This window comes from Leuresthes tenuis, unplaced genomic scaffold (assembly GCF_036924035.1).
Source record: "Leuresthes tenuis unplaced genomic scaffold, fLeuTen1.0.hap1 SCAF_6, whole genome shotgun sequence".
Lineage (NCBI taxonomy): Eukaryota > Metazoa > Chordata > Actinopteri > Atheriniformes > Atherinopsidae > Leuresthes > Leuresthes tenuis.
This window is the reverse complement of record NW_027325360.1, coordinates 31,613,452-31,685,540: the sequence shown is the minus strand read 5'-3', so window position 1 is coordinate 31,685,540 and position 72,089 is coordinate 31,613,452. Positions and strand designations below refer to the sequence as shown.

The 72,089-nt window shown below is 42.5% G+C and overlaps 8 non-coding genes across 8 annotated transcripts; 2 read left to right on the top strand and 6 right to left on the bottom strand.

The window, feature by feature from the left end:
- Positions 1–7,744: 7,744 nt before the first annotated feature.
- On the bottom strand, positions 7,745–7,860 carry LOC140310820 (U5 spliceosomal RNA). Its single transcript, XR_011916855.1, has one exon. It is a non-coding gene; the product is annotated as a U5 spliceosomal RNA (small nuclear RNA).
- A 36,743-nt stretch (positions 7,861–44,603) lies between these two features.
- On the top strand, positions 44,604–44,717 carry LOC140310756 (U5 spliceosomal RNA). Its single transcript, XR_011916798.1, has one exon. It is a non-coding gene; the product is annotated as a U5 spliceosomal RNA (small nuclear RNA).
- A 3,534-nt stretch (positions 44,718–48,251) lies between these two features.
- On the bottom strand, positions 48,252–48,365 carry LOC140310666 (U5 spliceosomal RNA). Its single transcript, XR_011916715.1, has one exon. It is a non-coding gene; the product is annotated as a U5 spliceosomal RNA (small nuclear RNA).
- A 7,503-nt stretch (positions 48,366–55,868) lies between these two features.
- Positions 55,869–55,984, top strand: LOC140310819 (U5 spliceosomal RNA). Its single transcript, XR_011916854.1, has one exon. It is a non-coding gene; the product is annotated as a U5 spliceosomal RNA (small nuclear RNA).
- Positions 55,985–57,439: 1,455 nt separating this feature from the next.
- On the bottom strand, positions 57,440–57,623 carry LOC140310365 (U2 spliceosomal RNA). Its single transcript, XR_011916443.1, has one exon. It is a non-coding gene; the product is annotated as a U2 spliceosomal RNA (small nuclear RNA).
- Positions 57,624–57,931: 308 nt separating this feature from the next.
- LOC140310740 (U5 spliceosomal RNA) lies at positions 57,932–58,045 on the bottom strand. The gene has a single exon (XR_011916783.1). It is a non-coding gene; the product is annotated as a U5 spliceosomal RNA (small nuclear RNA).
- Positions 58,046–60,244: 2,199 nt separating this feature from the next.
- Positions 60,245–60,428, bottom strand: LOC140310364 (U2 spliceosomal RNA). Its single transcript, XR_011916442.1, has one exon. It is a non-coding gene; the product is annotated as a U2 spliceosomal RNA (small nuclear RNA).
- Positions 60,429–60,736: 308 nt separating this feature from the next.
- Positions 60,737–60,850, bottom strand: LOC140310739 (U5 spliceosomal RNA). The gene has a single exon (XR_011916782.1). It is a non-coding gene; the product is annotated as a U5 spliceosomal RNA (small nuclear RNA).
- Positions 60,851–72,089: the final 11,239 nt, after the last annotated feature.

Below are 72,089 nucleotides of genomic sequence, written 5' to 3'. Positions count from 1 at the left end.
TCCGCTCCACCTTTTAGTGTTCTATCACACCTTTTTTTCACCGCATTTTATACATTATGGTTGGAAATTTTCAACCACTCTCATCCGAAGACCTCTCCTCCCGCTTTTGTTAATATATTTGAACTTTAGTCGGACATTCAAACCTTCTTGCAGCTGAACCACCTCCGCTCCCTGTTTTGATCATATATGGTCTGGCAATACTACCTTTTCTTACCCGTTTGTGAGTAATTATGGCTGGACATTCACACCTACTTGCAGCCGAACACAACCTCTCTCGCTTTTGATGATGTATGGACCGGCATTCTTACCTTTTCTAACACATTTTTCAGCAATTATGGTCGGAGATTCACACCTACTCACAGCCGAACAACTCCGCTCCCGCATTTGATGGTGTATAGTCGGGCATTCTCACCCTTTCTCATCAGCTTTTTGCAAATTATGATCTGACATTCACACCTACTTGCAGTCGAACAGCTCTGCTCCCGCTTTTGATTATGTATGGTTGGATATTCGAACCTTTTCTTAACTGCTTTTTACAAACTTTGGTTGGACGTTCACACCTTCTTGTAGCCGAACACATGCACTCCTTCTTTTGATGATGTATGGTTGGGCATTCGCACCTTTTTTTTACCCATTTTTCAGGTATTATGGGTGGACATTCACACCTTCTTGCAGCTGAACACCTCCTCTCCCACTTATGATCATGTGTGGTTTGATTTTCGAAAATTTTCTTTCATGTTTTCTAGCAATTATTGATGGACATTTAGACCTTCTTGCAGCTGAACACCACCTCTCCCGATTTTGATGATGTATGGACCGGCATTTTTACCTTTTCTAACACATTTTTCAGCAATTATGGTTGGAGATTCACACCTACTCACAGCCGAATAACTCCGCTACCGCATTTGATGGTGTATAGTCGGGCATTCTCACCCTTTCTCATCAGCTTTTTGCAAATTATGATCTGACATTCACACCTACTTCCAGTCGAACAGCTCTGCTCCCGCTTTTGATTATGTTTGGTTAGATATTCGAACCTTTTCTTAACTGCTTTTTACAAACTTTGGTCGGACGTTCACAATATCTTGCAGCCGAACACCTCCGCTTCCGCTTTTGATGGTGTATATTCGGGCATACGAACCTTTTCTTACCCGCTTTTTACAAACCAAGGTCGGACTTTCACACCTTCTCTTAGCTGAACAACTCCGCTCCCTCTTTTGATTGTGTACAGTCGGGTAATTTAACCTTTTCTTACCCGCTTTTTACCATCTATGGTCGGACATTCACACCGTCTTACAGCGGAACACCTCCGCTCCCTCTTTTGATGATGTATGGTTAGGCATTCGCACCTTTTCTTACCCATTTTTCAGTAATTATGGGTAGACATTCACACCTTCTTGCAGCTGAACACCTCCTCTCCCGCTTATGATCATGTGCAGTTTGATATTCGAAAATTTTCTTTCATGTTTTCTAGCAATTATTGATGGACATTCAGACCGTCTTGCAGCTGAACACCTCCGCTCCCACTTTTGATGGTGTATAGTCGGGCTTTCGAGCCTTTTCTTCCCCGGTTTTTACAAATTATGGTTGGACATTCACACCCACTTGCATCCGAAGACCTCCGCCCCAAATTTTGTTGATATTTAGTCAGACATTCGCACCTTACCCTCTTTTGGCAAACTATGGCCTTCTTGCAGCCAAACACCTCTGATCTCGCTTTTGATGATGTAAGGTTGGGCATTCAGACCTTGCTTCACCTGCTTTTCACCAAATATAGTCGGACATTCACACCTTCTTGCAGCCGAACACTTCCGCTCCACCTTTTAGTGTTCTATCACACCTTTTTTTCACCGCATTTTATACATTATGGTTGGAAATTTTCAACCACTCTCATCCGAAGACCTCTCCTCCCGCTTTTGTTAATATATTTTAACTTTAGTCGGACATTCAAACATTCTTGCAGCTGAACCACCTCCGCTCCCTGTTTTGATCATATATGGTCTGGCAATACTACCTTTTCTTACCTGTTTGTGAGTAATTATGGCTGGACATTCACACCTACTTGCAGCCGAACACAACCTCTCTCGCTTTTTATGATGTTTGGACCGGCATTCTTACCTTTTCTAACACATTTTTCAGCAATTATGGTTGGAGATTCACACCTACTCACAGCCGAACAACTCCGCTCCCGCATTTGATGGTGTATAGTCGGGCATTCTCACCCTTTCTCATCAGCTTTTTGCAAATTATGATCTGACATTCACACCTACTTGCAGTCGAACAGCTCTGCTCCCGCTTTTGATTATGTATGGTTGGATATTCGAACCTTTTCTTAACTGCTTTTTACAAACTTTGGTTGGACGTTCACACCTTCTTGTAGCCGAACACATGCACTCCTTCTTTTGATGATGTATGGTTGGGCATTCGCACCTTTTTTTTACCCATTTTTCAGGTATTATGGGTGGACATTCACACCTTCTTGCAGCTGAACACCTCCTCTCCCACTTATGATCATGTGTGGTTTGATTTTCGAAAATTTTCTTTCATGTTTTCTAGCAATTATTGATGGACATTTAGACCTTCTTGCAGCTGAACACCACCTCTCCCGATTTTGATGATGTATGGACCGGCATTTTTACCTTTTCTAACACATTTTTCAGCAATTATGGTTGGAGATTCACACCTACTCACAGCCGAACAACTCCGCTACCGCATTTGATGGTGTATAGTCGGGCATTCTCACCCTTTCTCATCAGCTTTTTGCAAATTATGATCTGACATTCACACCTACTTCCAGTCGAACAGCTCTGCTCCCGCTTTTGATTATGTTTGGTTAGATATTCGAACCTTTTCTTAACTGCTTTTTACAAACTTTGGTCGGACGTTCACAATATCTTGCAGCCGAACACCTCCGCTTCCGCTTTTGATGGTGTATATTCGGGCATACGAACCTTTTCTTACCCGCTTTTTACAAACCAAGGTCGGACATTCACACCTTCTCTTAGCTGAACAACTCCGCTCCCTCTTTTGATTGTGTACAGTCGGGTAATTTAACCTTTTCTTACCCGCTTTTTACCATCTATGGTCGGACATTCACACCGTCTTACAGCGGAACACCTCCGCTCCCTCTTTTGATGATGTATGGTTAGGCATTCGCACCTTTTCTTACCCATTTTTCAGTAATTATGGGTAGACATTCACACCTTCTTGCAGCTGAACACCTCCTCTCCCGCTTATGATCATGTGCAGTTTGATATTCGAAAATTTTCTTTCATGTTTTCTAGCAATTATTGATGGACATTCAGACCGTCTTGCAGCTGAACACCTCCGCTCCCACTTTTGATGGTGTATAGTCGGGCTTTCGAGCCTTTTCTTCCCCGGTTTTTACAAATTATGGTTGGACATTCAGACCTTCTTGCAGCCGAAAACCTCCACTCCCTCTTTTGATCATACATTGTCGGGCATTCGCACCTTTTCTTACCCGCTTTTTACAAACCATGGTCGGACTTTCACACCTTTTAGTAGCCGAACAACTCCGCTCCCGCTATTGATTGTGTACAGTCGGGTATTTTAACCTTTTCTTACCCGCTTTTTACCAACTATGGTTGGACATTCACACCTTCTTACAGCAGAACACCTCCGCTCCCTGTTTTGATTATGTATGGTTTGACATTCGCACCTTCTCTCACCCGCCTTTTACTATGGTCGGCCATTCACAGCTTCCTCTCCACCATACTTGTATGGTGGGATATTCACACCCACTTGCATCCGAAGACCTCCGCCCCCACTTTTGTTGATATTTAGTCGGTCATTCGCACCTTACCCGCTTTTGGCAAACTATGGCCTTCTTGCAGCCAAACACCTCTGATCTCGCTTTTGATGATGTAAGGTTGGGCATTCAGATCTTGCTTCACCTGCTTTTCACCAAATATAGTCGGACATTCACACCCACTTGCATCCGAAGACCTCCGCCCCAAATTTTGTTGATATTTAGTCGGACATTCGCACCTTACCCGCTTTTGGCAAACTATGGCCTTCTTGCAGCCAAACACCTCTGATCTCGCTTTTGATGATGTAAGGTTGGGCATTCAGACCTTGCTTCACCTGCTTTTCACCAAATATAGTCGGACATTCACACCTTCTTGCAGCCGAACACTTCCGCTCCACCTTTTAGTGTTCTATCACACCTTTTTTTCACCGCATTTTATACATTATGGTTGGAAATTTTCAACCACTCTCATCCGAAGACCTCTCCTCCCGCTTTTGTTAATATATTTGAACTTTAGTCGGACATTCAAACCTTCTTGCAGCTGAACCACCTCCGCTCCCTGTTTTGATCATATATGGTCTGGCAATACTACCTTTTCTTACCCGTTTGTGAGTAATTATGGCTGGACATTCACACCTACTTGCAGCCGAACACAACCTCTCTCGCATTTGATGATGTATGGACCGGCATTCTTACCTTTTCTAACACATTTTTCAGCAATTATGGTCGGAGATTCACACCTACTCACAGCCGAACAACTCCGCTCCCGCATTTGATGGTGTATAGTCGGGCATTCTCACCCTTTCTCATCAGCTTTTTGCAAATCATGATCTGACATTCACACCTACTTGCAGTCGAACAGCTCTGCTCCCGCTTTTGATTATGTATGGTTGGATATTCGAACCTTTTCTTAACTGCTTTTTACAAACTTTGGTTGGACGTTCACACCTTCTTGTAGCCGAACACATGCACTCCTTCTTTTGATGATGTATGGTTGGGCATTCGCACCTTTTTTTTACCCATTTTTCAGGTATTATGGGTGGACATTCACACCTTCTTGCAGCTGAACACCTCCTCTCCCACTTATGATCATGTGTGGTTTGATTTTCGAAAATTTTCTTTCATGTTTTCTAGCAATTATTGATGGACATTTAGACCTTCTTGCAGCTGAACACCACCTCTCCCGATTTTGATGATGTATGGACCGGCATTTTTACCTTTTCTAACACATTTTTCAGCAATTATGGTTGGAGATTCACACCTACTCACAGCCGAATAACTCCGCTACCGCATTTGATGGTGTATAGTTGGGCATTCTCACCCTTTCTCATCAGCTTTTTGCAAATTATGATCTGACATTCACACCTACTTCCAGTCGAACAGCTCTGCTCCCGCTTTTGATTATATTTGGTTAGATATTCGAACCTTTTCTTAACTGCTTTTTACAAACTTTGGTCGGACGTTCACAATATCTTGCAGCCGAACACCTCCGCTTCCGCTTTTGATGGTGTATATTCGGGCATACGAACCTTTTCTTACCCGCTTTTTACAAACCAAGGTCGGACTTTCACACCTTCTCTTAGCTGAACAACTCCGCTCCCTCTTTTGATTGTGTACAGTCGGGTAATTTAACCTTTTCTTACCCGCTTTTTACCATCTATGGTCGGACATTCACACCGTCTTACAGCGGAACACCTCCGCTCCCTCTTTTGATGATGTATGGTTAGACATTCGCACCTTTTCTTACCCATTTTTCAGTAATTATGGGTAGACATTCACACCTTCTTGCAGCTGAACACCTCCTCTCCCGCTTATGATCATGTGCAGTTTGATATTCGAAAATTTTCTTTCATGTTTTCTAGCAATTATTGATGGACATTCAGACCGTCTTGCAGCTGAACACCTCCGCTCCCACTTTTGATGGTGTATAGTCGGGCTTTCGAGCCTTTTCTTCCCCGGTTTTTACAAATTATGGTTGGACATTCAGACCTTCTTGCAGCCGAAAACCTCCACTCCCTCTTTTGATCATACATTGTCGGGCATTCGCATCTTTTCTTACCCGCTTTTTACAAACCATGGTCGGACTTTCACACCTTTTAGTAGCCGAACAACTCCGCTCCCGCTATTGATTGTGTACAGTCGGGTATTTTAACCTTTTCTTACCCGCTTTTTACCAACTATGGTTGGACATTCACACCTTCTTACAGCAGAACACCTCCGCTCCCTGTTTTGATTATGTATGGTTTGACATTCGCACCTTCTCTCACCCGCCTTTTACTATGGTCGGCCATTCACAGCTTCCTCTCCACCATACTTGTATGGTGGGATATTCACACCCACTTGCATCCGAAGACCTCCGCCCCCACTTTTGTTGATATTTAGTCGGTCATTCGCACCTTACCCGCTTTTGGCAAACTATGGCCTTCTTGCAGCCAAACACCTCTGATCTCGCTTTTGATGATGTAAGGTTGGGCATTCAGACCTTGCTTCACCTGCTTTTCACCAAATATAGTCGGACATTCACACCTTCTTGCAGCCGAACACTTCCGCTTTTAGTGTTCTATGAGGCATTCACATATTTTTTTTCACCGTATTTTATAGATTATGGTTGGAAATTCTCACCCACTCTCATCCGAAGACCTCTCCTCCCGCTTTTGTTAATATATAGTCGGGCATTCGAACCTTTTCTTATCCGCTTTTTACAAATTATGGTCGAACATTCACACCTACTTGCAGCTGAATACTTCCGCTCCACCTTTTAGGTATGTATGGTTGGCATTTGCACCTCTTTTTATACTGATTGCTGAAGATTAAGTTGTTCTTTCTCAAACTACAAATTTTTTTTAATTGTTGAAACTTGATTTGAAGTGGATAAATAAGGAGGACAAACAGTTTTAAGTCAGGCTGATAGAAGGAATTAATTTTATAGCAAAATCTGTATTTTGTCATATGTCGAGAGATGCTTATTGCTGAAGAAGTTCTTTCTCATTCTACAAAGTACAACGTTGTTTATCGTTGAAACTTGATTAGACATGAATAAATATGAAGGACAAAGCAGTCTTAACTTGGTTTGAGTTAATGAATTCGTTTTATAGGAGAATCCGAATTCGTGCATAACTCATAAAATAGAGCTTATTTTCGGATTCCTGAAGAATGAGTCTGGTTCTTTCTCATAATACAAAGTTTGTTGTTGAAACTTCATCAGAAGTGAAGAAATAAATGAATGCCTATCAACAAATGTGGGATCTAAACTCTAGTGCTTCCTCTAAAATAATTTCCTTTCTCAATTTAGAAATGTGTGTGTGTAAGTCACAACACCCGTGACACCAAAACGGCTTTCTTTTCTCTACACTCTGCACTATGAGCACACACACCAAATCAGAAAGGCTTTTTTCTCTCTTTTCTACATTATGGACTGTGGGGACACAAAACCGCTCTCTCTCTTTTTTTTTTTTTATCGTGTGCCAGGGCGTTGTCTCACGTATTAGATTATGCTTAAGATACGAATGGGTTTATCAGTCACATCAGAATCCATACATGCTGATCCTCCCGTAATAAAATGGTCGGATCTTATCAAACACACTTTGTTTCTTGTGACAATCAAGTCAGCGAAACAGCGTATACACGTCAAGACACTGAATCAAGTTTGCCACAAGAACTCATAAGTTTGGCAGTATTGCTCTGCCGTCAGCAATCATACACCCATTTTATTTTCGTGAGACATGTGCAAGCACCTGTTCATCTACTGTTCTATCACTATGAATTAGTGATCTATTATCAATAAGGATACTTCTACAACTACTATCAAAGTATGTCCGGACTTCTTATGTTGTCAGTTGCTATATATGAATAAGTGGGTAGCTACTGACAAGCATTAAGCATGTCACACAGCCCAAACAGAGAACATTTCAGGACACACCACACAGTTAACAACCACAGTGAAGCGTGTCAAAGCCCAAACATGTAACATTCAACAGGACACTTACACAACTCCCGGTAATATAATAGAAACAACTCATTAGTGCTGCTCTCCACGGAAGTCTTTAGTAAAAGGCGAAAGACTTGTATGTTATGAAGAGAAACCAGAGTACGATTATCCGTCACTGCGGGAGCAGGGCATCAGGCTAGTTGGTATAGCCACCTTCCCCATGGTGAGCTTTGCTTGGTTGAGACGCTTGCCCCCCCCCCCTTGCTCCTCGGCTGACCAAGTAGGAACAATCGGGCCCTATTCGATGGCTGCCTTGTCTTTTACTCTATGCAAAAGACAAGGCAGCAACAAAAACACCACGAGAATCCCGTATTGAGGCTTTGTTCTGACCGCTCATTCGGTGTCGCGTTTCTTTCAAGCAATTCTCCCGGTTAGCCGACACTCGGCTCGCTCCCATAGCCGTGTTAAAGTCTACTTCGCATTCACTCTCTTTTCTCTGCAGACTCTTGGGATTTTATCTATAAAATGAATTCCTTCACTCAAACTATGTTAAAACTGCTTTGTCGTTCATATTTACCATGTCTAGAAAGATTTAAACAAAAAAAACAACGTTGTACTTTGCAGTAAAAGAAAGAGCAAATCTAAAGTTTCAGGAATCCGAGAATAAGCTTACTTTCATGAGTGCTTCACGATTTCGGATTTTGCTATAAAATGAATTCCTTCACTCAAACTAAATTAAAACTGCTAAACCGCTAATCTGTTACATGTAAGGCAGATGTCAAATTCACCGAAATAGGATCTAAGGGTATTCGGCCAATCGAGCTGTAGCAGCTTCGGTAAAAGAGTATAAGTTGAAGAGTTTATGAATAAAGGTGTGCGCACACATAGTGAGCTGTAGGAAAATAGGCAGGGAGCAATGCCGGCTGGGGTATATGTTCTTGTATGTTGTCTGACTGTTTGATTTGAATGTGTTGTGTAAGTGTCCTGTTGAATGTTTGGGCTTTGACACTTCACTGTGGTTGTTAACTGTGTGGTGTGTCCTGAAATGTTATATGTTTGGGCTGTGTGACATGCTTAATGCTTGTCAGTAGCTACCCACTTATTCATATATAGCAACTGACAACATAAGAAGTCTGGACATACTTTGATAGTAGTTGTAGAAGTATCCTTATTGATAATAGATAAACTAATTCATAGTGATAGAACAGTAGATGAACAGGTGCCTGCACGTCTCACGAAAATAAAATGGGTGTATGATTGCTGACGGCAGAGCAATACTGCCAAACTTATGAGTTCTTGTGGCAAACTTGATTCAGTGTCTTGACGTGTATACGCTGTTTCGCTGACTTGATTGTCACAAGAAACAAAGTGTGTTTGATAAGATCCGACCATTTTATTACGGGAGGATCAGTATGTATGGATTCTGATGTGACTGATAAACCCATTCGTATCTTAAGCATAATCTAATACGTGAGACAACGCCCTGGCACACAATCAAAAAAAAAAAAGAGAGAGCGGTTTTGTGTCCCCACAGTCCATAATGTAGAAAAGAGAGAAAAAAGCCTTTCTGATTTGGTGTGTGTGCTCATAGTGCAGAGTGTAGAGAAAAGAGAGAAAAGAAAGCCGTTTTGGTGTCACGGGTGTTGTGACTTACACACACACATTTCTGAATTGAGAAAAGAAATTATTTTAGAGGAAGCAGTAGAGTTTAGATCCCACATTTGTTGATAGGCATTCATTTATTTCTTCGCTTCTGATGAAGTTTCAACAATAAACAACAAACTTTGTATTATGAGAAAGAACCAGACTCATTCTTCAGGAATCCGAAAATAAGCACGAATTCGGATTCTCCTATAAAACGAATTAATTAACTCAAACCAAGTTAAGACTGCTTTGTCCTTCATATTTATTCATGTCTAATCAAGTTTCAACGATAAACAACGTTGTACTTTGTAGAATGTGAAAGAACTTCTTCAGCAATAAGCATCTCTCGACATATGACGAAATACAGATTTTGCTATAAAATTAATTTCTTCTATCAGCGTGACTTAAAACTGTTTGTCCTCCTTATTTATCCACTTCAAATCAAGTTTCAACAATTAAAAAAAAATTGTAGTTTGAGAAAGAACAACTTAATCTTCAGCAATCAGTATAAAAAGAGGGTAACAAAAGGTGCAAATGCCAACCATACATCACTAAAAGGTGGAGCGGAAGTATTCAGCTGCAAGTAGGTGTGAATGTTCGACCATAATTTGTAAAAAGTGGGTAAGAAAAGGTTCGAATGCCCGACTAAATATTAACAAAAGCGGGAGGAGAGGTCTTCGGATGAGAGTGGGTGAGAATTTCCTACCATACAAGTATGGTGGAGAGGAAGCTGTGATTGGCCGACAATAGTAAAAAGCAGGTGAGAAAAGGTGCGAATGTCAAAACATACATGATCAAAACAGGGAGCGGAGGTGTTTGGCTGCGACAAGGTGTGAATGTCCACCCATAATTAATGAAAAACGGGCAAAAAGTAGGTTCGAATGCCCAACCATACATCATCAAAAGCAGGAGTGGATGTGTTCGGCTTCAAGAAGGTATGAATGTCCATCAATAATTGCTATAAAACATGAAAGAAAATTTTCGAATATCAAACCGCACATAATCATAAGCGGGAGAGGAGGTGTTCCGCTGCAAGAAGGTGTGAATATCCACCCATAATTACTGAAAAATGGGTAAGAAAAGGTGCGAATGCCCAACCATACATCATCAAAAGCAGGAGTGGATGTGTTCGGCTACAAGAAGGTTTGAATGTCCGACCATAGTTTGTAAAAAGCGGGTAAGAACAGGTTTGTATGCCCGACTGTACACCATCAAATGCGGGAGCGGAGGTGTTCGGCTGTGAGTAGGTGTGAATCTCCAACCATAATTGCTGAAAAATGTGTTAGAAAAGGTAAGAATGCCGGTCCATACATCATCAAAAGCAGGAGAGGTGGTGTTCGGCTGCAAGTAGGTGTGAATGTCCAGCCATAATTACTCACAAATGGGTAAGAAAAGGTAGTATTGCCAGACCATACATGATCAAAACAGGGAGCGGAGGTGGTTAAGCTGCAAGAAGGTGTTAATGTCCGACTAAAGTTCAAATATATTAACAAAAGCGGGAGGAGAGGTCTTCGGATGAGAGTGGTTGAAAATTTCCGACCATAATGTATAAAATGCGGTGAAAAAAAGGTGTGATAGAACACTAAAAGGTGGAGCGGAAGTGTTCGGCTGCAAGAAGGTGTGAATGTCCGACTATATTTGGTGAAAAGCAGGTGAAGCAAGGTCTGAATGCCCAACCTTACATCATCAAAAGCGAGATCAGAGGTGTTTGGCTGCAAGAAGGCCATAGTTTGCCAAAAGCGGGTAAGGTGCGAATGTCCGACTAAATATCAACAAAATTTGGGGGGGAGGTCTTCGGATGCAAGTGGGTGTGAATATCCCACCATACAAGTATGGTGGAGAGGAAGCTGTGAATAGCCGACCATAGTTTGGAAAAAGCGGGTAAGAAAAGGTTTGAATGCCCGAACATACACCATCAAAAGAGGGAGCGGAGGTGTTCCGCTGTACGAAGGTGTGAATGTCCGACCATACTTGGTAAAAAGCGGGTAAGAAAAGGTTAAAATACCCGACTGTACACAATCAATAGCGGGAGCGGATGTGTTCGGCTACAAGAAGATGTGACAGTCCGACCATGGTTTGTAAAAAGCGGGTAAGAAAAGGTGCGAATGTCCGACAATGTATGATCAAAAGAGAGAGCGGAGGTTTTCGGATACAAGAAGGTTTGAATGTCCCACCATAGTTTGTAAAAAGCGGGTAAGAAAAGGTTCGAATGCCCGACTATACACCATCAAAAGCGGGAGCAGAGGTGTTCCGCTGTAAGACGGTGTGAATGTCCGACCATAGTTGGTAAAAAGCGGGTAAGAAAAGGTTAAAATACCCGACTGTACACAATCAATAGCGGGAGCGGAGTTGTTCGGCTACAAGAAGGTGTGAAAGTCCCACCATGGTTTGTAAAAACCGGAAAGAAAAGGCTCGAAAGCCCGACTATACACCATCAAAAAGAAGGTTTGAATGTCCATCAATAATTGCTTTAAAACAAGAAAGTAAATTTTCGAATATCAAACCGCACATGATCATAAGCGGGAGAGGAGGTGTTCGGCTGCAAGAAGGTGTGACTGTCCACCCATAATTCATGAAAAATGGGTAAAAAAAAGGTGCGAATGCCTACCAATACATTATCAAAAGCAGGTGTGAATGTCAGATCATAATTTGTAAAAAGCTGATGAGATAGGGTGAGAATGCCCGACTATACACCATCAAATGCGGGAGCGGAGGTGTTCGGCTCTGAGTAGGTGTGAATGTCCGACCATAATAGCTGAAGAATGTGTTAGAAAAGGTAAGAATGCTGGACCATACATCATCAAAAGCGGGAGAGGTGGTGTTCGGCCGCAAAAAGGTGTGACTGTTCGACTAAAGTTTGTAAAAAGTGGGTAAGACAAGGTGCGAATGCCTGACAATGTATGATCAAAAGCGGGAGCGGAGGTGTTCAGCTGCAAGAAGGTCTACATGTCCATCAATAATTGCTAGAAAACATGAAAGAAACTTTTCGAAAATCAAACCGCACATGAGCATAAGTGGGATAGGAGGTGTTCAGCTGCAAGGTGTGAATGTCCACCCATAATTCCTGAAAAATGGGCAAAAAAAAGGTGTGAATGCCCAACCATACATCATCAAAAGCAGGAGCTGAAGTGTTCGGCTACAAGAAGGTGTGAACGTCCAACCAAAATATGTAAAAAGAAGTTAAGAAAAGGTTCGAATATCCAACCAAACATAATCAAAAGCGGGAGCAGAGCTGTTCGACTGCAAGTAGGTGTGAATGTCAGATCATAATTTGCAAAAAGCTGATGAGAAAGGGTGAGAATGCCCGACTATACATCATCAAATGCGAGAGAAATAAAAGGACACCTTTATTCAAACTCATTTTGACAGGTGACCTCTGACCTCTTATCGATCAATCAAATTAATATGACAGGTGACCTTTGTTTGACATCCGTTTGCTGACATCTGGGGATATGACTTTTGACCTCTTATCGATCGATCAAGCTATTTTGACGTGTGACCTCTGTTTGACATAGATTAGCCATCTGTTGAAGAGATCTAAGGAAGGAAGGGGGAGTTTATGGCTAGGGTTAAGAATGATTACAGCTAAAGTCAGGAGGTTGTGAGAAATATATTAGTTGAATGTTTAAATAAGAGAAAGGGTTAGGGTTAATAGAAAAGGTTAAGTTGTAGAAGCGGTCAGCATTTTAACAGCTTCAAAGACCGGTCCCTGTAAGGTAAAGATGGGAAAATAATTAGATGTGTGGGGTGGGGTATTGTTCGACCCCCAGGTTTGAGGGCCAATGGGTGGACAGGGGAGGTGTTTCGAGTAAAGGATAAAAACCCTGAGACAGTCAGTGTGTAGAGAACGACTTTGGGGTGAAAGATAGCTGATTCAAGATGCCGAGGACAAGAAGCAGAGTGAGTGTAGAGGATAAATCTACGCAGGCCCCGGAGAGGACGTGTGCTCTGCGGTCTCTCATTTGTGAGACTCCGGTAACGATAATTGAAGATCAGCCCTTGGTACCTAATGCTCCCAAGAAAAGGATGGTGTTTCTGTGCAGAACGCAGCAACCGCCGCCCGTGTCTCTACGGGAAGAATGGTCACTGGAGCCTTATGGACTGCGGGGAAGATGGGGCTATGTGTTCATGTATGAAACAGGTGACCTCTGTCTGTATCAGCTTGACGAGGGTGGTGAGAAGCCGGGACCTCTGACCACTGTGGGTATGCTAACTTCCAACGACTGGGGATTGTTGAAACTAGCGATACCGCGTCATAGAGAAGGAGGCATGGGCTCGGCTGAGGAGGTGTTAACAGTGAAAGAAGAACCCGAAGAAATCCCGGCAACGTCTGCAGCCAAACGGCCGAGACTGGAGAGTCCGAGACTGAGGAATCCTCTGGATGATGCTGAGCTGGCCAAAACAAGGATGGTTTTCACTGCTGTGTGGCAATCGAAAACAGGCATTACAGGCCGTTGGTTCTTCCGTGCAAGCCACCGGAAATCTAATGAGAATGAAGACGGGGATCTTTTTGTTCTTGAGTGCTATAACTCTGACTGTGGTGTGTTTAGGACGCTGTTAGCAATACCTCATGCAGCCTGGGTGGAGAAGATGAATGATATAGCGGATCGAGTTTCCACGCTGTTCCGCAGTTGCCAGAACTGGGGTGAGATTCTAGCAGTCAAGAAAACCCTGGCTGTGTAGACCTCCCTCCGCTGAGAACCCTCCTCCTCAACCTCAATAACCACACCCCCTTCAGGTTTATAAGGACACACTCCAGCACAGGTCATACACCGATCAACACGAGGAACAGGATGAGAACTAGCGTCCAGAAGACATTGTGCGAGGAGATCGCTGACCGCGATCTGGAGAATGCTTCTCCGTCGCTATTGGTGCATACAGGGAGTCCTTCTTCAACATCCACATCACCGCAGTTTGGATCACCAGACAGCGACAGATACTACCTGGAGCCGTATCACCCTCCTTCACCAGCGACTTCGTCTGAGTCTTTCTTCTCCTCCAACTCCTCCTCTTCTCTCGAGATCGAGTTCTCAAACTCGGCGCCTGATGACCGCTGCTTAACGCTCTACCCGATAGGATCCACCGTGGCCGTAACAACGGAGGAAGCTAAATCTAACGAAATGGAGGACTCTCAGCTTCCACCAGGCCAGGGGTCCCCTGCACACACTCAGGATGCCGGAGGAGAGGGTGAGGACGAGTTTGATGGATGGGTCCCCTCAGGTTTCATCAAAGTTGTGAAAACTGCAGTGATACACCTCTTGAACGAGACCATCAAAAAATTTATGATTGAATCATGCTACGGGTGTAGTGTCGATCACCCTAGTTTACGCCAACATCAGTGCAAGGATGTCCTCGAGGACGACTTTTTTCATGACCATTACTACACTCTGATGCGGAGACTTTATAATCAACGATTCGTTGCTTCCATTCAACATCTTCTAACTGCGCGTAACATTTGTGAAGATGATGCCAGAGTCAGGGCTGTGGCAGAAGCTTACTTGTACGAACTAACTCTGGTGAAACAAATCAACACTTCTATACACGATATGTACGAGCAGTTGATTGGAGATGATGTAAAGAAATTGCAGCAGCTTCAAACCATGACAAAGTTCTGGGAGGGTTAAAAGAGGGGTGTTACATTCCTTCTTTCCATCAGCCGGATGTGTTTAGACTAATATTGTATTCGTGTGATGTTTTTATAACATTTAACTTTTCTTAAATCCTATATTACTAGCATTCCTGCTTTTTGTGATCATTTGTATGTGTGTGTGTGTGTGTGTGTATTATTACACATTAGAGAAAAAATAAAAGGTTGAAATATACTTGCGTTTTGTGTTTTCTGTCATTACAAGCCAGAGTTTGTATAAGGTGAGATGGCTGAAACGAGATTAATGAAAAAGGTTTTCTACGATCCTATCCACCCTGGTAGTTTTGGGGGAGTAGAGAGGTTGCGTAAAGCTGTACAGGACGAAACGGGTAAGAAAGTCGCGTGCGAAAAAGTGCAAGACTTCTTATCAGAGCAAGATGCATATACTCTACATAAACCTGCAAGAATACATTTTCCGAGAAACAGAGTTTTTGTCACCAGCCCCTTAAAACAATTCCAAGCAGATCTCTGCGACATGCAGGCCTTGGCTGAGTACAATGACGGGTATAATTATCTATTAACCGTCATTGACGTGTTTTCAAAAAAGGCTTACGTTCGCACTATGAAGAGAAAAACAGCCGCAGAGGTCGTAAAGGCTTTTGAATCTGTTTTTAGAGAAAGCGAGACCCCTAAAAAACTTCAAACTGATGCCGGGAAAGAATTTTTTAACAAAAAATTTAAGGCATTATTAGAGAACCACAGAGTTGTGCATTTTGCTACTCCGAGCGAGGTAAAGGCATCTGTGATTGAGAGGTTTAACCGCACGTTAAAAACCAGGATGTGGAGATATTTTACTGCTAATAACACACGTCGATACGTCGACGTCCTGCAGGATCTCGTGGAAAGTTACAACCACAGTTACCACACGAGCATCAAAATGAAGCCTGTAGAAGTGACTCTAGAAAACACCTTTAAAGTTTTTCAGAACCTGTACGGCTCTGCACGCGATCGATGCTGCAAGGACTCAAGGATAAAGTTTAAAAAAGGAGATCTTGTAAGAATATCTAAACTGCGAGGTGTGTTTGACAAGAAATATGAACAAAGTTTTACAGACGAAGTGTTTACAGTGACCGAGCAGCTTGCACGATCTCCCCCTGTGTACAAACTCAAAGATTTTGATGGAGAAGCTATTGAAGGTTCATTTTACGCGGAGGAGATTCAAAAAGTTAAACTGAATAAAGACAAGATGTATCAAGTGGAGAAGATATTAAAACGACGCAACATCAGGGGTGTAAAACAGGTTTTTGTCCGTTGGAAAAACTGGCCTGAGAAATTCAACAGCTGGGTCAGAGCCAGTGACCTTCACGAGGTATAAAGGGGGCCATCGCTACTCCTAGCCCGCTACATTACACCATGAACCGAACGGTGGAGGATGAGGGGTTTTATATCACCCTGCCCTCCAACGCTAGTCTCAACGTCTTTAAGAATAATACCAGTTCCAGTTTCCGCGTGGATTTAGCCCAGCATATCGATTTGGAAGGTTCGTGGCAGGTTGCCTTGACGGAGATTTCTTATCCGTACACATGGCATAACGCCCCCAAGGACCAGGCTTTTTTTGAATGGAGGAAAGCGGGGCTGGAAAATTTCTACCGCCACAATATAGGATGGGGACATTTCAAGGATTTGAATCAGCTCAAAGCCGAGATTGAGGGTCACCTTAGAAAAATAGGTTCTGATATTTATTTAGTCGTGAACACGGTGGAAAATAGACTCGTGTATCAGGCAGGTGGCCAGTACCACCTGCGTTTTTATCCACCACTGAGCTACATGCTAGGTGTGGAGCCTGGCAAATGGATCGTGTTTGATAAAAGGAGTGCCCCTTACCCGATGGATTTAAAAGCAGGTTTCTACCAGCTTTACTGTTACAGCGATGTGGTTGCTCCTCAGATAGTCGGCGATGCTTATGCCCCGCTCTTGCGAACAGCTAGAGTAGAGGGTAAGTTTGGCGATATAATTACGCATACTTTTAACCCGGTCAACTATCTACCTGTAGCAAAGAGGCATATTGAAAACATCCACATAGAGATTAAAACGGATCAAAACACTCCGGTAAATTTTACTTATGGGAAAACCGTTGTGAGACTACACTTCCGACCCGTGATATCACAACGCGTAATGAAATGATGGTCATTCACTCTAATATCACAGAGAGAGTAAGAGGTAATATATATATATATATAAAAACGGGTTGATCACAGACTCATTAGTCACTATCAAACAAACGTTCAGTCAGAGGTCACCTCAGTGTCTGTGTCTGTGTCAGGAGGAGGACGACAAAACAAAGCAACATGGTTCAGATAAACATGAGGGATGATCCTCACCGCTTCGTAAACTATTACCAGAACCAGGTCGGAGGTACCCTGCCTGGTTTTTATGGAGCACCTGTAATGTACGGTCGTGGAATAGGTTCTATATTTTCAAAATTATTTCGCTTCGTAGCCCCCCTTGTTAAAAAAGGTTTTGCTATAGCTAAGCCTCATCTGAAAACAGCAGCTACAAACATTGCCTCAGATGTCATAGGCAAAACCATGAGAAGGATCTCTGGTCCTGCAGAGACGGGAGGACAAGAAGGATCGGGTATCATGGTTCTGTCACGAAGACCAAGAAAGCGGCCGCCGGGTGAACGTGTGAGGAGGTCACAAATAGTGAGGCCGCTCAAAAGAAAGAAGTCAGTTGGAAGGATCAAGCCTAAAGGGAGGAAGTCTGCACGGAGCAGGGATATATTCCACTGAATCATAAATAGAGAGAGAAAGAGAGTGAAACATGGCTCTTTTGCATCACAAATCCCCTGAGTGCACCCTGGCAGAACTGGACTTATTTTCAGTCCCTATGACCCAGCTTTCTATCGAGGATAAGATCTACACGGAAATTATGCCTCTATCCGCTATTACTGAGAATGGTCCGATTGAGTTTTTTATACCGGGAGATGGTGAAAAGTATCTGGATCTCAACGATACCTTGTTACATCTACGCGTGAAGATCACCAATGCAGACGGCACAAACTTGGCGAACGACGCACCTGTGGGTCTCATCAATTATCCTCTCAATACACTATTCAGTCAATGCGATGTTACTCTGGATGATAGATTAATTTCACAGTCTAGTGCCACCCACCCATATAGAGCTATGATCGAGACTCTGCTAAACTTTTCTGAAGACACGTTAAAGAGTCAGTTCAGCGCTGGTCTTTATTGTAAAGACACAGCCGGCGCCATAGACTCTATAGTAACCAATAATGGGCCAAACAGAGGGCTAAACCAGAGGGCTCTCTGTACAGCTAATTCCAGAGAAGTACACCTATTGGGCCCCCTCCATGGGGATATCTTTTTCTGCGAAAGGCTCCTGCTGAACTCTGTGGATATGAGAGTTAAACTAACCAGAGCCAGTGAGGCCTTCTATCTCATGGGAACCAGAGACTCGACTTACCGATTAATGATATTAGGAGCCTCTCTTTTTATCAAAAAAGTTTCCGTCTCCCCCGCTGTTCGTTTAGGCCACACATCGGCCTTAATGAGAGGAAACGCTCTCTACCCACTGTCACGAGTGAATGTAAAAACATACTTCATCCCTGAAAATTCGAGGATATGCAATCAGGAGAATCTCTTTTTGGGAGCGATGCCTAAATATATTGTTTTAGGTATGGTGCACCACGAGGCATTCACGGGAAGAAGGGACTTGTCACCCTTCAACTTTAAACATATGGATATAGAGTATCTAGCTCTTTGTCAGGATGGTAAACAAGTTCCCGCCAAGGCGTTCCAGCCTCAGTTCAACCAAGGCATTTCAGTCCGGGAATTTTACAATTTGTTCACAGCGACAGGTCGTCATTTAAAAGATCTCCCTCTGAGTATCACACGTGAAGAATTTAACAACGGTTACTCGCTGTTTATCTTTAATCTCAATCCTGGTGAGGATAGCGACGCCTTGTCACCTGTTTCTAATGGGAATTTAAGACTGGAGGCGAGGTTTAGAGTTCCGCTACCTCACACCACAACCCTCATTGTCTACGCATGTTACGATTCCATTTTGGAGATCAACTCAAGAAGACAGGTGCTGGTGGACTATTATTAAAAGAGTAAGAATGAATAACCACCAACTGGAGAGCCTGTTGCACCATCTACTGGGTGACCTATTTTGTGGCGTGTGGGCTAGTGACCAACTCCCCTTGCTCACACAAACGTTTACAAAGCCGGCTTACTTCATTGTGAACACACATCCTTCTCACATGCCTGGGGAGCATTGGCTAGCTCTGACTCTGGAGGAGAACGGTCAAGCCACCTTTTTCGACTCTTACGGGCTACCGCCAGATTTTACTCACTACCCCTCAGACATTGTGTCATTTCTGAAAGACCGATCCCTGAAGATAACGTACCATAATCGCCAACTTCAGAACACCTTGTCCACCGTGTGCGGTCAGCAGTGCGTTTATTACCTCTGCCACCGGGCGTGCGGAATGTCTCTGCAGCAAGTATTATCCTCCTACAGTGACGATGTTCTTAAAAATGATGTGATGGTATCTAACTTTGTGAAAAAATATCAGAGATGCATCAGAAAGCACAGTGCTACCTCATTTCATCACGGAGCCTGTTCTTTACAGATGTTCAAAGAGTGCTATAAATTGTGAATGCATGAAAGTGATGACTCTGTAGACTCTGAAAATTGGAATCAATAAAAATTTTTTATTGAGAACAAATGACGGTATCATTTTATTCATTTCTTACAGAAATTTATGGTGAAAAGGTAACCCAGCGCGGAGGTTTTATCTTTTTATGCAGACTATGTTCATCTACAGCCTCGTCTCGCTCACCATGTCCAGATCTTAAAAAATGTGGGGAGAGGGTTATCTTCTTCTTCGGTTTTACAGATGGTATTTTCTCTATTCCGCTCGACTCTGTTTTGAGACGACGATATTGTTCACGGGCTTGCGGATTATTCACAGAGGATAAAGGTATGTTCAGTTCATTCAGAACATTGAGAAAACTTGTCCAGCCTGCTGGTTGCATGGTTTGGGCTTTTCTTTTAAAAGGGAGCAGAAGGTTTTTAAGTAAATCAACCAAATGTGATCCTCTCACAACCTGCCCCTGATAAACAAATTCTCCTCTGGTGGTCCAGCCATTTCTCTCAGATAATTTCCTCAAGATGTATTCACCATTTCTGCGATCGCGCTTTGGAAGGATTTTTAATACCTCACTCGCCGTTGCATCCAATTCTAGCTGATCGGGCTCGTGAACACGATCCGTCTCACGGGAATCTGATTCAGGTATTGGATCATTAAGATTGTTTCGCTGAAGAGTCACAGTCATCCGCGGCTCCTCCATCTGACCTTGCTTGATTAGGGTGAGGTATCTTTGCAGCAGGGCGTCGTATTTCTTAATTTTTTCATAAGAGGTCATTCCTGACTCGTCGAGTATCGCTCTCATTTTACTATCCAAATCATCCTCCGCCGTCTGTCTGATAGAAGTCTCTGACTGACTCAAGTGTTTGAACTGATGAGGTGAGATGAGAAACATCTTTTGTGCTGTCCTGAGCGACATCTTATCTTCTAACGATTCCGGCCACTAGATCCCCAATTACGGGTGCAAGAGCCGTTAGGATGGGGAGAATAAACCCTCCTCCTTGACTTTTGAGAGCCAGCTGCTTACGTTTTAAACCGGTTCTCTTATCAGCCAGCAGTCTGATAACTTTCTTTTGCTTTTTCAAACTCCGATACTGGGGAGGGGATAGCTTAATGTTACCCTTTAAAATATTCAGAGCAATCTCACACAAAGCTTTAAGAAAGTCGGGTGAACAATGGCCGAGAATGTCCTTACGTTTCTGAGGTGTGGCGTGGTACAGAGCTCGGAGTAACGGAGCATTCCTTTTTATACGGGCTGACATGATAAATTACTATGCTTTCGGAACATAGACAACTGGCCACTGACTAGGAAGTAAACCCGTTCTCAGTCTGTATTGTTCTGGGCATGAGTGGGTCAGGTCGACGATTAAATACCCGTGCGGCTCTCTGGTGGCGTCCTCAAAGCTCTCCAGAAAAATAGCTTTCTCTGAGGGGAAGATTTGACGGGCTAGTATATTCACCTGCAATCTATCTCTGGGATTCTTAAACAGCACCAGGTAGTTACTGTTCAGGCTGATGGTGCGACTGTATTTCCCTTGATGAAATACATTTTGAGTCAACATCATGACACTCATATTTCTGTGATGTCTGTACTGAGTGAAAATTTTTACCACTTCAGGATGGTCTGAAGCCTGAAAAATGACATCGTCCAGAATAACCAAGTGCTTACGATCAGGAGGGAACAGATTTTCATCTTCAAAAGAATGAGGCAATCCTTCCACAAATTTGATGTTTTTATTCAACCGCTGCAGTTCAGCATACAGTGGTTGGAAAGAGGTATAAATCCAAACAATATTATCCGGTACAACATCCATCACATGGTTACACTTTTTTAAAACACTTTTAACAAAAAATGATTTTCCACATCCGCTGGGCCCCACAATCAGACATGAAAAAGGAGTCTTTAGTCTGGGGTCAAAATCAATCTCCTTCATATCAGAAAATTGCGGCATTTTTATTTATTTTTTTTTTCCCTCTCTTAACCACCTTAATACCTTAATAACCGAAAGGCAGAGTTGTACCGTCAGGAAAAAGGCGTCTCTTGTCATACACCACCCGGAACTTTTTCTGGAATGTCACATTTTTTAACAGAAACCCCTTTTTATCTCTTCTGATGGTACGCTGAGGGGTCTCGATCACTGTTTCTCTGGAGTCAGCCAAGTATCCCTCCACTAACTCTTTGACGCTGTCAAAGTTGACCTTCTCGCTGCATTCATGCGTCTTAGTGATGCCTTTAACGCGCATCGATACTTTTTTCTGATTTCTGGTCTGGTAGGCGTAACTCTTGGGTCCTGCTGCAACAAATTCCTGAATTGTGTCACCTCCCAGCTCGTCGGTCAAATCCCCCAGATAGTTTCCCAGTTTCAGTGGAGTCTCACCTTTTTTCACCACATAGATCAGACTGTCTGTGTCTATGTAGAGAATTTTGTCCTGCATTACTTCCAGACAGCTGTACAGTTTTAAACGTGCATATGCGGTGGTAAATGCTGCAATGAATACATTGTTTACCTTGTTGGGTGGAGCGATGCACCGTTTGTTGTAAGTCCACTGCAACATGCACATGTCAGGGTTTAGAAAGTGGAAGTAGGCTATCTTGTATTTACCCGAGAACATGAAATTAAAAAATTCATTCGGGTCTGTGACGATGGTGGTCTGATGGAGGTCGCTTCTCTGCGCAAATTTCCCCCAGAAACTGTTCAGACACAGTTCAGCCACCTGTCTTTTAGCAGGGTTCACCTCTATTTTGCTGGTATCCAACTGAATACCTTGATGGAGTTTGTAATCTCTGACGTACCTCTGCTTACTCTCCTCATCAACTGCGTCTGCGGGATATCCTGAAGCCTCTTGTTTACCCTTAAGAAATGTGTGTATGTAGTCTACAAAGATTGAGCTACTGGTCCTGTCAAAGTGCCACACCTCAGTGATTTTAGCAAGGCGATAACCAAGCTTTAACGCCTTGCTAAACTCCACACTCACCCACACACCTGTTAGTGCTCTCTCCTCATCGCTGTGGCTGCACGCACCTGCCTGGTTATTCATTTCAGCACAGGTGCGACAGAGAGTGAATACAAGTTTTCCGTGAGATGACTTGTAAGGTAAAACTGGGAAAAACAGCCCACGCGGAGGATAAACAACAGCTCTTATGAAACCAAAGTAGCTGTCAGGGTCATCAAAATCTCTGCAGATGATTCTGGGATGGCCGAGAGGGTAAGGAAAGCTGCAATTTACATAGGGGTAAAGAGATGTAAAGTCAGCGTAGTGCACAGTTTCATCTACCCCCGCACTGTACCTCAACCTGAGTGCGCAGGTCCGACCACCGTACAGTGCCTGTCTTGGAGAGAGAGGTTCAGGGGCGTTAAAGCTCTTGAGAAATTCAATCACCTCCGGATGGGACTTTTTCATCTCAGTCCACTCGTGCTCCCACATGATATGCAGACGAAGACCGTACACTGACTGAAGTTCTCTCTCTCTCTCATGGGTCTCTGCATAGAACTTTTCAAACGGCTCCTTCCTCAGCGGACATGTGTCTTGAGGCTGATAGCAGATGGGGCAGCCGTGAAAGAAACAGCCGTAAAACTCAAAAGCTACCCTCACACCGTCAATTTCCGCATACCCATCTACGTGATAAGGACAGATTCCTTTTTCCCCTGTGTTTAACGCATGGCTAATCTCAATCCCTCTGCTAAACGCTAACCACTCCAGCCACTGGATGGATGCGTTTGAGAAGGTCTTACTCTGCTGACTGTAATCAACGGGTGAAGGTATGGCCAGGGTTTTAGGCTGCAGAAAGTTGGCGGTAAAAACCTTCATACAGGCCGACGCGATCGTGATGCATTTCAGGGGGTCCACGCGCGTCTCGTTAAAGAATTGCTCGCGGAATTTGACACACCCCTTGAACAGTATATCTACATCATTTTTGCAGTAAAGCATGCTCTGTTCACGAAAGTTAAAGGTGCCTTTACAAACTCCATCGTACCATCTGTAGAACTCTCCCTGCTCACTGGGGCTCATGAGTTCTACAGAGTAGTAACTCGGTGAAGGAAAAGGCCCCACATATTTCAAATTCTGCTCTGAAGAGAATCTGTGGGGAAAGAAACCTTTGGTATGATCACTGAAATATAACGCTTTCGGCATCATACTCAGTTTCATAGCCAGGAAGGACAGACTATCGATGAATCTCAAACCATAATCACAGTCTGTAAAACAGAGAATTTTACTCCCCTGTGTGATGAGAGAGGGCTTCATACCTAGTTGCACCATGACGTTAAGGATTAGATAACTATCATAACCTCGTCCGTTGTGAGCAATAAACGTGTATCCACGGTAGCGTGGTCTCCTGAAACGGAGGAGGAATTTCTTGACACAATCCAACCCGTAGGCAGACCACTCCACACCTTTCAGCGTTTTTGCACAGACCAGAAAGGGGACATGCACATCGTTCTGACCGACTAAGGATTCAAAATCATAAAAGATCAGTTTTTCGTCAAGCCGTTCGTCGGTGCTGGTAGGCTGAATGTAACACTGATATCCACCGAGAGTTGGTGTAGAACCGAGGGTCAGTTTCTCACCACAGATTTTACATTTTAAACCTTCACACACGTGGGGGGTTTTTACCTTAGTCATCGCAACGCGATAAAATCTCTTACACGTCGGACACCTTTTAATCAGATCACAATGACTCACTTGCATTCTGGCTTGGGGTCTCTCACGAGGTTCTTTGTGTCTGTTGAAGCACGACGAGTTACGACAGCTTCTGTTGCAATCGCCACAAAATACAGGACTGAGCTCTTGATTTGTACATGACGAGTCGCAACACACAGGACAGTAACCAGGACAGTAGTGTGAGTGTGGCTCATTGTAACTGGTGTAGCAGTGCTCGCAAATGTACTTCGACCCTAAAAATCCTTTGAGGTTTTTTATTCCATAGTAATGGTTTTGGAGTAATAACAGAAAGAGAGGGCTTGATCGATCTCTGAAATCAGTCTCAAATTTACACAGAGCTCGATCACCCTTGGTTCTGTGAAACACCACAATTTTTCTGTTTAGGATTTTTTCGAATTTTCCAACATCACCGAAAGACACAGGCGTCTGATCAGTCAGCCCTGCCTGACGGTGCCACTCTCTCGCCTGGGCCGAAGCCTGACTATCGGTAAATTTAGAACCGGAGACGTGCGCGAGACTGATGGCGAAACAGAGCTGATTGTCACAGTCATCTGTAATGTACAAGTGACGTTTTTTCTTATGGATTAATTCGCATTCTAAGGTTTTTGAAGCCTTCCGTTTGGCGCCCCCTGTAGGGTTTCTTACTACCTGGAGGACTAACTCCATGTTAGTATCAGAGGCAATCTCTGCGTTCGATTGAGTTAACTCGTCTAAAAAGTCCAGAAAGGCTTTCAGGATTACATCAGACTCATTTGTGACAGAAACGGTAATATGTTGAGAAATACTCTCACCTACTAATTCTAGCTGGACGACATCATTACATCTGGCGTGTGATCGCGCTGTTTCTGCCACTTCAATAAGATTGCTCATAACAGCTGAAGTGAACTCAGCGATGTTGGGCATTCTATCAGGGCACGGACGCGGTATTGTGACGGGACGTCTTATTTCAAGACAATTGTAGCGTTCCCGCTCAATCGGTTGAGGTGTAGCTCTCCGACTCGTTTCAGGGACGGCTACGTTCTCCTGATTCACCCCCCTACCATGCTGCAGAGTTTGTTCTGCTGCAGCTGGAGAAGGTAAAGAATTCAGATTTGATGAGGCTGTGTCTGATGCTGAAGATTGAGAAGCACTAATCGCTGAGGCTGTCTCTAGTGATGTGACACAAGGAGCTGGATTTGATGACTCATTTTGTAAACTCGGGCCGGGTGGCGGAGGCCCGTTTAAATTCAGGACTGACGATTCTAATTCAGGGACGGCTACGTTCTCCTGATTCACCCCCCTACCATGCTGCAGAGTTTGCTCTGCTGCAGCTGGAGAAGGTAAAGAATTCAGATTTGATGAGGCTGTGTCTGATGCTGAAGATTGAGAAGCACTAATCGCTGAGGCTGTCTCTAGTGATGTGACACAAGGAGCTGGTTTTGATGACTCATTTTGTAAACTCGGGCCGGGTGGCGGAGGCCCGTTTAAATTCAGGACTGATGATTCTAATTCATGTAACACATCAATTTGACCATTTTCATCTTCTTCAATATTCATAGGAGATGATTGATAATCGATATTAAGGAGCGCATACTCCAGTGGTGTAAAGTAATCCCACACATGAACCGGTATGTGTATGTTTTCCAAATTTCCCACAGCCTCGGATATTACAGCCGGCACAGCTCTGCCTGCTTGATTATCCATCTTTACACAGAATTGAGAATGGCTAAGAGGGGTTAAGATATCTACTTATATATATATACACACATTTACTTTACTTCGAAATCACGGCCAAGTCACGGTTAATTCTCTGTATAAGAATCTCGCTACTTCTCATGAATGCCCGAGCTCTTGATCTTTCACGTCGGATGGTAGCGTTTCTTTTCCTCCACAGACGAGGGTCGGGCCGGCTTGGAGGATTTATCCGTTCTATTGACAGATCGGCCTCTGTGGTTGAAGGAGAAATAACCATAAAAGTATTTTGAATATACCTGGTTCAGTGATTGTGAATTTAAAAAAAATAAATAAATAAAAAAAATAAATAAATAAAAAAAAATTAAGAATTAAAAATTTAAATTAAAGTTTAAAAAAAAAAAATTAAAATTAAAATTAAAAATTAAAAATTTAAATTAAAATAAATGAAAAAAATTAAAGAAATTATATATAAAAAATTTTTAAAAAGAAATTAATAATAATATTTTAAAATAATAATAATAATAATAATAATAATAATAATAATAATAATAATAATAATAGGCTGTACCTTTCATTAGCCCTTCGACAAGCGACAGTCTGTTGCGCACTCTATTGCACCGCCGATTCTACACCACGGACCTCACGGGAGCTATAACATCAGATTCTGTCAAATTGAAACACAGTTTAATAGCGTAAAATAGATAAATAAATAAATTTAAAAAAAAAAAAACCTTGCTTAAGTATACACTATGTGAAATTTGCATAGATGTTACCATGTAATGCTCCCGTTGAATGCAGCACGGATAAGTGGACAGAGCAGTAATAATATATCAACTGGCTTGTTTTACAGGCACCAGACATGAGTTCTACTGGAAAAAAAAAGGCTGCGCTCTTTTAACCCCTCTCACCCTTCACGCTCTCCCTATGCGTCACATCCGTGTTGATGACGTATGACGCTTACGCGCTCACGTGAGAAAACAAAAACAATGAGTGATGAGTTTTTTTTAAAAACTTACCCCGCTGATCAGGCTGTTTAGCGAGGGGTCCCTCCTCCCCGCGAGCAACGCTTGGCGCCTCTAATAGCTGCGCCGTTATGCAGCCTAGTAAACCGACAGCCCCTTCAGCCCCTGCAGCCGTGTCGGTATGGTAGCCGCTCACAGGCGACTCGGGTCGTTGGGTTTCTCGTGGGCTGTAAGGTATACTCGGTGGTGTGTGTAGAACAGATGTTTCCTGCCGTCCGTCCTCTGTACTAACACTCGGACACTCAGTTGAAAACTGGTTGTGTTGTACAGGGAGCAGTCTTCGTCGTAGCCGGGATTTATTCAGGGAAAGTCCGTTTCCCCCTCCCGGCGCGTTTAAAGTCAATTCACCTTCGAACACGGCTGGGTTCTTCTTTTTTCGGCCTTGCTCCACACTGTTTAGTAAATCTGTGAACAATTACATCTGTTGTTATTTCATTGAAACATTTCACTTGTTAAAGGTTATTAAAGTTAAAGTAACATTACCATAATCGGCTTGCGTCAATATGAAGTCATCCAAATCCTCTGCGTCCAACTCTGGAAATTAACACTCTGTCATGGTGTGGTAATATAATTATACACGCATTCATATGTTTATCATCAGATCTTTTTTACTTACCGTTGAATACTCCTAAGAGTGCCAAAGAACCGCCGGTTGGCTGTGTATGGATGTCAGCTCTTGTTTTCCGTCCTAAAAAAGTTGTTTGTTGTTGGTTTTTTTTTTTTGGTTTTTTTTTTTTTTTTTTTTTTTTTTTAAAGTTTTAAGGAGACTTTTTGCGTACCTGTGTCCATGGTTCCTATCCTGTCGGTTGAGCCCCTGACGTAAATGCCTGAACCATTTTATATAGTCTTACCCCCCTCCATAGAAATAAGGGAGTGTTTTAAAAATTTCTTGAAGTGCTAATTTCAACCCATTTGCTCTTCACACTTAGTTTATATCCACCCTACGGTTAGTAACAGATTGATTCTGTTTACTTGTGAAGTAAGACGTTGTCTCATTCCCACACAGCATGGTGCATCCTAGTGAACATCATATATGTTCATTTGTTTACTTGCGAACTAAGACAACGACATATACTGTTTACCACACTGTACTTTGCATTCTTAATGAACCCATTTGTCCTTACTGTTCAGTGCCACAGCATGATGCATTCTTACGACCCCCTGCAGTTGGCTCTCATAGTATCAGTCAGAGCGAGAACTACATGTAAACTTTATGGGCAACCTGTTCTATTAGTGAATTCTCTGTAGATTAGCCCATGATACCATATACAACATGTATGCAAACTAAGAGGGAAACCTTTTTCATGTAATTTAAACCTACCTCTATTTGCTATAAACAACCCATCCTCCGTTCAGTGTCACAGTATGGTGCAGCCAGAGACAACCAGATGTCTGTTAACACCCCCCCCCCCACCCCACCCCACCCAAATCCATGCAGTGCTAGCAACACCTGGTAAAAGGAGGACTTTCCGGCACCCTGAGCCTTGCTCGTACGAGACTTAAAATGTTATCTCATTCCCACACAGCATGGTGCATCCTTGTGAACATCATATATGTTCATTTGTTTACTTGCGAACTAAGACAAGGACACATACTGTTTACCACACTGTACTTTGCATTCTTATTGACCCGGGCCATTTGCCCCCTACAGCCCAGTGCCACAGCATGATGCATTCTTACGACCCCCTGCAGTTGGCTCTCATAGTATCAGTCAGAGCGAGAACTAGATGTAAACTTTATGGGCAACCTGTTCTATTAGTGAATTCTCTGTAGATTAGCCCATGATACCATATACAACATGTATGCAAACTAAGAGGGAAACCTTTTTCATGTAATTTAAACCTACCTCTATTTGCTATAAACAACCCATCCTCCGTTCAGTGTCACAGTATGGTGCAGCCAGAGACAACCAGATGTCTGTTAACAGACCCCACCCCACACATCTAATTATTTTCCCATCTTTACCTTACAGGGACCGGTCTTTGAAGCTGTTAAAATGCTGACCGCTTCTACAACTTAACCTTTTCTATTAACCCTAACCCTTTCTCTTATTTAAACATTCAACTAATATATTTCTCACAACCTCCTGACTTTAGCTGTAATAATTCTTAACCCTAGCCATAAACTCCCCCTTCCTTCCTTAGATCTCTTCAACAGATGGCTAATCTATGTCAAACAGAGGTCACACGTCAAAATAGCTTGATCGATCGATAAGAGGTCAAAAGTCATATCCCCAGATGTCAGCAAACGGATGTCAAACAAAGGTCACCTGTCATATTAATTTGATTGATCGATAAGAGGTCAGAGGTCACCTGTCAAAATGAGTTTGAATAAAGGTGTCCTTTTATTTCTCTAATGCGGGAGCGGAGTTGTTCGGCTGTGAGTAGGTGTGAATCTCCGACCATAATTGCTGAAAAATGTGTTAGAAAAGGTAAAAATGCCGGTCCATACATCATCAAAGGCGAGAGAGGTTGTGTTCGGCTGCAAGTAGGTGTGAATGTCCAGCCATAATTACTCACAAACGGGTAAGAAAAGGTAGTAGCCAGACCATATATGATCAAAACAGGGAGCGGAGGTGGTTCAGCTGCAAGAAGGTTTGAATGTCAAACTAAAGTTCAAATATATTAACAAAAGTGGGAAGAGAGGTCTTCGGATGAGAGTGGTTGAAAATTTCCAACCATAATGTATAAAATGCGGTGAAAAAAAAGGTGTGATAGAACACTAAAAGGTGGAGCGGAAGTGTTCGGCTGCAAGAAGGTGTGAATGTCCGACTATATTTGGTGAAAAGCAGGTGAAGCAAGGTCTGAATGCCCAACCTTACATCATCAAAAGCAAGATCAGAGTTGTTTGGCTGCAAGAAGGCCATAGTTTGCCAAAAGCGGGTAAGGTGCGAATGTCCGACTAAATATCAACAAAATTTGGGGCGGAGGTCTTCGGATGCAAGTGGGTGTGAATATCCCACCATACAAGTATGGTGGAGAGGAAGCTGTGAATAGCCGACCATAGTTTGGAAAAAGCGGGTAAGAAAAGGTTGGAATGCCCGAACATACACCATCAAAAGAGGGAGCGGAGGTGTTCCGCTGTACGAAGGTGTGAATGTCCAACCATACTTGGTAAAAAGCGGGTAAGAAAAGGTTAATATACCCGACTGTACACAATCAATAGCGGGAGCGGATGTGTTCGGCTACAAGAAGGTGTGACAGTCCGACCATGGTTTGTAAAAAGCGGGTAAGAAAAGGTGCGAATGTCCGACAATGTATGATCAAAAGAGAGAGCGGAGGTTTTCGGATACACGAAAGTTTGAATGTCCTACCATAGTTTGTAAATAGCGGGTAAGAAAAGGTTCGAATGCCCGACTATACACCATAAAAAGCGGGAGCGGAGGTGTTCCGCTGTAAGACGGTGTGAATGTCCGACCATAGTTGGTAAAAAGCGGGTAAGAAAAGGTTAAAATACCCGACTGTACAAAATCAATAGCGGGAGTGGAGTTGTTCGGCTACAAGGTCTGAAAGTCCGACCATGGTTTGTAAAAAGCAATTAAGAAAAGGTTCGAATATCCAACCAAACATAATCAAAAGCGGGAGCAGAGCTGTTCCACTGCAAGTAGGTGTGAATGTCCAGCCATAATTACTCACAAACGGGGGAAGAAAAGGTAGTATTGCCAGACCATACATGATCAAAACAGGGAGCGGAGGTTCAGCTGCAAGGTGTGAATGTCTGACTATAGTTTGTAAAAAGCGGGTAAGACAAGGTGCGAATGCCCGACAATGTATGATCAAAAGAGAGAGCGGAGGTGTTCGGCTGCAAGGTCTGAATGTCCAACCATAATTTGTAAAAACCGGGTAAGAAAAGGCTCGAAAGCCCGACTATACATCATCAAAAGCGGGAGCGGAGGTGTTCAGCTGCAAGAAGGTGTGAATGTTCGACTAAAGTTTGTAAAAAGCTGTTAAGACAAGGAGCGATGTCCCGACATTGTATGATCAAAAGCGGGAGCGGAGGTGTCCAGCTGTGAGTAGGTGTGAATGTCCGACCATAATTGCTGAAAAATGTGTTAGAAAAGGTAAGAATACTGGACCATACATCATCAAAAGCGGGACAGGAGGTGTTCAGCTGCAAGAAGGTGTGAAAGTCCAACAATGGTTTGTAAAAAGCGGGTAATAAAAGGTTCGAATGCCCGAATATACATCATCAAAAGCGGAAGCGGAGGTGTTCGACTGCAAGTAGGTGTGAATGTCAGATCATAATTTGCAAAAAGCTGATGAGAAAGGGTGAGAATGCCCGACTATACATCATTAAATGCGGGAGCGGAGTTGTTCGGCTGTGAGTAGGTGTGAATCTCCGACCTTATTTGCTGAAAAATGTGTTAGAAAAGGTAAAAATGCCGGTCCATACATCATCAAAAGCGAGAGAGGTTGTGTTCGGCTGCAAGTAGGTGTGAATGTCCAGCCATAATTACTCACAAACGGGTAAGAAAAGGTAGTATTGCCAGACCATATATGATCAAAACAGGGAGCGGAGGTGGTTCAGCTGCAAGAAGGTTTGAATGTCAAACTAAAGTTCAAATATATTAACAAAAGCGGGAGGAGAGGTCTTCGGATGAAAGTGGTTGAAAATTTCCAACCATAATGTATAAAATGCGGTGAAAAAAAAGGTGTGATAGAACACTAAAAGGTGGAAGAAGACCATAGTTTGCCAAAAGCGGGTAAGGTGCGAATGTCCGACTAAATATCAACAAAATTTGGGGCGGAGGTTTTCGGATGCAAGTGGGTGTGAATATCCAACCATACAAGTATGGTGGAGAGGAAGCTGTGAATAGCCGACCATAGTTTGGAAAAAGTGGGTAAGAAAAGGTTTGAATGCCCGAACATACACCATCAAAAGAGGGAGCGGAGGTGTTCCGCTGTACGAAGGTGTGAATGTCCGACCATACTTGGTAAAAAGCGGGTAAGAAAAGGTTAAAATACCCGACTGTACACAATCAATAGCGGGAGCGGATGTGTTCGGCTACAAGAAGGTGTGACAGTCCGACCATGGTTTGTAAAAAGCGGGTAAGAAAAGGTGCGAATGTCCGACAATGTATGATCAAAAGAGAGAGCGGAGGTTTTCGGATACACGAAGGTTTGAATGTCCTACCATAGTTTGTAAATAGCGGGTAAGAAAAGGTTCGAATGCCCGACTATACACCATAAAAAGCGGGAGCGGAGGTGTTCCGCTGTAAGACGGTGTGAATGTCCGACCATAGTTGGTAAAAAGCGGGTAAGAAAAGTTAAAATACCCGACTGTACACAATCAATAGCGGGAGCGGAGTTGTTCGGCTGCAAGAAGGTGTGAAAGTCCGACCATGGTTTGTAAAAAGCGGGTAAGAAAAGGTTTGAATGCCCGAACATACACCATCAAAAGAGGGAGCGGAGGTGTTCCGCTGTACGAAGGTGTGAATGTCCGACCATACTTGGTAAAAAGCGGGTAAGAAAAGGTTAAAATACCCGACTGTACACAATCAATAGCGGGAGCGGAGTTGTTCGGCTACAAGAAGGTGTGAAAGTCCGACCATGGTTTGTAAAAAGCAGTTAAGAAAAGGTTCGAATATCCAAACCAAACATAATCAAAAGCGGTAGCAGAGCAGTTCGACTGCAAGTAGGTGTGAATGTCCAGCCATAATTACTCACAAACGGGGGAAGAAAAGGTAGTATAACCAGACCATACATGATCAAAACAGGGAGCGGAGGTGTTCGGCTGCAAGGTCTGAATGTCCAACCATAATTTGTAAAAAGCGGGTAAGAAAAGGCTCGAAAGCCCGACTATACATCATCAAAAGCGGGAGCGGAGGTGTTCAGCTGCAAGAAGGTGTGAATGTTCGACTAAAGTTTGTAAAAAGCTGGTAAGACAAGGAGCGATGTCCCGACATTGTATGATCAAAAGCGGGGAGCGGAGGTGTCCAGCTGTGAGTAGGTGTGATTGTCCGACCATAATTGCTGAAAAATGTGTTAGAAAAGGTAAGAATACTGGACCATACATCATCAAAAGCGGGAGAGGTGGTGTTCGGCTGCAAGAAGGTGTGAATGTCCGACAATGGTTTGTAAAAAGCGGGTAATAAAAGGTTCGAATGCCCGAATATACATCATCAAAAGCGGAAGCGGAGGTGTTCGGATGCAAGAAGGTGTGAACGTCCAACCAAAGTTTGTAAAAAGCAGTGAAAAGCGAGAAAAAGCATTTCGTGAGTTCCGCATGATTTGGGATTTTGCTTATAAAATGCATTACTTCACTCAAACTATGTTAAAACTGATTTGTCCTTCATATTTACCATGTCTAGACATATTTAAACAAAAAAACAACGTTGTACTTTGCAGTAAAAGAAAGAGCAAATCTTAAGTTTCAGGAATCCGAGTATAAGCCTGCTTTCATGAGTTCTGCACGATTTCGGATTTTGCTATAAAATGAATTGCTTTGCTCAAACCAAGTTAAAACTGCTTTGTCCTTCCATATTCATCAATGTCTAGATCGACTTCAACAAAGAAAAACATTGGACTTTGCAGTAGAAGAAGTTGAAATCCATCTACACATTGATAAATATGAAGGACAAAGCAGTTCCCACTTGCCCATAAGAAAATAAGCTTATTCTCGGATTCCTGATCCTTCAGTGTTGCTCTTTCTTCTACTGCAAAATACAATGTTGTTCTTTGTTGAAGTCGATCTAGACATTGATAAATATGAAGGAAAAAGCAGTTTTAACTTGGTTTGAGTGAATGAATTCATTTTATACATAAAATCCGAAATCGTGCAGAACTCATGAAAATAAGCTTATTCTCGGATTCCTAAAACTTTTGATTGGCTCTTTCTTTTACTGCAAAGTACAACGTTGTTTTTTGTTTAAATCTATCGAGACATTGATAAATATGAAGGTAAAAGCCGTTTTAACATAGTTTGAGTGAAGGAATTGATTTTATAGATAAAATCCCAAATCATGCAGAACTCCTCAAAAGGGGCGTATGGCTTAATCACAAGTGTGGTTCTTTCTCATTCGGGGTAGTATGAGGAAGTTTATGCTTGAAATATATGTAGAAATGGGTATATATGAAGGACAAAGCAGTGTTAACTTAGTTTGAGTGAAGGAATTCATTTTATACATAAAATCCCAAATCATGCAGAACGTATGAAAAGAAGCTTATTCTCGGATTCCTGATCCTTCAGTTTTGCTCTTTCTTCTACTGCAAAATACAATGTTGTTCTTTGTTGAAGTCGATCTAGACATTGATAAATATGAAGGAAAAAGCAGTTTTAACTTGGTTTGAGTGAATGAATTCATTTTATACATAAAATCCGAAATCGTGCAGAACTCATGAAAATAAGCTTATTCTCGGATTCCTAAAACTTTTGATTTGCTCTTTCTTTTATTGCAAAGTACAACGTTGTTTTTTGTTTAAATCTATCGAGACATTGATAAATATGAAGGTAAAAGCCGTTTTAACATAGTTTGAGTGAAGGAATTCATTTTATAGATAAAATCCCAAATCATGCAGAACTCCTCAAAAGGGAGGTATGGCTTAATCACAAGTGTGGCTCTTTCTCATTCAGGGTAATATGAGGAAGTTTATGCTTGAAATATATGTAGAAATGGGTACATATGAAGGACAAAGCAGTGTTAACTTAGTTTGCGTGAAGAAATTCATTTTATACATAAAATCCGAAATCGTGCAGAACTCATGAAAATAAGCTTATTCTCGGATTCCTAAAACTTTTGATTTGCACTTTCTTTTACTGCAAAGTACAACGTTGTTTTTTGTTGAAATCTATCTAGACATTGATAAATACCAGCCAAAACTCTGCTGCCGCTTTTGATAATTTATGGTTGGGCATTCTTACCTTTTCTTACCCGCTTTTTACAAATTATGATCTTACATTCACACCTACTTGCAGTGGAACACCTTCTCATCCACTTATGATCATGTGCGGTTGGGCTTTCGCACCTTTTCTTACCCATTTTTCAGTAATTATGGGTGGACATTCAGACCTTCTTGCAGCCGAAAACCTCCGCTCCTCTTTTGATCATACATTGTCGGGCATTCACACCTTGTCTTACCCGCTTTTTACAAACTTTAGTCGGACATTCAAACCTTCTTGCAGCTGAACCACCTCCGCTCCCTGTTTTGATCATATATGGTCTGGCAATAGTACCTTTTCTTACCCGTTTGTGAGTAATTAAGGCTGGAAATTCACACCTTCTTGCAGCTGAACACCTCCTCTCCTGCTAATGATCATGTATGGTTTGATATTCGAAAATTTTATTTCATGTTTTAAAGCAATTATTAATGGACATTCACACCTACTTGCAGCCGAACACCACCTCTCCCGATTTTGATGATGTATGGACAGGCATTCTTACCTTTTCTAACACATTTTTCAGCAATTATGGTTGGAGAATCACACCTACTCACAGCCGAACAACTCCGCTACCGCATTTGATGGTGTATAGTCGGGATTTCTCACCCTTTCTCATCAGCTTTTTGCAAATTATGATCTGACATTCACACCTACTTGCAGTCGAACACCTTATCATCCGCTTTTGATTATGTTTGGTTAGATATTCGCACCTTTTCTTAACTGCTTTTTTACAAACTTTGGTCGGACGTTCACACCTTCTTGCAGCCGAACACCTACGCTTCCGGTTTTGATAGTGTATATTCGGGCATACGAACCTTTTCTTACCCGCTTTTTACAAACCATGGTCGGACTTTCACACCTTCTCTTAGCTGAACAACTCCGCTCCCTCTTTTGATTGTGTACAGTCGGGTATTTTAACCTTTTCTTACCCGCTTTTTACCAACTATGATCGGACATTCACACCGTCTTACAGCCGAACACCTCCGCTCCCTCTTTTGATGGTGTATGTTCGGGCATTCGAACCTTTTCTTACCCGCTTTTTACAAACCAGGATCGGACTTTCACACCTTTTAGTAGCCGAAAAACTCCGCTCCCGCTATTGATTGTGTACAGTCGGGTATTTTAACCTTTTCTTACCCGCTTTTTACCAACTATTGTCGGACATTCACACCGTCTTAGAGCGGAACACCTCCTCTCCCGCTTATGATCATGTACGGTTTGATGTTCGAAAATTTACTTTCTTGTTTTAAAGCAATTATTGATGGACATTCAAACCTTCTTTTTGAAGGTGTATAGTCGGGCTTTCGAGCCTTTTCTTCCCGGTTTTTACAAACCATGGTCGGACTTTCACACCTTCTTGTAGCCGAACAACTCCGCTCCCGCTATTGATTGTGTACAGTCGGGTATTTTAACCTTTTCTTACCCGCTTTTTACCAACTATGGTCGGACATTCACACCGTCTTACAGCGGAACACCTCTGCTCCCGCTTTTGATGGTGTATAGTCGGGCATTCGAACCTTTTCTTACCCGCTTTTTACAAACTATGGTGGGACAATCAAACCTTCTTATATCCGAAAACCTCCGCTCTCTCTTTTGATCATACATTGTCGGACATTCGCACCTTTTCTTACCCGCTTTTTACAAACCATGGTCGGACTTTCACACCTTCTTGTAGCCGAACACATCCGCTCCCGCTATTGATTGTGTACAGTCGGGTATTTTAACCTTTTCTTACCCGCTTCTTACCAACTATGGTCGGACATTCACACCTTCGTACAGCGGAACACCTCCGCTCCCTCTTTTGATGGTGTATGTTCGGGTATTCAAACCTTTTCTTACCCGCTTTTTCCAAACTATGGTCGGCTATTCACAGCTTCCTCTCCACCATACTTGTATGGTTGGATATTCACACCCACTTGCATCCGAAGACCTCTGCCCCAAATTTTGTTGATATTTAGTATGACATTCGCACCTTACCCGCTTTTGGCAAACTATGGCCTTCTTGCAGCCAAACACCTCTGATCTCGCTTTTGATGATGTAAGGTTGGGCATTCAGACCTTGCTTCACCTGCTTTTCACCAAATATAGTCGGACATTCACACCTTCTTGCAGCCGAACACTTCCGCTCCACCTTTTAGTGTTCTATCACACCTTTTTTTCCACCGCATTTTATACATTATGGTCGGAAATTTTCAACCACTCTCATCCGAAGACCTCTCCTCCCGCTTTCGTTAATATATTTGAACTTTAGTCGGACATTCAAACCTTCTTGCAGCTGAACCACCTCTGCTCCCTGTTTTGATCATATATGGTCTGGCAATACTACCTTTTCTTACCCGTTTGTGAGTAATTATGGCTGGACATTCACACCTACTTGCAGCCGAACACAACCTCTCTCACTTTTGATGATGTATGGACCGGCATTTTTACCTTTTCTAACACATTTTTCAGCAATTATGGTCGGAGATTCACACCTACTCACAGCCGAACAACTCCGCTCCCGCATTTGATGATGTATAGTCGGGCATTCTCACCCTTTCTCATCAGCTTTTTGCAAATTATGATCTGACATTCACACCTACTTGCAGTCAAAAAGCTCTGCTCCCGCTTTTGATTATGTATGGTTGGATATTCGAACCTTTTCTTAACTGCTTTTTACATATTTTGGTTGGACGTTCACACCTTCTTGTAGCCGAACACTTCCACTCCTGCTTTTGATGATGTATGGTTGGGCATTCACACCTTTTTTTTGCCCATTTTTCAGGAATTATGGGTGGACATTCACACCTTGCAGCTGAACACCTCCTATCCCACTTATGATCATGTGTGGTTTGATTTTCGAAAAGTTTCTTTCATGTTTTCTAGCAATTATTGATGGACATGTAGACCTTCTTGCAGCTGAACACCTCCGCTCCCGCTTTTGATCATACATTGTCAGGCATTTGCACCTTGTCTTACCCACTTTTTAAAAACTTTAGTCGAACAGTCACACCTACTTGCAGCCGAACACAACCTCTCTCGCTCAATGATGATGTATGGACCGGCATTCTTACCTTTTCTAACACATTTTTCAGCAATTATGGTCGGAGATTCACACCTACTCACAGCCGAACAACTCCGCTCCCGCATTTGATGGTGTATAGTCGGGCATTCTCACCCTTTCTCATCAGCTTTTTGCATATTATGATCTGACATTCACACCTACTTGCAGTCGAAAAGCTCTGCTCCAGCTTTTGATTATGTTTGGTTGGATATTCGAACCTTTTCTTAACTGCTTTTTTCAAACTTTAGTTGGACGTTCACACCTTCTTGTAGCCGAACACATGCACTCCTGCTTTTGATGATGTATGGTTGGGCATTCGCACCTTTTTTTTACCCATTTTTCAGGTATTATGGGTGGACATTCACACCTTCTTGCAGCTGAACACCTCCTCTCCCACTTATGATCATGTGTGGTTTGATTTTCGAAAATTTTGTTTCATGTTTTCTAGCAATTATTGATGGACATTTAGACCTTCTTGCAGATGAACACCACCTCTCCCGATTTTGATGATGTATGGACCGGCATTTTTACCTTTTCTAACACATTTTTCAGCAATTATGGTTGGAGATTCACACCTACTCACAGCCAAATAACTCCGCTACCGCATTTGATGGTGTATAGTCGGGCATTCTCACCCTTTCTCATCAGCTTTTTGCAAATTATGATCTGACATTCACACCTACTTCCAGTCGAACAGCTCTGCTCCCGCTTTTGATTATGTATGGTTGGATATTCGAACCTTTTCTTAACTGCTTTTTACAAACTATGGTGGGACATTCAAACCTTCTTATATCCGAAAACCTCCGCTCTCTCTTTTGATCATACATTGTCGGACATTCGCACCTTTTCTTACCCGCTTTTTACAAACCAAGGTCGGACTTTCACACCTTCTCTTAGCTGAACAACTCCGCTCCCTCTTTTGATTGTGTACAGTCGGGTAATTTAACCTTTTCTTACCCACTTTTTACCATCTATGGTCGGACATTCACACCGTCTTACAGCGGAACACCTCCGCTCCCTCTTTTGATGATGTATGGTTAGGCATTCGCACCTTTTCTTACCCATTTTTCAGTAATTATGGGTAGACATTCACACCTTCTTGCAGCTGAACACCTCCTCTCCCGCTTATGATCATGTGCAGTTTGATATTCGAAAATTTTCTTTCATGTTTTCTAGCAATTATTGATGGACATTCAGACCGTCTTGCAGCTGAACACCTCCGCTCCCACTTTTGATGGTGTATAGTCGGGCTTTCGAGCCTTTTCCTCCCCGGTTTTTACAAATTATGGTTGGACATTCAGACCTTCTTGCAGCCGAAAACCTCCACTCCCTCTTTTGATCATACATTGTCGGACATTCGCACCTTTTCTTACCCGCTTTTTACAAACCATGGTCGGACTTTCACACCTTTTAGTAGCCGAACTAATCCGCTCCCGCTATTGATTGTGTACAGTCGGGTATTTTAACCTTTTCTTATCCGCTTTTTACCAACTATGGTTGGACATTCACACCTTCTTACAGCAGAACACCTCCGCTCCCTGTTTTGATTATGTAAGGTTTGACATTCGCACCTTCTCTCACTCGCCTTTTACTATGGTCGGCCATTCACAGCTTCCTCTCCACCATACTTGTATGGTGGGATATTCACACCCACCTGCATCCGAAGACCTCCGCCCCCACTTTTGTTGATATTTAGTCGGTCATTCGCACCTTACCCGCTTTTGGCAAACTATGGCCTTCTTGCAGCCAAACACCTCTGATCTCGCTTTTGATGATGTAAGGTTGGGCATTCAGACCTTGCTTCACCTGCTTTTCACCAAATATAGTCGGACATTCACACCTTCTTGCAGCCGAACACTTCCGCTCCACCTTTTAGTGTTCTATCACACCTTTTTTTCACCGCATTTTATACATTATGGTTGGAAATTTTCAACCACTCTCATCCGAAGACCTCTCCTCCCGCTTTTGTTAATATATTTGAACTTTAGTCGGACATTCAAACCTTCTTGCAGCTGAACCACCTCTGCTCCCTGTTTTGATCATATATGGTCTGGCAATACTACCTTTTCTTACCCGTTTGTGAGTAATTATGGCTGGACATTCACACCTACTTGCAGCCGAACACAACCTCTCTCGCTTTTGATGATGTATGGACCGGCATTCTTACCTTTTCTAACACATTTTTCAGCAATTATGGTCGGAGATTCACACCTACTCAAAGCCGAACAACTCCGCTCCCGCATTTGATGGTGTATAGTCGGGCATTCTCACCCTTTCTCATCAGCTTTTTCCAAATTATGATCTGACATTCACCCCTATTTGCAGTCGAACAGCTCTGCTCCCGCTTTTGATTATGTATGGTTGGATATTCGAACCTTTTCTTAACTGCTTTTTACAAACTTTGGTTGGACGTTCACACCTTCTTGTAGCCGAACACATGCACTCCTGCTTTTGATGATGTATGGTTGGGCATTGGCACCTTTTTTTTACCCATTTTCCAGGTATTATGGGTGGACATTCACACCTTCTTGCAGCTGAACACCTCCTCTCCCACTTATGATCATGTGTGGTTTGATTTTCGAAAATTTTCTTTCATGTTTTCTAGCAATTATTGATGGACATTTAGACCTTCTTGCAGCTGAACACCACCTCTCCCGATTTTGATTATGTATGGACCGGCATTTTTACCTTTTCTAACACATTTTTCAGCAATTATGGTTGGAGATTCACACCTACTCACAGCCGAACAACTCCGCTACCGCATTTGATGGTGTATAGTTGGGCATTCTCACCCTTTCTCATCAGCTTTTTGCAAATTATGATCTGACATCCACACCTACTTGCAGTCGAACAGCTCTGCTCCCGCTTTTGATTATGTATGGTTGGATATTCGAACCTTTTCTTAACTGCTTTTTACAAACTTTGGTTGGACGTTCACACCTTCTTGTAGCCGAACACATGCACTCCTGCTTTTGATGATGTATGGTTGGGCATTCGCACCTTTTTTTTACCCATTTTTCAGGTATTATGGGTGGACATTCACACCTTCTTGCAGCTGAACACCTCCTCTCCCACTTATGATCATGTGTGGTTTGATTTTCGAAAATTTTCTTTCATGTTTTCTAGCAATTATTGATGGACATTTAGACCTTCTTGCAGCTGAACACCACCTCTCCCGATTTTGATTATGTATGGACCGGCATTTTTACCTTTTCTAACACATTTTTCAGCAATTATGGTTGGAGATTCACACCTACTCACAGCCGAACAACTCCGCTACCGCATTTGATGGTGTATAGTCGGGCATTCTCACCCTTTCTCATCAGCTTTTTGCAAATTATGATCTGACATTCACACCTACTTCCAGTCGAACAGCTCTGCTCCCGCTTTTGATTATGTTTGGTTAGATATTCGAACCTTTTCTTAACTGCTTTTTACAAACTTTGGTCGGACGTTCACAATATCTTGCAGCCGAACACCTCCGCTTCCGCTCTTGATGGTGTATATTCGGGCATACGAACCTTTTCTTACCCGCTTTTTACAAACCAAGGTCGGACTTTCACACCTTCTCTTAGCTGAACAACTCCGCTCCCTCTTTTGATTGTGTACAGTCGGGTAATTTAACCTTTTATTACCCGCTTTTTACCATCTATGGTCGGACATTCACACCGTCTTACAGCGGAACACCTCCGCTCCCTCTTTTGATGATGTATGGTTAGGCATTCGTGCAGTTTGATATTCGAAAATTTTCTTTCATGTTTTCTAGCAATTATTGATGGACATTCAGACCGTCTTGCAGCTGAACACCTCCGCTCCCACTTTTGATGGTGTATAGTCGGGCTTTCGAGCCTTTTCTTCCCCGGTTTTTACAAATTATGGTTGGACATTCAGACCTTCTTGAAGCCGAAAACCTCCACTTCCTCTTTTGATCATACATTGTCGGGCATTCGCACCTTTTCTTACCCGCTTTTTACAAACCATGGTCGGACTTTCACACCTTTTAGTAGCCGAACAACTCCGCTCCCGCTATTGATTGTGTACAGTCGGGTATTTTAACCTTTTCTTACCCGCTTTTTACCAACTATGGTTGGACATTCACACCTTCTTACAGCAGAACACCTCCGCTCCCTGTTTTGATTATGTATGGTTTGACATTCGCACCTTCTCTCACCCGCCTTTTACTATGGTCGGCCATTCACAGCTTCCTCTCCACCATACTTGTATGGTGGGATATTCACACCCACTTCCATCCGAAGACCTCCGCCCCCACTTTTGTTGATATTTAGTCGGTCATTCGCACCTTACCCGCTTTTGGCAAACTATGGCCTTCTTGCAGCCGAACACCTCTGATCTCGCTTTTGATGATGTAAGGTTGGGCATTCAGACCTTGCTTCACCTGCTTTTCACCAAATATAGTCGGACATTCACACCTTCTTGCAGCCAAACGCTTCCGCTTTTAGTGTTCTATGAGGAATTCACATATTTTTTTTCACCGTATTTTATAGATTATGGTTGGAAATTCTCACCCACTCTCATCCGAAGACCTCTCCTCCCGCTTTTGTTAATATATAGTCGGGCATTCGAACCTTTTCTTACCCGCTTTTTACAAATTATGGTCGAACATTCACTCCTACTTGCAGCTGAATACTTCCGCTCCACCTTTTAGGTATGTATGGTTGGCATTTGCACCTCTTTTTATACTGATTGCTGAAGATTAAGTTGTTCTTTCTCAAACTACAAATTTTTTTTAATTGTTGAAACTTGATTTGAAGTGGATAAATAAGGAGGACAAACAGTTTTAAGTCAGGCTGATAGAAGGAATTAATTTTATAGCAAAATCTGTATTTCGTCATATGTCGAGAGATGCTTATTGCTGAAGAAGTTCTTTCTCATTCTACAAAGTACAACGTTGTTTATCGTTGAAACTTGATTAGACATGAATAAATATGAAGGACAAAGCAGTCTTAACTTGGTTTGAGTTAATGAATTCGTTTTATAGGAGAATCCGAATTCGTGCATAACTCATAAAATAGAGCTTATTTTCGGATTCCTGAAGAATGAGTCTGGTTCTTTCTCATAATACAAAGTTTGTTGTTTATTGTTGAAACTTCATCAGAAGTGAAGAAATAAATGAATGCCTATCAATAAATGTGGGATCTAAACTCTAGTGCTTCCTCTAAAATAATTTCCTTTCTCAATTTAGAAATGTGTGTGTGTAAGTCACAACACCCGTGACACCAAAACGGCTTTCTTTTCTCTACACTCTGCACTATGAGCACACACACCAAATCAGAAAGGCTTTTTTCTCTCTTTTCTACATTATGGACTGTGGGGACACAAAACCGCTCTCTCTCTTTTTTTTTTTTATCGTGTGCCAGGGCGTTGTCTCACGTATTAGATTATGCTTAAGATACGAATGGGTTTATCAGTCACATCAGAATCCATACATACTGATCCTCCCGTAATAAAATGGTCGGATCTTATCAAACACACTTTGTTTCTTGTGACAATCAAGTCAGCAAAACAGCGTATACACGTCAAGACACTGAATCAAGTTTGCCACAAGAACTCATAAGTTTGGCAGTATTGCTCTGCCGTCAGCAATCATACACCCATTTTATTTTCGTGAGACATGTGCAAGCACCTGTTCATCTACTGTTCTATCACTATGAATTAGTGATCTATTATCAATAAGGATACTTCTACAACTACTATCAAAGTATGTCCAGACTTCTTATGTTGTCAGTTGCTATATATGAATAAGTGGGTAGCTACTGACAAGCATTAAGCATGTCACACAGCCCAAACATATAACATTTCAGGACACACCACACAGTTAACAACCACAGTGAAGCGTGTCAAAGCCCAAACATGTAACATTCAACAGGACACTTACACAACACATTCAAATCAAACAGGCAGACAACATACAAGAACATATACCCCAGCCGGCATTGCTCCCTGCCTATTTTCGTACAGCACACTATGTGTGCGCACACCTTTATTCACAAACTCTTCAACTTATACTCTTTTACCGAAGCTGCTACAACTCGATTGGCCGAATACCCTTTGATCCTATTTCGGTGAATTTGACATCTGCCTTACATATAACAGATTAGCGGTTTAGCAGTTTTAATTTAGTTTGAGTGAAGGAATTCATTTTATAGCAAAATCCGAAATCGTGAAGAACTCATGAAAGTAAGCTTATTCTCGGATTCCTGAAACTTTAGATTTGCTCTTTCTTTTACTGCAAAGTACAACGTTGTTTTTTTTGTTTAAATCTTTCTAGACATGGTAAATATTAAGGACAAAGCAGTTTTCACATAGTTTGAGTGAAGGAATTCATTTTATAGATAAAATCCCAAGAGTCTGCTGAGAAAAGAGAGTGAATGCGAAGTAGACTTTAACACGGCTATGGGAGCGAGCCGAGTGTGGGCTAACCGGGAGAATTGCTTGAAAGAAACGCGACACCGAATGAACGGTCAGAACAAAGCCTCAATACGGGATTCTCGTGGTGTTTTTGTTGCTGCCTTGTCTTTTGCATAGAGTAAAAGACAAGGCAGCCATCAAATAGGGCCCGATTGTTCCTACTTGGTCAGCCGAGGAGCAAGGGGGGGGGGGGGGGGGGGGGGGGCATGCGTCTCAACCAAGCAAAGCTCACCATGGGGAAGGTGGCTATACCAACTAGCCTGATGCCCTGCTCCCGCAGTGACGGATAATCGTACTCTGGTTTCTCTTCATAATATACAAGTCTTTCGCCTTTTACTAAAGACTTCCGTGGAGAGCAGCACTAATGAGTTGTTTCTATTATTGGCAGGCTTTACCTTTGCGGGTGAAGCCCTTTCTGTCTGTGCAAAAGAAATCTTGCTACTTTGCAGAGTGACTTCTCTGAGTAGAGTCGCCTTACTTGTTGCGACTGTGCCGATGTTCGAAGCTGGAGTGCAAAGTTGTTGCTTGAATGGTGCTTGCTGGAGCATGCGGGAGTGCAAAGTTATACCATTTAAAAGGGCTGAAGAGTGCTCAGTGCAGCGGGTGGGCGGAGGTGCAACGTGACACTCTGGCCACCTATGGCCATAAAAAGAACATTGCTACAAGTGCGCATTGTGCCAGCAAGGGCCCTCGGACCTGAAACAGTGGTGCAGGATGGAAGTTTCAGGGAGCCCAAGATGAAACTTTCTTTTAATCTGCTGAGAAAAGAGAGTGAATGCGAAGTGGACTTTAACACGGCTCTGGGAGCGAGCCGAGTGCGGGCTAACCGGGAGAATTACTTGAAAGAAACGCGACACCGAATGAGTGGTCAGAACAAAGCCTCAATACGGTGTTCCCGTGGTGTTTGTGGCTGCCTTGTCTTTTGCACAGAGTAAAAGACAAGGCAGCCATCGAATAGATTGTTTCTACTTGGTCAGCCGAGGAGCAGGGGGGGGGGGGGGGGGGGGGGGGTGCAAGCGTCTCAACCAAGCAAAGCTCACCAAGTAGGAACAATCGGGCCCTTTTCGATGGCTGCAACACCTGAAAGAGATATTGATGCGAGACCCGATCAAATGCTTTTTCAAAGTCTAAATTTAAGATGACAAGCCGGGTGTTTCTGTCTCTAGCGTAATCAATGATGTCTCGAATCAGTACGAGGCTGTCGGTGAGTTGTCTCCCTGAGATGGCACAAGTTTGGTCTGGGTGAATTACCTCCTCTAAAACAGAGGACATCCGTGTCGCTAAAACCTTGCTAAAAAGTTTACAGTCAAAGTTTAAAAGTGTGATGGGCCTCCAATTCTTTAGGTCAGTCTTATAATTTTTTTTATAACGTAGAGTCACTATTCCCACTCTAAAACTGTCAGGCAGTCGGTCGAGTTTTTCAAAATCTTTAAAAACATCTAAAATGTCTGATGATAAAAGGTCCCAATAGGTCAGATAGAATTCTGCAGGAAGCCCGTCTAAACCCGGAGCTCGACTTCTCTTAAAACCTGTTAGGCATTTTTTTAACTCTAAAGCAGTAAAATTCTGTGTCAAGTGTGCATTCTCTTTTACGGTTTTGTCAACGAATTTTAAGATTTCTGCCGATGTTTCCAAGTGCACTGGTTTCTCTTTGTACATGTTACTATAAAAGGTATGTACAGTTTCAATCATCTCTTGTGTGGATTTTGTTAAAAACCCATCTTCTCTTTTTAGATTTTGAATACACTCCTTTTTATTTATAACTTTCTTTATTTTTCACCTTCCTCAATTTCCTGCTCCCTGCTTCTTACAAAAATTCCTTTACTCTTTATTTCTGCTGAAACTGACATTTCCTTTTTGACATCTTTGATTTCTTCTTTAAAGTCTATGCCACACTGATTTAGTTTAAAGTAGAGCTGTAAGCGTTTATGTAGTCCAATCATACATCTATTCTCTTTCCTTTTTTTACGTTTACCTTGCTGTTTAAAAAAAGTCTGGGTCGTTTCCTTCACCATTTCCCACCATTGTGCATGTGTTTCGTAGAGGTCTTGAAGGGTCTGCCACTCTTTATAACATTCCCTGTACTGACTGACTATGATTTCATCCTCCAACAGGGAACAGTTGAGTTTCCACAGACCACTTCCTACCGTCACACCAGAAGGGGGTGAAAGGGTGCAGGAGAGCATAAGGTGGTCTGAAAAGAAAACAGGGGTTAATCTAACATCAGTGGGTGGGCAATCTCTAGTAAAGAAATAATCAATGCGAGAGGCTCTGGTGCCATCATGACTAAACCAGGTGAAGCCCTCCTCTCTGGGATGCATGGTTTTAAAACAGTCAGTAAGCTTAAAATCCCTGCATATGCCCTGAAGTAAAATCGAAGTCTTATCCACTTTAAAATCTACCCCTGCTCTTTTTCTATCTTTCCTGCTCAAGATACAGTTAAAACCCCCTCCTACAACTAAAGGTACTTGCCCTAGCATGTAAAGCTGTATATCTTCTAAAAGGTCATACCTTTCATTTTTTCCATTGAAACCATAAATATTTAAGAGGTTAAAGTCTTGCCCCATAAAATTCAAGTGTGCTAAAAGTGCCCGTCCGTCTCTCACCACTGTGCTACCTTTCACCAGAACATGCGGATTTTTAATTAGAATGGCCACACCATCATTTTTATTTTGATTTGAGCCACTCCATATCGATAAATGGGGCCACATTTCCTCCCATTGTCTATGGTTTTTTAAAAAAGGTAGTCCACATTCTTGTATTAAAAACACATCTGATTTTATGGAGTCTAAGAAGGATAAAATACTCTGGGCTCTTGTCTTTGATTTCACACTTCTCACATTTAGTGTTGAGAAGGTGAGAACCATTAAAAGCATAAAGGAAAGTAGGTATGTCATTTTCGTTTTTCTAAGTTATCAAAACAAATTACACACAGGTTATTTCTTGGGAAACTAGCTCTTCCTTCATTTCTTTAGGTGAAAAGTGAGTAGGGTGATCTATATTTCCTTTTCGGACTCTCGGTGTTGGCCTCTGACGCAATGTTGCATTTAACTTTGAGTCCCTGGGGGTTGATTGCAGAGCTGAAGTTAAAAAGGAGACCTCATTTGGTGAGTCGGAGGGGAAGACTCTAGGTTCTTCCACTGAAGAACTGTCTGAAAGGGACCTAACCCTTCCCCTCTTCTCTGATACCACTGGGGAATCAGAGGCTCAGATGCCGTCCTCTTCGGCTGTTGACCTTCAGGGAGGTGAGTATCTTCACTAGACTCACCTGTCTGCTCTTCCTCCTCATTTAGCGTAGCTCCACCCTCTGCCTGTGAATTCTCACAGACTTCAACACTGAGTGGTGAGGCCTCTACAGACCCCTCCCCTTTTTGCTCCTCACTTCCAATCCAAGCTTTTGGCGGGAAGTTTGAATTTATTGGGTCAACCTCTTCACTTTGTTCACCAACTGCCACCTTTGGTCCTTCTCTTTGTTGGCTTGACTGTGGCTTTACCGTCTTTAATTTGTTGGCAAAAGATTTAGGGCAATCTCTGAAGAGGTGATTTAATTCTCCACAGAGATTACATTTCCTGCCATTTGGACACTCTCCAAAAGTTTGCCCAATTTCTCTGCTCTTCCCACATAACACCTTGGTACAAGCCTCAACCAGGTGCCCATGCTCACCACACTTGCGGCAGAACTTGGGCTGCCCCTGGTAGTGGATGTAACCTCGGTTTTCAAGGTGGCCAGAGTGTCGCCCACACCGCTGCACTGAGCACTCTTCAGCCCTTTTAAATGGTATAACTTTGCACTCCCGCACGCTCCAGCAAGCACCATTCAAGCAACAACTTTGCACTCCATCTTCGAACATCGGCACAGTCGCAACAAGTAAGGCGACTCTACTCAGAGAAGTCACTCTGCACAGTAAGAAGATTTCTTTTGCACAGACAGAAAGGGCTTCACCCGCAAAGGTAAAGCCTGCCAAAAATAGAAACAACTCATTAGTGCTGCTCTCCACAGAAATCTTTAGTAAAAGGCGAAAGACTTGTACGTTATGAAGAGAAACCAGAGTACGATTATCCGTCACTGCGGGAGCAGGGCATCAGGCTAGTTGGCATAGCCACCTTCCCCATGGTGAGCTTTGCTTGGTTGAGACGCTTGCTCCCCCCCCCCCCCCCCCCCCCCCCTTGCTCCTCGGCTGACCAACCAGGAACAATCGGGCCCTATTCGATGGCTGCCTTGTCTTTTACTCTGTGCAAAAGACAAGGCAGCAACAAAAACACCACGAGAATCCCGTATTGAGGCTTTGTTCTGATCGCTCATTCGGTGTCGCGTTTCTTTCAAGCAATTCTCCCGGTTAGCCCACACTCGGCTCGCTCCCATAGCCGTGTTAAAGTCTACTTCGCATTCACTCTCTTTTCTCAGCAGACTCTTGGGATTTTATCTATAAAATGAATTCCTTCACTCAAACTATGTGAAAACTGCTTTGTCCTTAATATTTACCATGTCTAGAAAGATTTAAACAAAAAAAACAACGTTGTACTTTGCAGTAAAAGAAAGAGCAAATCTAAAGTTTCAGGAATCCGAGAATAAGCTTACTTTCATGAGTTCTTCACGATTTCGGATTTTGCTATAAAATGAATTCCTTCACTCAAACTAAATTAAAACTGCTAAACCGCTAATCTGTTATATGTAAGGCAGATGTCAAATTCACCGAAATAGGATCAAAGGGTATTCGGCCAATCGAGCTGTAGCAGCTTCGGTAAAAGAGTATAAGTTGAAGAGTTTGTGAATAAAGGTGTGCGCACACATAGTGTGCTGTACGAAAATAGGCAGGGAGCAATGCCGGCTGGGGTATATGTTCTTGTATGTTGTCTGACTGTTTGATTTGAATGTGTTGTGTAAGTGTCCTGTTGAATGTTACATGTTTGGGCTTTGACACGCTTCACTGTGGTTGTTAACTGTGTGGTGTGTCCTGAAATGTTATATGTTAGGGTTGTGAAATGCTTGTCAGTAGCTACCCACTTATTCATATATAGCAACTGACAACATAAGAAGTCTGGACATACTTTGATAGTAGTTGTAGAAGTATCCTTATTGATAATAGATCACTAATTCATAGTGATAGAACAGTAGATGAACAGGTGCTTGCACATGTCTCACGAAAATAAAATGGGTGTATGATTGCTGACGGCAGAGCAATACTGCCAAACTTATGAGTTCTTGTGGCAAACTTGATTCAGTGTCTTGACGTGTATACGCTGTTTCGCTGACTTGATTGTCACACGAAACAAAGTGTGTTTGATAAGATCCGACCATTTTATTACGGGAGGATCAGTATGTATGGATTCTGATGTGACTGATAAACCCATTCGTATCTTAAGCATAATCTAATACGTGAGACAACGCCCTGGCACACGATAAAAAAAAAAAAGAGAGAGAGCGGTTTTGTGTCCCCACAGTCCATAATGTAGAAAAGAGAGAAAAAAGCCTTTCTGATTTGGTGTGTGTGCTCATAGTGCAGAGTGTAGAGAAAAGAAAGCCGTTTTGGTGTCACGGGTGTTGTGACTTACACACACACATTTCTAAATTGAGAAAGGAAATTATTTTAGAGGAAGCAGTAGAGTTTAGATCCCACATTTGTTGATAGGCATTCATTTATTTCTTCACTTCTGATGAAGTTTCAACAATAAACAACAAACTTTGTATTATGAGAAAGAACCAGACTCATTCTTCAGGAATCCGAAAATAAGCTCTATTTTATGAGTTATGCACGAATTCGGATTCTCCTATAAAACGAATTCATTAACTCAAACCAAGTTAAGACTGCTTTGTCCTTCATATTTATTCATGTCTAATCAAGTTTCAATGATAAACAACGTTGTACTTTGTAGAATGAGAAAGAACTTCTTCAGCAATAAGCATCTCTCGACATATGACGAAATACAGATTTTGCTATAAAATTAATTCCTTCTATCAGCCTGACTTAAAACTGTTTGTCCTCCTTATTTATCCACTTCAAATCAAGTTTCAACAATTAAAAAAAATTTGTAGTTTGAGAAAGAACAACTTAATCTTCAGCAATCAGTATAAAAAGAGGTGCAAATGCCAACCATACATACCTAAAAGGTGGAGCGGAAGTATTCAGCTGCAAGTAGGAGTGAATGTTCGACCATAATTTGTAAAAAGCGGGTAAGAAAAGGTTCGAATGCCCGACTATATATTAACAAAAGCGGGAGGAGAGGTCTTCGGATGAGAGTGGGTGAGAATTTCCAACCATAATCTATAAAATACGGTGAAAAAAAATATGTGAATGCCTCATAGAACACTAAAAGCGGAAGCGTTTGGCTGCAAGAAGGTGTGAATGTCCGACTATATTTGGTGAAAAGCAGGTGAAGCAAGGTCTGAATGCCCAACCTTACATCATCAAAAGCGAGATCAGAGGTGTTCGGCTGCAAGAAGGCCATAGTTTGCCAAAAGCGGGTAAGGTGCGAATGACCGACTAAATATCAACAAAAGTGGGGGCGGAGGTCTTCGGATGGAAGTGGGTGTGAATATCCCACCATACAAGTATGGTGGAGAGGAAGCTGTGAATGGCCGACCATAGTAAAAGGCGGGTGAGAGAAGGTGCGAATGTCAAACCATACATAATCAAAACAGGGAGCGGAGGTGTTCTGCTGTAAGAAGGTGTGAATGTCCAACCATAGTTGGTAAAAAGCGGGTAAGAAAAGGTTAAAATACCCGACTGTACACAATCAATAGCGGGAGCGGAGTTGTTCGGCTACTAAAAGGTGTGAAAGTCCGACCATGGTTTGTAAAAAGCGGGTAAGAAAAGGTGCGAATGCCCGACAATGTATGATCAAAAGAGGGAGTGGAGGTTTTCGGCTGCAAGAAGGTCTGAATGTCCAACCATAATTTGTAAAAACCGGGGAAGAAAAGGCTCGAAAGCCCGACTATACACCATCAAAAGTGGGAGCGGAGGTGTTCAGCTGCAAGACGGTCTGAATGTCCATCAATAATTGCTAGAAAACATGAAAGAAAATTTTTGAATATCAAACTGCACATGATCATAAGCGGGAGAGGAGGTGTTCAGCTGCAAGAAGGTGTGAATGTCTACCCATAATTACTGAAAAATGGGTAAGAAAAGGTGCGAATGCCTAACCATACATCATCAAAAGAGGGAGCGGAGGTGTTCCGCTGTAAGACGGTGTGAATGTCCGACCATAGATGGTAAAAAGCGGGTAAGAAAAGGTTAAATTACCCGACTGTACACAATCAAAAGAGGGAGCGGAGTTGTTCAGCTAAGAGAAGGTGTGAAAGTCCGACCTTGGTTTGTAAAAAGCGGGTAAGAAAAGGTTCGTATGCCCGAATATACACCATCAAAAGCGGAAGCGGAGGTGTTCGGCTGCAAGCAAGATATTGTGAACGTCCGACCAAAGTTTGTAAAAAGCAGTTAAGAAAAGGTTCGAATATCTAACCAAACATAATCAAAAGCGGGAGCAGAGCTGTTCGACTGGAAGTAGGTGTGAATGTCAGATCATAATTTGCAAAAAGCTGATGAGAAAGGGTGAGAATGCCCGACTATACACCATCAAATACGGTAGCGGAGTTGTTCGGCTGTGAGTAGGTGTGAATCTCCAACCATAATTGCTGAAAAATGTGTTAGAAAAGGTAAAAATGCCGGTCCATACATAATCAAAATCGGGAGAGGTGGTGTTCAGCTGCAAGAAGGTCTAAATGTCCATCAATAATTGCTAGAAAACATGAAAGAAAATTTTCGAAAATCAAACCACACATGATCATAAGTGGGAGAGGAGGTGTTCAGCTGCAAGAAGGTGTGAATGTCCACCCATAATACCTGAAAAATGGGTAAAAAAAATGTGCGAATGCCCAACCATACATCATCAAAAGCAGGAGTGCATGTGTTCGGCTACAAGAAGGTGTGAACGTCCAACCAAAGTTTGTAAAAAGCAGTTAAGAAAAGGTTCGAATATCCAACCATACATAATCAAAAGTGGGAGCAGAGCTGTTCGACGGCAAATAGGGGTGAATGTCAGATCATAATTTGGAAAAAGCTGATGAGAAAGGGTGAGAATGCCCGACTATACACCATCAAATGCGGGAGCGGAGTTGTTCGGCTGTGAGTAGGTGTGAATCTCCGACCATAATTGCTGAAAAATGTGTTAGAAAAGGTAAGAATGCCGGTCCATACATCATCAAAAGCGAGAGAGGTTGTGTTCGGCTGCAAGTAGGTGTGAATGTCCAGCCATAATTACTCACAAACGGGTAAGAAAAGGTAGTATTGCCAGACCATATATGATCAAAACAGGGAGCGGAGGTGGTTCAGCTGCAAGAAGGTTTGAATGTCCGACTAAAGTTCAAATATATTAACAAAAGCGGGAGGAGAGGTCTTCGGATGAGAGTGGTTGAAAATTTCCAACCATAATGTATAAAATGCGGTGAAAAAAAGGTGTGATAGAACACTAAAAGGTGGAGCGGAAGTGTTCGGCTGCAAGAAGGTGTGAATGTCCGACTATATTTGGTGAAAAGCAGGTGAAGCAAGGTCTGAATGCCCAACCTTACATCATCAAAAGCGAGATCAGAGGTGTTTGGCTGCAAGAAGGCCATAGTTTGCCAAAAGCGGGTAAGGTGCGAATGTCCGACTAAATATCAACAAAATTTGGGGCGGAGGTCTTCGGATGCAAGTGGGTGTGAATGTCCGACTATATTTGGTGAAAAGCAGGTGAAGCAAGGTCTGAATGCCCAACCTTACATAATCAAAAGCGAGATCAGAGGTGTTTGGCTGCAAGAAGGCCATAGTTTGCCAAAAGCGGGTAAGGTGCGAATGACCGACTAAATATCAACAAAAGTGGGGGCGGAGGTCTTCGGATGCAGGTGGGTGTGAATATCCCACCATACAAGTATGGTGGAGAGGAAGCTGTGAATGGCCGACCATAGTAAAAGGCGAGTGAGAGAAGGTGCGAATGTCAAACCTTACATAATCAAAACAGGGAGCGGAGGTGTTCTGCTGTAAGAAGGTGTGAATGTCCAACCATAGTTGGTAAAAAGCGGGTAAGAAAAGGTTAAAATACCCGACTGTACACAATCAATAGCGGTAGCGGATTAGTTCGGCTACTAAAAGGTGTGAAAGTCCGACCATGGTTTGTAAAAAGCGGGTAAGAAAAGGTGCGAATGCCCGACAATGTATGATCAAAAGAGGGAGTGGAGGTTTTCGGCTGCAAGAAGGTCTGAATGTCCAACCATAATTTGTAAAAACCGGGGAGGAAAAGGCTCGAAAGCCCGACTATACACCATCAAAAGTGGGAGCGGAGGTGTTCAGCTGCAAGACGGTCTGAATGTCCATCAATAATTGCTAGAAAACATGAAAGAAAATTTTTGAATATCAAACTGCACATGATCATAAGCGGGAGAGGAGGTGTTCAGGTGCAAGAAGGTGTGAATGTCTACCCATAATTACTGAAAAATGGGTAAGAAAAGGTGCGAATGCCTAACCATACATCATCAAAAGAGGGAGCGGAGGTGTTCCGCTGTAAGACGGTGTGAATGTCCGACCATAGATGGTAAAAAGCGGGTAAGAAAAGGTTAAATTACCCGACTGTACACAATCAAAAGAGGGAGCGGAGTTGTTCAGCAAAGAGAAGGTGTGAAAGTCCGACCTTGGTTTGTAAAAAGCGGGTAAGAAAAGGTTCGTATGCCCGAATATACACCATCAAAAGCGGAAGCGGAGGTGTTCGGCTGCAAGATATTGTGAACGTCCGACCAAAGTTTGTAAAAAGCAGTTAAGAAAAGGTTCAAATATCTAACCAAACATAATCAAAAGCGGGAGCAGAGCAGTTCGACTGGAAGTAGGTGTGAATGTCAGATCATAATTTGCAAAAAGCTGATGAGAAAGGGTGAGAATGCCCGACTATACACCATCAAATGCGGTAGCGGAGTTATTTGGCTGTGAGTAGGTGTGAATCTCCAACCATAATTGCTGAAAAATGTGTTAGAAAAGGTAAAAATGCCGGTCCATACATCATCAAAATCGGGAGAGGTGGTGTTCAGCTGCAAGAAGGTCTAAATGTCCATCAATAATTGCTAGAAAACATGAAAGAAAATTTTCGAAAATCAAACCACACATGATCATAAGTGGGAGAGGAGGTGTTCAGCTGCAAGAAGGTGTGAATGTCCACCCATAATACCTGAAAAATGGGTAAAAAAAAGGTGCGAATGCCCAACCATACATCATCAAAAGCAGGAGTGCATGTGTTCGGCTACAAGAAGGTGTGAACGTCCAACCAAAGTTTGTAAAAAGCAGTTAAGAAAAGGTTCGAATATCCAACCAAACATAATCAAAAGCGGGAGCAGAGCTTTTCGACGGCAAGTAGGTGTGAATGTCAGATCATAATTTGCAAAAAGCTGATGAGATAGGGTGAGAATGCCCGACTATACAACATCAAAAGCGGAAGCGGAGGTGTTCGGCTGTGAGTAGGTGTGAATCTCCGACCATAATTGCTGAAAAATGTGTTAGAAAAGGTAAGAATGCCGGTCCATACATCATCATTGAGCGAGAGAGGTTGTGTTCGGCTGCAAGTAGGTGTGACTGTTCGACTAAAGTTTGTAAAAAGTGGGTAAGACAAGGTGCGAATGCCTGACAATGTATGATCATAAGCGGGAGCGGAGGTGTTCAGCTGCAAGGTCTACATGTCCATCAATAATTGCTAGAAAACATGAAAGAAAATTTTCGAAAATCAAACCACACATGATCATAAGTGGGATAGGAGGTGTTCAGCTGCAAGGTGTGAATGTCCACCCATAATTCCTGAAAAATGGGCAAAAAAAAGGTGTGAATGCCCAACCATACATCATCAAAAGCAGGAGTGGAAGTGTTCGGCTACAAGAAGGTGTGAACGTCCAACCAAAATATGTAAAAAGCAGTTAAGAAAAGGTTCGAATATCCAACCATACATAATCAAAAGCGGGAGCAGAGCTTTTCGACTGCAAGTAGGTGTGAATGTCAGATCATAATTTGCAAAAAGCTGATGAGAAAGGGTGAGAATGCCCGACTATACATCATCAAAGGCGGGAGCGGAGTTGTTCGGCTGTGATTAGGTGTGAATCTCCGACCATAATTGCTGAAAAATGTGTTAGAAAAGGTAAAAATGCCGGTCCATACATAATCAAAAGTGAGAGAGGTTGTGTTCGGCTGCAAGTAGGTGTGAATATCCAGCCATAATTACTCACAAACGGGTAAGAAAAGGTAGTATTGCCAGACCATATATGATCAAAACAGGGAGCGGAGGTGGTTCAGCTGCAAGAAGGTTTGAATGTCCGACTAAAGTTAAAATATATTAAAGAAAGCGGGAGGAGAGGTCTTCGGATGAGAGTGGTTGAAAATTTCCGACCATAATGTATAAAATGCGGTGAAAAAAAGGTGTGATAGAACACTAAAAGGTGGAGCGGAAGTGTTCGGCTGCAAGAAGGTGGCAAGCGTCTCAACCAAGCAAAGCTCACCATGGGGAAGGTGGCTATACCAACTAGCCTGATGCCCTGCTCCCGCAGTGACAGATAATCGTACTCTGGTTTCTCTTCATAACATACAAGTCTTTCGCCTTTTACTAAAGACTTCCGTGGAGAGCAGCACTAATGAGTTGTTTCTATTATATTACCGGGAGTTGTGTAAGTGTCCTGTTGAATGTTACATGTTTGGGCTTTGACACGCTTCACTGTGGTTGTTAACTGTGTGGTGTGTCCTGAAATGTTATATGTTATATGTTTGGGCTGTGTGACATGCTTAATGCTTGTCAGTAGCTACCCACTTATTCATATATAGCAACTGACTACGTAAGAAGTCCGGACATACTTTGATAGAGTAGTTGTAGAAGTATCCTTATTGATAATAGATAAACTAATTCATAGTGATAGAACAGTAGATGAACAGGTGCCTGCACATGTCTCACGAAAATAAAATGGATGTATGATTGCTGACGGCAGAGCAATACTGCCAAACTTATGAGTTCTTTTGGCAAACTTGATTCAGTGTCTTGACGTGTATACGCTGTTTCGCTGACTTGATTGTCACAAGAAACAAAGTGTGTTTGATAAGATCCGACCATTTTATTACGGGATGATCAGTATGTATGGATTCTGATGTGACTGATAAACCCATTCGTATCTTAAGCACAATCTAATACGTGAGACAACGCCCTGGCACACGATAAAAAAAAAAAGAGAGAGCGGTTTTGTGTCCCCACAGTCCATAATGTAGAAAAGACAGAAAAAAGCCTTTCTGATTTGGTGTGTGTGCTCATAGTGCAGAGTGTAGAGAAAAGAAAGCCGTTTTGGTGTCACGGGTGTTGTGACTTACACACACACATTTTTAAATTGAGAAAGGAAATTATTTTAGAGGAAGCACTAGAGTTTAGATCCCACATTTGTTGATAGGCATTCATTTATTTCTTCACTTCTGATAAAAATGATAAGACTGACCTAAAGAATTGGAGGCCCATCACACTTTTAAACTTTGACTGTAAACTTTTTAGCAAGGTTTTAACGACACGGATGTCCTCTGTTTTAGAGGAGGTAATTCACCCAGACCAGGCTTGTGTCATCTCAGAGAGACAACTCACCGACAGCCTCGTACTGATTCGAGACATCATTGATTACGCTAGAGACAGAAACACCCGGCTTGTCATCTTAAATTTAGACTTTGAAAAAGCTTTTGATCGGGTCTCGCATCAATATCTCTTTCAGGTGTTGCAGCCATCGAATAGGGCCCGATTGTTCCTACTTGGTGAGATTTGCTTGGTTGAGACGCTTGCTCCCCCCCCCTTGCTCCTCGGCTGACCAAGTAGGAACAATCGGGCCCTATTCGATGGCTGCCTTGTCTTTTACTCTGTGCAAAAGACAAGGCAGCCACAAACACCACGGGAACACCGTATTGAGGCTTTGTTCTGACCACTCATTCGGTGTCGCGTTTCTTTCAAGCAATTCTCCCGGTTAGCCCACACTCAGCTCGCTCCCAGAGCTGTGTTAAAGTCTACTTCGCATTCACTCTCTTTTCTCAGCAGATTAAAAGAAAGTTTCATCTTGGGCTCCCTGAAACTTCCATCCTGCATCGCTGTTTGCTTTTTCACAAGAGCAGAGAAGAGCGCACCGTTCCCAGCGGCACTGCAGTACTGGGTCGATGCTTGGAGTGAACGGAGCAAGCTTCTTTTTCAACTCCTATTCTTAAAAATCCATTTAATATGTAGTCCTCGTATAGAGGACATATTAAACTGATAAGAACAGATACTACACTTGATCTTAGCCAAAAGGCCGAGAAGCGATAACTGTCCACTGTTTCAGGTCCGAGGGCCCTTGCTGGCACAATGCGCACTTGTAGCAGTGTTCTTTTTATGGCCATAGGTGGCCAGAGTGTCACGTTGCACCTCCGCCCACCCGCTGCACTGAGCACTCTTCAGCCCTTTTAAATGGTATAACTTTGCACTCCCGCATGCTCCAGCAAGCACCATTCAAGCAACAACTTTGCACTCCAGCTTCGAACATCGGCACAATCGCAACAAGTAAGGCGACTCTACTCAGAGAAGTAACTCTGCACAGTAACAAAATTTATTTTGCACAGACAGAAAGGGCTTCACCCGCAAAGGTAAAGCCTGCCAAAAATAGAAACAACTCATTAGTGCTGCTCTCCACGAAAGTCTTTAGTAAAAGGCGAAAGACTTGTATGTTATGAAGAGAAACCAGAGTACGATTATCCGTCACTGCGGGAGCAGGGCATCAGGCAAGTTGCCATAGCCACCTTCCCCATGGTGAGCGTTGCTTGGTTGAAACGCTTGCCCCTGTGCAATCGACAAGGCAGCAACAAAAACACCACGGGAACACCGTATTGAGGCTTTGTTCTGACCGCTCATTCGGTGTCGCGTTTCTTTCAAGCAATTCTCCCGGTTAGCCCACACTCGGCTCGCTCCCAGAGCCGTGTTAAAGTCTACTTCGCATTCACTCTCTTTTCTCAGCAGACTCTTGGGATTTTATCTATAAAATGAATTCCTTCACTCAAACTATGTTAAAACTGCTTTGTCCTTCATATTTACCATGTCTAGAAAGATTTAATCAAAAAAAAAACAACGTTGTACTTTGCAGTAAAAGAAAGAGCAAATCTAAAGTTTCAGGAATCCGAGAATAAGCTTACTTTCATGAGTTCTTCACAATTTCGGATTTTGCGATAAAATGAATTCCTTCACTCGAACTAAATTAAAACTGCTAAACCGCTAATCTGTTACATGTAAGGCAGATGTCAAATTCACCGAAATAGGATCTAAGGGTATTCGGCCAATCGAGCTGTAGCAGCTTTGGTAAAAGAGTATAAGTTGAAGAGTTTGTGAATAAAGGTGTGCGCACACATAGTGAGCTGTAGGAAAATAGGCAGGGAGCAATGCCGGCTGGGGTATATGTTCTTGTATGTTGTCTGACTGTTTGATTTGAATGTGTTGTGTAAGTGTCCTGTTGAATGTTACATGTTTGGGCTTTGACACTTCACTGTGGTTGTTAACTGTGTGGTGTGTCCTGAAATGTTATATGTTTGGGCTGTGTGACATGCTTAATGCTTGTCAGTAGCTACCCACTTATTCATATATATAACAACTGACAACATAAGAAGTCTGGACATACTTTGATAGTAGTTGTAGAAGTATCCTTATTGATAATAGATAAACTAATTCATAGTGATAGAACAGTAGATGAACAGGTGCCTGCACATGTCTCACGAAAATAAAATGGGTGTATGATTGCTGACGGCAGAGCAATACTGCCAAACTTATGAGTTCTTGTGGCAAACTTGATTCAGTGTCTTGACGTGTATACGCTGTTTCGCTGACTTGATTGTCACAAGAAACAAAGTGTGTTTGATAAGATCCGACCATTTTATTACGGGATGATCAGTATGTATGGATTCTGATGTGACTGATAAACCCATTCGTATCTTAAGCACAATCTAATACGTGAGACAACGCCCTGGCACACGATAAAAAAAAAAAGAGAGAGCGGTTTTGTGTCCCCACAGTCCATAATGTAGAAAAGAGAGAAAAAAGCCTTTCTGATTTGGTGTGTGTGCTCATAGTGCAGAGTGTAGAGAAAAGAAAGCCGTTTTGGTGTCACGGGTGTTGTGACTTACACACACACATTTCTAAATTGAGAAAGGAAATTATTTTAGAGGAAGCACTAGAGTTTAGATCCCACATTTGTTGATAGGCATTCATTTATTTCTTCACTTCTGATAAAAATGATAAGACTGACCTAAAGAATTGGAGGCCCATCACACTTTTAAACTTTGACTGTAAACTTTTTAGCAAGGTTTTAACGACACGGATGTCCTCTGTTTTAGAGGAGGTAATTCACCCAGACCAGGCTTGTGTCATCTCAGAGAGACAACTCACCGACAGCCTCGTACTGATTCGAGACATCATTGATTACGCTAGAGACAGAAACACCCGGCTTGTCATCTTAAATTTAGACTTTGAAAAAGCTTTTGATCGGGTCTCGCATCAATATCTCTTTCAGGTGTTGCAGCCATCGAATAGGGCCCGATTGTTCCTACTTGGTGAGATTTGCTTGGTTGAGACGCTTGCTCCCCCCCCCTTGCTCCTCGGCTGACCAAGTAGGAACAATCGGGCCCTATTCGATGGCTGCCTTGTCTTTTACTCTGTGCAAAAGACAAGGCAGCCACAAACACCACGGGAACACCGTATTGAGGCTTTGTTCTGACCACTCATTCGGTGTCGCGTTTCTTTCAAGCAATTCTCCCGGTTAGCCCACACTCAGCTCGCTCCCAGAGCTGTGTTAAAGTCTACTTCGCATTCACTCTCTTTTCTCAGCAGATTAAAAGAAAGTTTCATCTTGGGCTCCCTGAAACTTCCATCCTGCATCGCTGTTTGCTTTTTCACAAGAGCAGAGAAGAGCGCACCGTTCCCAGCGGCACTGCAGTACTGGGTCGATGCTTGGAGTGAACGGAGCAAGCTTCTTTTTCAACTCCTATTCTTAAAAATCCATTTAATATGTAGTCCTCGTATAGAGGACATATTAAACTGATAAGAACAGATACTACACTTGATCTTAGCCAAAAGGCCGAGAAGCGATAACTGTCCACTGTTTCAGGTCCGAGGGCCCTTGCTGGCACAATGCGCACTTGTAGCAGTGTTCTTTTTATGGCCATAGGTGGCCAGAGTGTCACGTTGCACCTCCGCCCACCCGCTGCACTGAGCACTCTTCAGCCCTTTTAAATGGTATAACTTTGCACTCCCGCATGCTCCAGCAAGCACCATTCAAGCAACAACTTTGCACTCCAGCTTCGAACATCGGCACAATCGCAACAAGTAAGGCGACTCTACTCAGAGAAGTAACTCTGCACAGTAACAAAATTTATTTTGCACAGACAGAAAGGGCTTCACCCGCAAAGGTAAAGCCTGCCAAAAATAGAAACAACTCATTAGTGCTGCTCTCCACGAAAGTCTTTAGTAAAAGGCGAAAGACTTGTATGTTATGAAGAGAAACCAGAGTACGATTATCCGTCACTGCGGGAGCAGGGCATCAGGCTAGTTGCCATAGCCACCTTCCCCATGGTGAGCGTTGCTTGGTTGAAACGCTTGCCCCTGTGCAATCGACAAGGCAGCAACAAAAACACCACGGGAACACCGTATTGAGGCTTTGTTCTGACCGCTCATTCGGTGTCGCGTTTCTTTCAAGCAATTCTCCCGGTTAGCCCACACTCGGCTCGCTCCCAGAGCCGTGTTAAAGTCTACTTCGCATTCACTCTCTTTTCTCAGCAGACTCTTGGGATTTTATCTATAAAATGAATTCCTTCACTCAAACTATGTTAAAACTGCTTTGTCCTTCATATTTACCATGTCTAGAAAGATTTAATCAAAAAAAAACAACGTTGTACTTTGCAGTAAAAGAAAGAGCAAATCTAAAGTTTCAGGAATCCGAGAATAAGCTTACTTTCATGAGTTCTTCACAATTTCGGATTTTGCGATAAAATGAATTCCTTCACTCGAACTAAATTAAAACTGCTAAACCGCTAATCTGTTACATGTAAGGCAGATGTCAAATTCACCGAAATAGGATCTAAGGGTATTCGGCCAATCGAGCTGTAGCAGCTTTGGTAAAAGAGTATAAGTTGAAGAGTTTGTGAATAAAGGTGTGCGCACACATAGTGAGCTGTAGGAAAATAGGCAGGGAGCAATGCCGGCTGGGGTATATGTTCTTGTATGTTGTCTGACTGTTTGATTTGAATGTGTTGTGTAAGTGTCCTGTTGAATGTTACATGTTTGGGCTTTGACACTTCACTGTGGTTGTTAACTGTGTGGTGTGTCCTGAAATGTTATATGTTTGGGCTGTGTGACATGCTTAATGCTTGTCAGTAGCTACCCACTTATTCATATATATAACAACTGACAACATAAGAAGTCTGGACATACTTTGATAGTAGTTGTAGAAGTATCCTTATTGATAATAGATAAACTAATTCATAGTGATAGAACAGTAGATGAACAGGTGCCTGCACATGTCTCACGAAAATAAAATGGGTGTATGATTGCTGACGGCAGAGCAATACTGCCAAACTTATGAGTTCTTGTGGCAAACTTGATTCAGTGTCTTGACGTGTATACGCTGTTTCGCTGACTTGATTGTCACAAGAAACAAAGTGTGTTTGATAAGATCCGACCATTTTATTACGGGAGGATCAGTATGTATGGATTCTGATGTGACTGATAAACCCATTCGTATCGTAAGCATAATCTAATACGTGAGACAACGCCCTGGCACACAATCAAAAAAAAAAAGAGAGAGCGGTTTTGTGTCCCCACAGTCCATAATGTAGAAAAGAGAGAAAAAAGCCTTTCTGATTTGGTGTGTGTGCTCACAGTGCAGAGTGTAGAGAAAAGAGAGAAAAGAAAGCCATTTTGGTGTCACGGGTGTTGTGACTTACACACACACATTTCTGAATTGAGAAAGGAAATTATTTTAGAGGAAGCACTAGAGTTTAGATCCCTCATTTGTTGATAGGCATTCATTTATTTCTTCACTTCTGATGAAGTTTCAACAATAAACAACAAACTTTGTGTTATGAGAAAGAACCAGACTCATTCTTCAGGAATCCGAAAATAAGCTCTATTTTACGAGTTATGCACGAATTCGGATTCTCCTATAAAACGAATTCCTTAACTCTAACCAAGTTAAGACTGCTTTGTCCTTCATATTTATTCATGTCTAATCAAGTTTCAACAATAAACAACGTTGTACTTTGTAGAATGAGAAAGAACTTCTTCAGCAATAAGCATCTCTCGACATATGACGAAATACAGATTTTGCTATAAAATTAATTCCTTCTATCAGCCTGACTTAAAACTGTTTGTCCTCCTTATTTATCCACTTCAAATCAAGTTTCAACAATTAAAAAAATGTTGTAGTTTGAGAAAAAACAACTTAATCTTAAGCAATCAGTAGGGTAAGAAAGGGTAAGAAAAGGTGCCAAATGCCAACCATACATCACTAAAAGGTGGAGCGGAAGTATTCGGCTGCAAGTAGGTGCGAATGCCTGACAATGTATGATCAAAAGAGGGAGCGGAGGTTTTCGGCTGCAAGGTCTGAATGTCCAACCATAATTTGTAAAAACCGGGGAAGAAAAGGCTCGAAAGCCCGACTATACACCATCAAAAGCGGGAGCGGAGGTGTTCGGCTGTAAGTAGGTGTGAATGTTTGACCACAATTTGTAAAAAGCGGGTAAGAAAAGGTTCGAATGCCCGACTATATATTAACCAAAGCAGGAGGAGAGGTCTTCGGATAAGAGTGGGTGAGAATTTACAACCATAATCTATAAAATGCGGTGAAAAAAAAGGTGTGAATACCCCATAGAACACTAAAAGGTAGAGCGGAAGTGTTCGGCTGCAAGAAGGTGTGAATGTCTGACCATAGTTTGTAAAAAGCGGGTAAGAAAAGGTTCGAATGCCCGAACATACACCATCAAAGGAGGGAGCGGAGGTGTTCCGCTGTAAGAAGGTGTGAATGTCCGACCATAGTTGGCAAAAAGCAGGTAAGAAAAGGTTAAAATACCCGATTGTACACAATCAATAGCGGGAGCAGAGTTGTTCCGCTACTAAAAGGTGTGAAAGTCCGACCATGGTTTGTAAAAAGCGGGTAAGAAAAGGTGCGAATGCCCGACAATGTATGATCAAAAGAGGGAGCGGAGGTTTTGGGCTGAAACAAGGTCTGAATGTCCATCCATATTTTGTAAAAATCTGGGAAGAAAAGGCTCGAAAGCCCGACTATACACCATCAACAGCTGGAGCGGATGTGTTCAACTGCAAGAAGGTCTGAATGTCCATCAATAATTGCTAGAAAACATGGAAGAGAATTTTCGAATATCAAACCGCACATGATCATAAGCGGGAGAGGAGGTGTTCAAATGCAAGAAGGTGTGAATGTCCACCCATAATTACTGCAAAATGGGTAAGAAAAGGTACGAATGCCCAACCATACATGATCCTAACAGGGAGCGGAGGTGTTTGGCTGCGACAAGGTGTGTATGTCCACCCATAATTAATGAAAAGCGGGCAACAAGTAGGTTTGAATAACCATCATCAAAAGCAGGAGTGGATGTGTTCGGCTACAAGAAGGTTTGAATGTCTGACCATAGTTTGTAAAAAGCGGGTAAGAAAAGGTTCGAATGCCCGAACATACACCATCAAAGGAGGGAGCGGAGGTGTTCCGCTGTAAGAAGGTGTGAATGTCCAACCATAATTGGCAAAAAGCAGGTAAGAAAAGGTTAAAATACCCTATTGTACACAATCAATAGCGGGAGCAGAGTTGTTCCGCTACTAAAAGGTGTGAAAGTCCGACCATGAATTGTAAAAAGCGGGTAAGAAAAGGTGCGAATGCCCGACAATGTATGATCAAAAGAGGGAGCGGAGGTTTTCGGCTGAAAGAAGGTCTGAATGTCCATCCATAATTTGTAAAAATCGGGGAAGAAAAGGCTGGAAAGCCCAACTATACACCATCAACAGCTGGAGCGGAGGTGTTCAGCTGCAAGAAGGTCTGAATGTCCATCAATAATTGCTAGAAAACATGGAAGAGAATTTTCGAATATCAAACCGCACATGATCATAAGCGGGAGAGGAGGTGTTAAAATGCAAAAAGGTGTGAATGTCCACCCATAATTACTGCAAAATGGGTAAGAAAAGGTACGAATGCCCAACCATACATCATCAAAAGAAGGAGTGGATGTGTTCGGCTACAAGAAGGTTTTAATGTCCGACCATAGTTTGTAAAAAGCGGGTAAGAAAAGGTTCGAAAGCCCGAACATACACCATCAAAAGAGGGAGCGGCGGTGTTCCACTGTAAGAAGGTGTGAATGTCTGACCATAGTTGGTAAAAAGCGGGTAAGAAAAGGTGAAAATACCCGACTGTACACAATCAATAGCGGGAGCGGAGTTGTTCGGCTACTAAAAGGTGTGAAAGTCCGACCCTGGTTTGTAAAAAGCGGGTAAGAGAAGGTGCGAATGCCCGACAATGTATGATCAAAAGAGGGAGCGGAGGTTTTCGGCTGCAAGAAGGTCTGAATGTCCAACCATAATTTTGTAAAAACCGGGGAAGAAAAGGCTCGAAAGCCCGACTATACATCATCAAAAGCGGGAGCGGAGGTGTTCAGCTGCAAGGAGGTCTGAATGTCCATCAATAATTGCTAGAAAACATGAAAGAAAATTTTCGAATATCAAACTGCACATGATCATAAGCGGGAGAGGAGGTGTTCAGCTGCAAGAAGGTGTGAATGTCTACCCATAATTACTGAAAAATGGGTAAGAAAAGGTTCGAATGCCCAACCATACATCATCAAAAGCGGAAGCGGAGGTGTTCGGCTGCAAGAAGGTGTGAACGTCCGACCAAAGTTTGTAAAAAGCAGTGAAGAAAAGTTTCGAATATCCAACCAAACATAATCAAAAGCGGGAGCAGAGCTGTTCGACTGCAAGTAGGTGTGAATGTCAGATCATAATTTGCAAAAAGCTGATGAGAAAGGGTGAGAATGCCCGACTATACACCATCAAATGCGGGAGCGGAAGTGTTCGGCTGTGAGTAGGTGTGAATGTCAAACCATAATTGCTGAAAAATGTGTTAGAAAAGACTAGAATGCCGGACCATACATCATCAAAAGCGGGAAAAGTGGTGTTCGGCTGCAAGTAGGTGTGAATGTCCAGCCATAATTACTCACAAACCGGTAAGAAAAGGTAGTATTGCCAGACCATACATTATCAAAACAGGGAGCGGAGGTGGTTCAGCTGCAAGGTTTGAATGTCTGACTAAAGTTTCTAAAAAGCGGGTAAGACAAGGTGCGAATGCCTGACAATGTATGATCAAATGAGGGAGCGGAGGTTTTCGGCTGCAAGGTCTGAATGTACAACCATAATTTGTAAAAAGCGGGTAAGAAAAGGTTTGAATGCCCGACTATATATTAACAAAAGCAGGAGGAGAGGTCTTCGGATGAGTGGGTGAGAATTTCCAACCATAATCAATAAAATGCGGTGAAAAAAAAGGTGTGAATACCCCATAGAACACTAAAAGGTGGAGCAGAAGTGTTCGGCTGCAAGAAGGTGTGACTGTTCGACTATATTTGGTGAAAAGCAGGTGAAGCAAGGTCTGAATGCCCAACCTTACATCATCAAAAACGAGATCAGAGGTGTTTGGCTGCAAGAAGGCCATAGTTTGCCAAAAGCGGGTAAGCTGCGAATGACTGACTAAATATAAAAAAAAGTGGGGGCGGAGGTTTTCGGATGCAAGTGGGTGTGAATATCCCACCATACAAGTATGGTGGAGAGGAAGCTGTGAATGGCCGACCATAGTTTGGAAAAAGCGGGTAAGAAAAGGTTTGAATGCCCGAACATACACCATCAAAAGAGGGAGCGGAGGTGTTCCGCTGTACGAAGGTGTGAATGTCCGACCATACTTGGTAAAAAGCGGGTAAGAAAAGGTTAAAATACCCGACTGTACACAATCAATAGCGGGAGCGGATGTGTTCGGCTACAAGAAGGTGTGACAGTCCGACCATGGTTTGTAAAAAGAGGGTAAGAAAAGGTGCGAATGTCCGACAATGTATGATCAAAAGAGAGAGCGGAGGTTTTCGGATACACGAAGGTTTGAATGTCCTACCATAGTTTGTAAATAGCGGGTAAGAAAAGGTTCGAATGCCCGACTATACACCATAAAAAGCGGGAGCGGAGGTGTTCCGCTGTAAGACGGTGTGAATGTCCGACCATAGTTGGTAAAAAGTGGGTAAGAAAAGGTTAAAATACCCGACTGTACACAATCAATAGCGGGAGCGGAGTTGTTCGGCTACAAGAAGGTGTGAAAGTCCGACCATGGTTTGTAAAAAGCAGTTAAGAAAAGGTTCGAATATCCAACCAAACATAATCAAAAGCGGGAGCAGAGCTGTTCGACTGCAAGTATGTGTGATTGTCCAGCCATAATTACTCACAAACGGGGGAAGAAAAGGTAGTATTGCCAGACCATACATGATCAAAACAGGGAGCGGAGGTTCAGCTGCAAGGTGTGAATGTCTGACTATAGTTTGTAAAAAGCGGGTAAGACAAGGTGCGAATGCCCAACAATGTATGATCAAAAGAGAGAGCGGAGGTGTTCGGCTGCAAGGTCTGAATGTCCAACCATAATTTGTAAAAACCGGGTAAGAAAAGGCTCGAAAGCCCGACTATACATCATCAAAAGCGGGAGCGGAGGTGTTCAGCTGCAAGAAGGTGTGAATGTTCGACTAAAGTTTGTAAAAAGCTGGTAAGACAAGGAGCGATGTCCCGACATTGTATGATCAAAAGCGGGAGCGGAGGTGTCCAGCTGTGAGTAGGTGTGAATGTCCGACCATAATTGCTGAAAAATGTGTTAGAAAAGGTAAGAATACTGGACCATACATCATCAAAAGCGGGAGAGGTGGTGTTCGGCTGCAAGAAGGTGTGAAAGTCCAACAATGGTTTGTAAAAAGCGGGTAAAAAAAGGTTCGAATGCCCGGATATACATCATCAAAAGCGGAAGCGGAGGTGTTCGGATGCAAGAAGGTGTGAACGTCCGACCAAAGTTTGTAAAAAGCAGTGAAAAGCGAGAAAAAGCATTTCGTGAGTTCTGCATGATTTGGGATTTTGCTTATAAAATGCATTACTTCACTCAAACTATGTTAAAACTGATTTGTCCTTCATATTTACCATGTCTAGAAATATTTAAAAAAAAAAAACAACGTTGTACTTTGCAGTAAAAGAAAGATCAAATCTAAAGTTTCAGGAATCCGAGTATAAGCCTGCTTTCATGAGTTCTGCACGATTTCGGATTTTGCTATAAAATGAATTGCTTTGCTCAAACCAAGTTAGAACTGCTTTGTCCTTCCATATTCATCAATGTCTAGATCGACTTCAACAAAGAAAAACATTGGACTTTGAAGTAGAAGAAGTTGAAATCCATCTACACATTGATAAATATGAAGGACAAAGCAGTTCCCACTTGCCCATAAGAAAATAAGCTTATTCTCGGATTCCTGATCCTTCAGTGTTGCTCTTTCTTCTACTGCAAAATACAATGTTGTTCTTTGTTGAAGTCGATCTAGACATTGATAAATATGAAGGAAAAAGCAGTTTTAACTTGGTTTGAGTGAATGAATTCATTTTATACATAAAATCCGAAATCGTGCAGAACTCATGAAAATAAGCTTATTCTCGGATTCCTAAAACTTTTGATTTGCTCTTTCTTTTATTGCAAAGTACAACGTTGTTTTTTTGTTTAAATCTATCGAGACATTGATAAATATGAAGGTAAAAGCCGTTTTAACATAGTTTGAGTGAAGGAATTGATTTTATAGATAAAATCCCAAATCATGCAGAACTCCTCAAAAGGGAGGTATGGCTTAATCACAAGTGTGGCTCTTTCTCATTCAGGGTAATATGAGGAAGTTTATGCTTGAAATATATGTAGAAATGGGTACATATGAAGGACAAAGCAGTGTTAACTTAGTTTGAGTGAAGGAATTCATTTTATACATAAAATCCCAAATCATGCAGAACGTATGAAAAGAAGCTTATTCTCGGATTCCTGATCCTTCAGTTTTGCTCTTTCTTCTACTGCAAAATACAATGTTGTTCTTTGTTGAAGTTGATCTAGACATTGATAAATATGAAGGAAAAAGCAGTTTTAACTTGGTTTGAGTGAATGAATTCATTTTATACATAAAATCCGAAATCGTGCAGAACTCATGAAAATAAGCTTATTCTCGGATTCCTAAAACTTTTGATTTGCTCTTTCTTTTATTGCAAAGTACAACGTTGTTTTTTTGTTTAAATCTATCAAGACATTGATAAATATGAAGGTAAAAGCCGTTTTAACATAGTTTGAGTGAAGGAATCAATTTTATAGATAAAATCCCAAATCATGCAGAACTCCTCAAAAGGGAGGTATGGCTTAATCACAAGTGTGGCTCTTTCTCATTCAGGGTAATATGAGGAAGTTTATGCTTGAAATATATGTAGAAATGGGTACATATGAAGGACAAAGCAGTGTTAACTTAGTTTGCGTGAAGAAATTCATTTTATACATAAAATCCAAAATCGTGCAGTACTCATGAAAATAAGCTTATTCTCGGATTCCTAAAACTTTTGATTTGCACTTTCTTTTACTGCAAAGTACAACGTTGTTTTTTGTTGAAATCTATCTAGACATTGATAAATACCAGCCGAAACTCTGCTGCCGCTTTTGATAATTTATGGTTGGGCATTCTTACCTTTTCTTACCCGCTTTTTACAAATTATGATCTTACATTCACACCTACTTGCAGTCGAACATCTTCTCATCCACTTATGATCATGTGCGGTTGGGCTTTCGCACCTTTTCTTACCCATTTTTCAGTAATTATGGGTGGACATTCAGACCTTCTTGCAGCCGAAAACCTCCGCTCCTCTTTTGATCATACATTGTCGGGCATTCACACCTTGTCTTACCCGCTTTTTACAAACTTTAGTCGGACATTCAAACCTTCTTGCAGCTGAACCACCTCCGCTCCCTGTTTTGATCATATATGGTCTGGCAATAGTACCTTTTCTTACCCGTTTGTGAGTAATTATGGCTGGACATTCACACCTTCTTGCAGCCGAACACAACCTCTACCGCTTTTGATGATATATGGTCCGGCATTCTTACCTTTTCTAACACATTTTTCAGCAATTATGGTCGGAGATTCACACCTACTCACAGACGAACACCTCCGCTCACACATTTGATAGTGTATAGTCGGGCATTCTCACCCTTTCTCATCAGCTTTTTGCAAATTATGATCTGATATTCACACCTACTTGCAGTCGAACATCTCTGCTCCCGCTTTTGATTATGTTTGGTTGGATATTCGAACATTTTCTTAATGCTTTTTACAAACTTTGGTCGGACGTTCACACCATCTTGCAGCCGAACACCTCCGCTTCCGCTTTTGATGGTATATAGTCGGGCATTCGAGCCTTTTCTTACCCACCTTTTACTTACTATGGTTGGACATTCAAACCTTCTTGTAGCCGAACACATCCGCTCCTGCTTTTGATGATGTATGATTTGGCATTCGCACCTTTTCTTACCCATTTTTCAGTAATTATTGGTCGGACATTCAGACCTTCTTGCAGCTGAACACCTCCTCTCCCACTTATGATTATGTGTGGTTTGATTTTCGAAAATTTTCTTTCATGTTTTCTAGCAATTATTGATGGACATTTAGACCTTCTTGCAGCTGAACACCACCTCTCCCGATTTTGATTATGTATGGACCGGCATTTTTACCTTTTCTAACACATTTTTCAGAAATTATGGTTGGAGATTCACACCTACTCATAGCCGAACAACTCCGCTACCGCATTTGATGGTGTATAGTCGGGCATTCTCACCCTTTCTCATCAGCTTTTTGCAAATTATGATCTGACATTCACACCTACTTCCAGTCGAACACCTCCGCTCCCGCTTTTGATTATGTTTGGTTAGATATTCGAACCTTTTCTTAACTGCTTTTTACAAACTTTGGTCGGACGTTCACAATATCTTGCAGCCGAACACCTCCGCTTCCGCTTTTGATAGTGTATATTCGGAAATACGAACCTTTTCTTACCCGCTTTTTACAAACCAAGGTCGGACTTTCACACCTTCTCTCAGCTGAACAACTCCGCTCCCTCTTTTGATTGTGTACAGTCGGGTAATTTAACCTTTTCTTACCCGCTTTTTACCATCTATGGTCGGACATTCACACCGTCTTACAGCGGAACACCTCCGCTCCCTCTTTTGATGATGTATGGTTAGGCATTCGCACCTTTTCTTACCCATTTTTCAGTAATTATGGGTAGACATTCACACCTTCTTGCAGCTGAACACCTCCTCTCCCGCTTATGATCATGTGCAGTTTGATATTCGAAAATTTTCTTTCATGTTTTCTAGCAATTATTGATGGACATTCAGACCGTCTTGCAGCTGAACACCTCCGCTCCCACTTTTGATGGTGTATAGTCGGGCTTTCGAGCCTTTTCTTCCCTGGTTTTTACAAATTATGGTTGGACATTCAGACCTTCTTGCAGCCGAAAACCTCCACTCCCTCTTTTGATCATACATTGTCGGGCATTCGCACCTTTTCTTACCCGCTTTTTACAAACCATGGTCGGACTTTCACACCTTTTAGTAGCCGAACAACTCCGCTCCCGCTATTGATTGTGTACAGTCGGGTATTTTAACCTTTTCTTACCCGCTTTTTACCAACTATGGTTGGACATTCACACCTTCTTACAGCAGAACACCTCCGCTCCCTGTTTTGATTATGTATGGTTTGACATTCGCACCTTCTCTCACCCGCCTTTTACTATGGTCGGCCATTCACAGCTTCCTCTCCACCATACTTGTATGGTGGGATATTCACACCCACTTGCATCCGAAGACCTCCGCCCCCACTTTTGTTGATATTTAGTCGGTCATTCGCACCTGACCCGCTTTTGGCAAACTATGGCCTTCTTGCAGCCAAACACCTCTGATCTCGCTTTTGATGATGTAAGGTTGGGCATTCAGACCTTGCTTCACCTGCTTTTCACCAAATATAGTCGGACATTCACACCCACTTGCATCCGAAGACCTCCGCACCAAATTTTGTTGATATTTAGTCGGACATTCGCACCTTACCCGCTTTTGGCAAACTATGGCCTTCTTGCAGCCAAACACCTCTGATCTCGCTTTTGATGATGTAAGGTTGGGCATTCAGACCTTGCTTCACCTGCTTTTCACCAATATAGTCGGACATTCACACCTTCTTGCAGCCGAACACTTCCGCTCCACCTTTTAGTGTTCTATCACACCTTTTTTTCACCGCATTTTATACATTATGGTTGGAAATTTTCAACCACTCTCATCCGAAGACCTCTCCTCCCGCTTTTGTTAATATATTTGAACTTTAGTCGGACATTCAAACCTTCTTGCAGCTGAACCACCTCCGCTCCCTGTTTTGATCATATATGGTCTGGCAATACTACCTTTTCTTACCCGTTTGTGAGTAATTATGGCTGGACATTCACACCTACTTGCAGCCGAACACAACCTCTCTCGCATTTGATGATGTATGGACCGGCATTCTTACCTTTTCTAACACATTTTTCAGCAATTATGGTCGGAGATTCACACCTACTCACAGCCGAACAACTCCGCTCCCGCATTTGATGGTGTATAGTCGGGCATTCTCACCCTTTCTCA